Source organism: Bos indicus x Bos taurus, chromosome 25 (assembly GCF_003369695.1).
Source record: "Bos indicus x Bos taurus breed Angus x Brahman F1 hybrid chromosome 25, Bos_hybrid_MaternalHap_v2.0, whole genome shotgun sequence".
Lineage (NCBI taxonomy): Eukaryota > Metazoa > Chordata > Mammalia > Artiodactyla > Bovidae > Bos > Bos indicus x Bos taurus.
Genome location: NC_040100.1, coordinates 42,540,928 through 42,605,158, shown reverse-complemented (window position 1 = coordinate 42,605,158; position 64,231 = coordinate 42,540,928). Strand labels below are relative to the sequence as shown.

Genomic DNA, 64,231 nt, shown 5'->3' with positions numbered 1-64,231 from the left:
TCCTAGATAAACCTGTCTAAATGATGCAAGAACTTTCTATCTAATGAATCTGTGATTTTCTCCACTTTAATCACAACTGGGCTGTGTCTACCACACTCTCTCCAATGCACTTGTGTATCTGTTTCGTTTTCAGCTTTCTATTTTACACTGGAGTACAGCCGATTAACATGTTGTGATGGCTTCAGGTGGACAGCAAAGGGACTCAGATGTAATGTATTCATGTGTCCATTCTCCCCCAACCCCTCTCCCATTCAGGCTGCCACATAACATTAAGCAGAGTTCCCTGTGCTGTACAGTAGGTCCTTCATTATCCATTTTATTGTCAGATTTTATTTACTCCTTACTTTCTTATGTCCCTAAATGAATCCTCAAAATCCAGTTCCTCTCCTCTCAGGCCCATAAGCTAGTATTTCATTTTCACAATCACCTTGCTCATGTAGGAGTGTGGGGGCGGGGGGCGGGTGGCAAACTGGCTGAGGGAGGGGGCCTTAGCCACCTGCAGTCTGCGGCCTGAACAGCCACAAGGCTCCCCCAGTGGCAGAGTGGTACAGACTCTGCCTGCCAAGGCAGGAGTTGCAGTAGAGTCGGGTTCGATCCCTGGGTCTGAAAGATCACTGGAGTAGGAAATGGCAACCCACTGCATATTAACTTGCCTGGAAAATTCCATGGAAAGGAGGAGCCTGGCAGGCTACAGTCCATGAGGTTGCAAAGAGTCAGCCAAGACTGAGCACGCACGCATATCATAGACACCAATGTTGAGTCAAACATCCCAGCTCACTTTTGGAGGGGTTTAATTATGCCTTAATGCTCCTTATCATAATTAAGCAGAATAGTGATTCTAATTAGCATATTTACAGAAATCACACAATATGCTTCCCTGGTGGCTTCAGATGGTAAGAACCCACCTGCAATGCAGGAGACCCAGGTTCAATCCCTGGGTCAGAAGATCCCCTGGAGGAGGAAATGGCAACCCACTCCAGTATTCCTTGCCTGGAGAATTCCATGGACAGAGAAGCCTGGCAGGCTACAGTCCATAGGGTCGCAAAGAGTCAGACATGACTGAGCAAATAACACACAACTAGGTCCATATAATCGCACCACTTAACCTACTCGTAGCTTAATGGTGTTCCATCCGTGTTTACTTTGCCCTGGTTTCTCCCTTTCAGCTTGAATGAGCACAACTTTTGAAGTCTTTAATTTATGACTGTTTTAACTTAAGCAAGCCCTGCTAGAGGGTGACAGAATGGTAAATGTCAAAAACCCAGAGAGAGGGTTTCTGTTTAGCCTTTGATTTTTGTTTTGTTTTTTAAGCCAGAGAAATGTCCGATTGTGCTCATAGTTTGTCGGAGAAGGCAATGGCAACCCACTCCAGTGTTCTTGCCTGGAGAACCCCAGGGACAGGGGAGCCTGGTAGGCTGCTGTCTATGGGGTCACACAGAGTCAGACACGACTGAAGAGACTTAGCAGCAGCAGCAGCAGAAGGAGAAAATTATTTCTGTTCTCAAAACACTATAATAATAACAAAAGTAAAACAAAGAACATGGACTTCCCTGGTGGTCTAGTGATTAAGAATCTGCCTGCCAATGCAGGGACGCTGGGTCAATCCCTGGTCCAGGAAGATTCCATATGCCCTGTGCCACAACCACTGAGCCAGAGCTCTAGAGTCTGTGCTCTGCAACAAGAGAAGCCATCTCAATAAGAATCCTGAGCACAGAAGGTAAAGAATAGCCCCTGTTCACTGCAACTACAGAATGCCCAAGGGCAGTAACGAAGACCCTATGTAACCAAAAATGAGTAAATAAATAAATCCTTCAAAAAAATCATCATCACCATGATGGCACTGATAATGGTGGCAGTGATTATAGCAGCCACCAACCCAGAGGTACTTGTATGTGCCAGGCACTGTCTCAGGAAGTATTCCTACCTTATTATTTTTTGAGGGGGGTTATACAGTGAGGCATGTGGGATCTTAGTTCCCCCTACCGGGATCGAACCTGCACCACTTACATTGGAAGCTCAGAGTCTTAACCACTGGACCACCAGGAAAGTCCCGTTCCGACATTACTTTATTTAACCTTCATAATAACTTTAAAAGGTAATCGAAACTGCTTCCATTTTACAGAAGAGAAAACTGAAGGTAAGATAAACTGATAAATTTTTCCACTACTACTGTGAAGACATAAGCAGTAAGACCCAGGGTCAGAATTTGAATCCAGGACTCTCCAGCTTCAGGCCACACAGTGAGCTTCTCTATCCTGTGTCGCCACCTCTCCTGCCATATCATTATACAGTTATTCCACAACTGCAGTTAGTTTGTTCATAACAATATACGTTCTTAAAAACAGTACCCTGTTCTACCTATCTAAAACACAGAAACAATTTCCATTATGTAGGGGTAAACTACAGATTTTATCAATTATCAAAACTTCAGCCATTCCTAAAGAATTGGGAAATGAAAGTCTTTTTTTTTTTTTTTTGGAAAGTCTATTTTTTAATTGCCCAAAATGAAAGTCTTGTTTTTTTGTATGTAAAATCCGTAAGGGTTTTTATGTGGTTGTAGCCTAAGGGAAGAGATACTGCTACGTTGAGAAGCCATTAAAGGTTTAATTTTTTTTCCTTAAGAGATTAGGGAAGCTTTGCTCAGTAAATTGGTTTGCTTAAATTGTTTGTGAAAATTTAAAAATTCCCCAAGTTCCTCCAAGCAGAATCAGTTAGTTTCTTATCCTTGTTTCAACTGCTCTTTCTTTGTGCATGTTTCTCTTACAGGATAGTACTTCATATTCAGTGTGGTAACTATCTGTTTGTGTCCTGGGCCATAGGCTAGACTCCCAGAAAGTGGGGTTAAGACCATTGTACCCTTAGCAGCTAGCACATAACAGTATTTAATACATATTTACTGATTTAGTGAGTGAGTGTAAGTAGTAGAGTAAGAAGACATTTTACTTTTATATAATCGATGGCTCATTACAAGATTAGTGTTCAGTGTTTTGTGTGAATCCTGGCAACCCACTCCAGTACTCTTGCCTGGAGAATCCCCATGGTCAGAGGAGCCTGGTGAGCTACAGGCCATGGGGCTGAAAAGAGTTGGACACGACTCAGCAACTAAGCACAGCACAGTGCGGATCTCACTTAAAATGGACATTCAAGGAATTCCCTGGTGGTCCAGTGGTTAGGACTCCACACTTTCACTGCCAAGAGCAGGAGTTCAATCCCTGGTCAGGGAACTAAGAGCCCAAGTCACACGGGGTGGCCAAAAAAATAAAATAAATAAAATAAGATGGACATTCATTTCATTTTTCTGAGTTTATATGGAATGAAATCTATTTTTGCTGGAAGAGATCTTGTTTAACACCACTGGTAATAAAGAATACATGATAATAAAAAAGCATTTTCAGGGGAGAAAATTTGGGCATGAATGCTCGTAACTATATACATAAATAAACATCATTAATTCTGAAAAGTACAAAATATTTGACCCATTAACAGAATAGATAATAATGAAAACTGATGACTTTTCTGTTAAGTAAACAAAAACTTTGTTCCCTTTACCCAAAGCCATTTGAGATTTTTTAAATGGCAAATGATGAAAAAAAAATTAAATGCTTTTGTTTGCATATATTGAAATAACCAAACATCTTTTGTCTTTTATTCTGTGAATTACATGGACTGATTTTTTAATATTATGCCAACCTTACTCTCCTTGGATACATCCCACTTGGTCATCATGTATTATTCCTTTTTTATATCTTACCAGGTTTAATTTGCAATTTTTTCTTTAATAGAAAAACTGAAATTTACTATAACAAACTACTCCCTAAAGAAATGAAATACTAAGCAACAATGTGGCAACTTTCTTGTATCAGAACTATTCATCATCTTAAAATATGTGTGTGTTAGTTGCTTGCCGAGGTCCAGCCCCGGCTGATCCAGGGAGTTCGAAGCGGGGACGGTGTCGGCGAGGATAAGGATACAATAGCTTCAATTAGATATTAATCAGAGATGTAAAGAGTAACAGAATGAGGATAGCTCAGTAGGAAAATTCAGTGGAGAAAAGAGGCTGAGTAGCTTGGTTTATGCGGGAGACCAATAAAACTTCAAGACGAGAAGCTTGCACCACTTACGTAGGCCACAGGCATTCTTCCGTTCTCCCAAAGGAGAGGAGACACTGAGGCCTCCCCGGTCGGATCTTAGAAGCCTAGGCATAATTAGTAAGCATGGTGGGTTCTGAGCTCCATATGGAGACTCAGCCAGAGTTTGAGAGAGAGAGCGACATGGGGAGACCAGTATTTCGAGAAACTGATCCCAATTCTCTATTTTCCAGGGTCTGTTTTTATACACTGAGGTGTTATACAAAAGTCATGTGGGGTCAGCAGTCCTGACTTTTATCAAAGTCAGGTGCTTCATACAAATGTATACAGAGGTCTTAGGGGTGTTACATCATCTTCTGGCCAGGGGGCCTGCTGACGATTTATGACCCTCTCCTTGTGACAGCGGTCAGTCAACCAGGACACTTATTTCTCCAGGGGTGATTATTCTTCAAAAAGACTCCACCTTCTGAAGGTACCAGATAAAGTTACATTCCTATAGGGTGAGGGTGTAGTGGGTTTTAATTAAGGAAAGAATTTACTTAGCCTAAGGTCTAACATGATTAATATCAAAGGTTAATACTTATTTCTTCTATATATTCATTAATGTGTGTAAGGGCAGGGAATGTGGAGACTTAGCAACAAACATTGGCTCAACAAATGAAAAACCCTTCAGCAATACAATTTCTAATCAGCCCACTATACTTATACTAATGGTTTTCTAACTTTTCTAAGGAACCTGTTTTTAGAAGGTTTAAAGCATCTTGTGCCTCTCACGGTTGGGAGGCTGTGAGCAATCACATGTGGCCCGACAAGCCTGTCAGGCAGGCTAGAGAACCTTCAGAGGAGTTTGTAGGTTAAAACACCCTTGTCGCACCCAGGAGTTTTTGTTAACTGGAGCTCTAAGTTAACTCCTTCTCCAAACGAGGTGGTGGGGGACAGCCCCCCATAAAGTCAGAGGTGTAGGTGAGAGTACAAAGTAGTAAAGTAGGCAGGCTCTGGTTATGAGGGTAGATGCTCGAGGATTTCCAGGGGGACTCCTGGGGCTCGATCCCGCCTTTGCGTATGTCGAGCCTCCTTCCTCATGACCTTTGCCACGGCTGGAGTGCCTCACGCTGGCCTCCAACAGTTGCTCAATCATGTCCGACTCTTTATGATCCTGCAGACTGTATCCCACCAAGCTCCTCCAACCATGGGGATTCTCCAGGCAAGAATACTGGAGTGGGTGGCCATTCTCTTCTCCAGGGGATTCTCCCAACCCAGGGATCAAACCTGCATCTCCTGCATTTCAGGTGGATTCCTTACCGTCTGAGCCACCAGGGAAGTGCATAAATGGCTTCTGGGAAAAGAGTTATTGTTGAAGACCAAGTATTAAAATCAGTATTACATACAATACTCAAAACCTTTTTTCATTCTACAACCTGGTTGATCACTTTTCTCTCCTCTGACCCAGAACAGCCCACGCGTCAGCTATTGAAGCCTTTCCCTGGCTATGAGTGACGTTGAATGAGAGTTAAGGAAAGCCTTGTGATAAAAGGAGTCATAGCTATTGTAATTTTTAAAATAACTCTTCCAACACTGCACTTTACATTTTTCTTTTTAAAAGAAATTCTCATGAAGAACAGCCATCACTGAAATCAGAAAGACTGCTTTTATCATTGTAATTATAACAATATTAATTATGCAGTTTATTACTATATTAAATGTAGAGGGTTTCTACTTCAAGTAAACACAATAAAATGAAACGTACATCAGCATGTTAAGAGCCAACTATTCATCTTTCAAAAGGATTCTCCAATTCAAAAAGGACTCACTGCAGCTTTTCTATAAATAAAAAAAATCCCTGTGGTCTTAAAAATAATTTTAAAATTGTAATTTACACATAATTTTCAGGAACTCTTCTATTATACAACACGATGCACAAACTGTGCATGTATATAGATCATGCCATAAAGAAAAAGCTCATACAAATTTCCCATAAGTTATCTAATTAACTGTGACTATAAGAATGAACATAAACATTGGTTGCAATGCATAGAAAACCACTAGAAAAATTTATGCTCATACTGTTTACTGTTTACAATTCTATGTAAGGACTTTACATTGCTAGTTTCTAAAGTGAAAAGAACTTTAATATGCCCATTATGCCATTTCCTAATTACTAATTTTTTGCAAACTTTTCTTTATTAATGATAGAAACATAAACATTCAGTTTGCCTGGTAGAATCACAGAAAATTTGAATTAGTTAAGTAAAATTTGATGACCCATAGGTAATAAATACTGCACATTACCCACAGAATCCCAGTGTCAGAATTGTGTACTGTAGGCATCAGAGACACAGAAATCCAGGAATCTGGAGAGAATGAGGAGCTCCAAGTCATAACCTGGTGGAACTGTGGTTTGTGAGTGTCAGATTACTTTCAACTAACATGCATATCTTGAAAAGAGCTGTTAAGTTCTTAGAACAAGGGAATTTTGAAGTCATGGTATATTTCTTTTGAAACAATGGCCTTCTCCAACTTAGTTCTAGAATTCCTAAGTAGCTGATGTTAGGAATTCTTCTTTTCCCAAATTTACCTTGGGCTTGGTAACATGGAGTTCTTTCACCATTTGAATATAATGCTTCTTCCATACACCCTGCTCATAGGGAGTTGGGGAGACATTGATATACCAGTTAAACCGTAAACATTTTAGCATCCAGAGGTGATCCAGTTCAGTTAAATTCTTCCACTGCCAGCTCACCTGGAGAAACAATGTTAAAAAACTATTCAGGTTACATGTCCACTTTCTCTAGGTTTTGAGCCATCACCCTGGTACTGAGAGAACTTCTTTATTTTTTTTCTGGAGTGGGTTGCCATGCCCTCCTCCAAGGGATCTTCCTGACCCAGGGATCGAATCCACTTCTCTGCATTGCAGGCAGGTTCTTTACCACTGAGCCACTGGGGAAGTGGATTCATGGATTCATTCATGAATGAATCAGAGCAAACATAATTTTAACTTGATAAACCAGGCCTGGAATTCACAAGTAGTTTCTTTTTGGTCCTTTTTTTCCAAATCACAACCAAGTTACCTCTTACCTGAAGTGCTTCCTAACAAGGCAGGAAGATTTTTTTTAATTGGAGGATAATTACAACATTATGATGGTTTTGCCATACATTGGCCATAGGTATACATGTGTCCCCTCCAACCTGAACACCACTTCCACCTCCCTCCCCATCCCATCCCTCCAGGTTCTCACAGAGCACTGGCTTTGGGTACCCCTTTTTCTTTTCTTTTCTTTTTTTTTAATGTTAATTCAGACAGAATCCAAGTCAACTAATATTTATTGAGCACCTATTAACCATCCTCGTCACAACCTGAAGGGTAGTATAATTAATATTCTCCCCTTGCAAATGGGGAAACTAAGCTTCAGATAAGACTTTGGAACTTCCTAAAGATCTCTGGCTATGCCAAAGCCTTTGACTGTGTGGATCACAACAAACTGTGGAAAATTCTGAAAGAGATGGGAATACCAGACCATCTGACCTGCCTCTTGAGAAACCTGTATGCAGGTCAGGAAGCAACAGTTAGAACTGGACATGGAAAAACAGACTGGTTCCAAATAGGAAAAGGAGTACATCAAGGCTGTATATTGTCACCCAGCTTATTAACTTATATGCAGAGTACATCATGAGAAATGCTGGGCTGGAGAAAGCACAAGCTGGAATCAAGATTGCTGGGAGAAATATCAATGACCTCAGATATGCAGGTGACACCACCCTTACGGCAGAAAGTCAAGAAGAACTAAAGAGCCTCTTGATGAAAGAGGAGAGTGAAAAAGTTGGCTTAAAGCTCAACATTCAGAAAACTAAGATCATGGCATCCAGTCCCATCACTTCATGGCAAAATAGATGGAGAAACAGTGGCTGACTATTTTTCTGGGCTCCAAAATCACTGCAGATGATGATTGAAGCCATGAAATTAAAAGATGCTTACTCCTTCGAAGGAAAGTTATGACCAACTTAGACAGCATATAAAAAAGAAGAGACGTTACTTTGCCAACAAAGGTCCGTCTAGCCAAGGCTATGGTTTCTCCAGTAGTCATGTATGGATGTGAGAGTTGGACTGTGAAGAAAGCTGAGCGCCAAAGAATTGATGCTTTTGAACTGTGGTGTTCGAGAAGACTCTTAAAAGTGCCTTGGACAGCAAGGAGATCCAACCAGTCCATCCTAAAGGAGATCAGTCCTGGGTGTTTATTGGAGGGACAGATGTTGAAGCTGAAACTCCATTACTTTGGCCACCTGATGTGAAGAGCTGACTCATTTGAAAAGACCCTGATGTTGGGAAAGAATGAAGGCAGGAGGAGAAGGGGACAACAGAGGATGAGATGGTTGGATGGCATCACCAACTCAATGGACGCGAGTTTGGGTAAACTCCGGGAGTTGGTGATGGACAGGGAGGCCTGGTGTGCTGCGATTCATGGGGTCACAAAGAGTCAGACACGACTGAGTGACTGAACTGAATTGAACTGAAGGATCTCTGGGAGTCTGCATATGAACGTTGTATGAAGGCTACAGAAACTCCAGTTGGCACATTGCTTATTTTTTTCATGATATGCTTCTGTTTTCCCTCCATGCTTATGATTTACCTAAATATATAAAGGGAACACAATGACTAATACTATATTGATGTGTCCTAAATAGCCTTTAAGATTCAATGAAGCATTAAGTATTTGTCCTGGGGAATTCCCTGGTGGTCTAGTGGCTAAGATTCTATGCTTTCAGTGCAGGGGGCCAGGGTTTGATCCCTAGTTAGGGAACTGGATTCTACGTGCTGCAACTGACACCTGGTGCAGCCAAATTAACACATTTTTTAAAAAGTATTCTGTACATTCCATTTTCATAGCATTGTGGTCAATCCTACATATCCAGAAAATGGTGGAGGTGACCCTATTTTGTGTAGTAGTTTTTAAAATAATTTATTCCAGGTTTTAAATAAGTCTTAGTAGAAACTAAAGTCAAGTCCATATATAAAGTTCAGACTAGGCATTCCATATCTCTTAACATGAATTGCAGAGATGGTAACTAGTCTTCACATTCATTTCATCTTTGGAAAACTGGCCTCTTTTTCAAGGTTAACTCAATAATAAATAATGTTTGAGTGCCCCCAAAAGGAGCAGAACACTCTGTAATGGAACTCACTACCCATCCATCTGTTTATCTATCTGTCTCTCTTCCTCCCTCCTTCCATCCATTGTGTACGGAGTTTGAAAGTTACCCAAACTCACGTCCATTGAGTTGGTGATGCCATCCAACCATCTCATCCTCTGTTGTCCCCTTCTCCTCCTGCCTTCAATCTTTCCCAACATCAGGGTCTTTTCAAGTGAGTCAGCTCTTCACATCAGGTGGCCAGTGTGTTATGTCCAGGATTATTTTATGGGCTGAAGATAAGACATGTAGGGGAGAGGGAAGCAGAGGTGGGGCACAAATAGGAGAAACAGTAGGTTCAGGATCTAGATGGAGGAAAAGGCTTAGAGGATCTTATACAACACTGCAGGCAGAAACAGAGATCACAACCACTTTGTGCAACCCAGAATGAAACTGCACTGCCCTTAATCCTCATATGGTTAGTTAATTCAATCAAGATCTGGGGTTTGGGAGGGAGGGGATGGGGAGAAAGTTTTTCTCAACTCTCATCCTTTTCCTCTTTTGACTTAGATCGGGTTTAGACCTGGGTAGTTAAGTTGGGGTTCCCCCTCCCCTGCACTGGGGATAGATAAAATTTTGCTTTGTTTTTGATTTTTGCTGCTTTTTGTTTGTTTAAAACTAAACAGGAATGAGGAAAGTTGAGGGTGGGGAAGCTCTTTCAAAACTGTAAGACAACCGCCACCACATTTTCAAACAGCTCAAAGCTCATCTTGGTGCAATGACTTTATTGTTTACTTTAAATCTAGCTAAAGAACAATTGCCTCACAGTCAGTTCTGGGAAATAAAATAAAATGTTGAAATCTACCAAGATTGACATATGGTACACATAGATGATAAGATTATCTATTTCGTATCACATCTCCCTGGAATGATAACATTCTCATTGTGAAAAACATGGAAAATTCTGAGAAACCTGAAGAAAAACAATACCCAGAACCCTGTCAATCAGAGATGACCAAACATTATCAACAAGCTGGTAGAGTTATTTTCCTTTCTGTTTTTCAGGTATATATGAAAGCAAAATTGGGAAACTGCATGCAATTTAAAATCATGCTTTCTTCATTTTACACATAATAAGCATCTCTGTTCTTCCAAAACATGTTTTCTAATGACTGCCTAATAATTCTTTATATGGCAGAATGATACTCTATTACTGGGCATTTAAAACACTATGTTTTTTTAAAAAACAAATTGTTTCCATTTTAGAATAATATGTGTACATCAATACTAAATTCAAAGATACCAAGGGGCACACTGTAAAAAAAATAAAAAATAAAAAAAGCCTCTCTCATCCTTGTCATGTAGCCACTCATTTCCCTCTGTGAATGTAACCATTGTTACTGGCTTCTTGTGTGCCATTCCAGAAGAGCAACAAATATGGGTACATTCTTTTATTCTTCCAAAGTGGTAGGATAATTCTGCACCTTTGTTGTTTTATTGATGATATATTGAGGAGATAGTTGCAACCAGTCTGCTATTAGCAGACATTTCCATTGTTTCCAACCTTTTGCTACTACAAACAATGATGCAATATTCTTATATAGACATACATTTTGCATGTGTTGAAGTATACCCATCAGACAAATTCCAAGAAGTGAAACTACTGGCCAAAGGTAATCTTGTTTTTTTTAATTAAAAAGATTTTTAAAGTTTTTAGCCATGTCTCATGGCTTGCAGGATCTCAGTTCCCCGACCAGGGATCAAACTCACACCCTTGGTAGTGAAAGCCACTGGATCGCCAGGGAATGTGCAGGAATCTTTATTTAAAAATTGGGTACTACCAAATTGCTCTCCTTGGTGTTTGCATCAATTTATCTATGAAGGTGCAACATATGAAGGTGCTTGTTTCCCCACACCCCTAACAATATAAAATGTTATCATTAAAAAAGAAACTCAATCCATCTGAGTCACAAACGATGGCATGAAAATGAGGCTAAGCATTTTATCTATTTTCGAAACATCTGCTTTTCTTTCTGTGAACTATTTGCTCACTTCCTTTGCTCATTTTTCTGCTAGGCTTTGCTTTTTTTTTCTTCTTAATGTAGATTTATAGTCGTTCTGTAAAAAATAAGAAAATTACCCCTTTGCTGGCAATATGTTTTTCCCCGGATTATTTTAATTTTGGGGGGCCACACTGCAGCAGCTTGTGGGTTCATAGTCTCCCGGCCAGGGGCTGAACCTGAGCCCTAATCAGTGAAAGCACTGAGTCCTAACCACTCCCAGGGAGCTCCCTCCTGTTTACTGTCTGTATTTATTTACAGTTTTCTTCTCGATGGAGAAAATTTTAACTTTTATAATCACAACTTAAAATCTTGCTTTCTTTATTTATAAAGCATATATAATATATATACAAAATATATAAAATAAATAAAGATTTTAAGTTATACATTTTCTTTTGAGGCTCTGAATATTATAGATTACTCACAAAGTCTTCCTTCCCTAGATTTCCTTTAATTACATTTTTTTCCCCTTTAGTCATGCCTGGTGGCTTACAGGATCTTAGTTCCCCAAACAGGGATTGAACTTCTGCCCTCAGCAGTGAAAGAGCAGAGACTTAACCACTGGACCAGGGAATTCCCTCCTTTGAGTAGGGAATGGTTTTCCATAATTTCATATCAATCTTTTATCCTTCTAGAATTTTTTTCCAGATACTGCCCAATTGTCCCAGCACCAATTATTAAATACGTCATCTATCTTACTGCATTCATTTTCTTAATTTTTTTTCATTTTCTTAATTTTAAAAACTAAAGTTACCCTGTGAATGCACAGTAACAGGGAATTTCTGGTCTTTCTAGACTATGAAAAGAAATCAACAAAATGACTATCAATTTTATATCTTAAAAAATATACTTGAATACATCGTGAAATTATTTGCAAGAACATAATGGTCAGATGCTTTTCCAACCTGTGAGGACATTTGCCCACTCTGAACTCCTTTAGTCTCACATGCTTCTGTATTTATCACATTAGCACCTTATTTCATGCTTTTCTATTTATGAATGGCCTGCACTCTACACTCTTAAGTTTTACTATGGTCCTCTGCTGTGCAATATAAGGCTATTCTGATGATGAACCATTATATACATGTGTATATATTTCCCCAACTGGCTAATACTATTTTACGGACACTTAGCGATGGCTTACTTTTTCTCTCCTTTGAGCACTAAGTGCACAGCCAGACACAAAGAGATGGGGCCAATCCAAACTGTGCAAACGAAATGCGGTGAGCATCTTGTCGGTGCTCGGTTTTGTATGCGTGCTTTCTTTTTTCCCTCAAGGTTCAGTGTTTTCTAGGCTGTCTTTACAAAACACCGAACCCTGCTTCTTTATCTGTGCCTGTGCACAGTGACAAAGGCTTTGGGGGTCCAGGAAAGAAAAGATGTATAAAGATAACACCTTTGGGAGCTTGGTCGTAAAATCCAGAGCTTCTGCTGGAATTTTCTCCTGAAGCTTTCAACAGCAGAACTTTTGCTGTGACAGGGAGCAGCGTTCTAACAGGACTGTCAGGATTCTTCTCCTCTGAGTGTCCATCCATTTGTCAAACTGGAAAAAAAAAAAAAAAGCAAAGCAAAGCAAAAAAAAAAAAAGCTCCAGGTTTAGTCTGACACCAGAGACGCATTATGAAAGAGATAAAGAACTGCATAGAAAGTGAGTTTAGTAACTTATTCTTAACGAATTGCATGCATTTCTTTCCCTAACAAGTACACCCCATGTTTTGCCAACTTCCTGTTCTTTCTCACATGTGTGTGTGTGAGCCCAAGCAAGGCCGGTGTGGACATAGACATGCACTTGACCTCAAAACTTGGAGTTACAGAAAAATTTGGGAGCTGGTCATAGTCGTAAACTGAGAATATATACAGACTTGTAAAATGTAGATCTTTAACTTCTGATGGGGCTATATCCCAATTAATCCATCATAAGTTGAAAGTATCATAAATTAAAAATGCACATAATACACTTAACCTACCAAACATTCTAGCTTAGCCCAGTCTACCTTAACGTGCTCAGAACGCTTACATGAACCCTGATGATCCTTGCTGTTGTTTAGTCACTCAGTCATGTCCAGCTGTTTTGCGACCCCATAGACTGTAGCTCAGCAGGCTCCTGTGTCCATGGGATTCTCCAGGCAAGAATACTGGAGTGGGTTGCCGTGCCCTCCTCCATGGGATCTTCCTGACCCAGGAATCAAACCTGAGTCTCTGCATTGACAGAGGTATTCTTTATCACTGAGCCACCAGGGAAGCCCTCACATGAACCTACAGTTGGGCAAAATCATCTACCACAAAGCCTATTTTAGAAGAAAGCGTTGACTAGTTCATGTAATTTATTGACTACTACACCTGGAGAAGGGAATGGCAACCCACTGCAGTATTCTTGCCTGGAGAGTTCCATAGACAGAGGAGCCTGGTGGGCTACAGGCCATGGGGTTGCACAGAGTTGGACATGACTGACACAACTTAGCATGTATACAAGCACACTGAATGTGAAACCAGAATGGCTGTCTGGGTACTGATGGTTTTAAGTGTATTTGGCCTGTACTCTTATGACCGAGTGTCTGACTGGGAGCTGTGGCTCAGTGGCTGCCCAGAACCATAAATAAGTATCCTACTGCACATGGCTAGCCACCCCTCCCCAAAAAAACCCAAATACAAAATTTTAAATATGGTATCCACTGAACGTCTATCACTTTTGCATCACTGTAAAGCCAAAAAGTTGCTAAGCCAAAGCATCTTAAGCCACGGACTGTCTGTACAACCATAAGAGAAGACACCTGGGCAGTCAGTCTTCGCCCATAGTTTACATCAGCTCATTAGTGATTAAAACTCCAGGACCAGAAACAAACCTTTGCATTCACAATTAGAGATAAGGCAATACAAGCAAATATCTCTGAGAAGGGGGAGTATATAGGGTTAAAGTCCTGTGTGTGTGTGTGTGTTCTCAGTCACTCACTCTTGTCTGACTCTTTGCTGAGCCCGCTAGGCTCCTCTGTCCATGGAATTTTCCAGGCAAGAATACTGGGATGAGGTGCCATTTCCTATTCCAAGGGATCTTCCCGACCCAGGGATCGAACTTGTGTCTTTTGGGTCTCCTGCATTGGCAGGTGGATTCTTTACCACTAGCACCACCTGGGAAGGTCCAGTTAAAGTCCTGCTGCTGCTGCTGCTAAGTCGCTTCAGTCATGTCTGACTCTGTGTGACCCCATAGATGGCTGCCCACCAGGCTCCCCCATCCCTTGGATTCTCCAGGCAAGAACACTGGAGTGGGTTGCCATTTCCTTCTCCAATGCATGAAGGTGAAAAAAGAAAGTGAAGTCGCTCAGTTGTGTCTGACTCTTAGCGACCCCATGGACTGCAGCTTACCAGGCTCCTCAGCCCATGGGATTTTCCAGGCAAGAGTACTGGAGTGGGGTGCCATTGCCTTCTCCGAGTTAAAGTCCTACTAATATGTAAATGATTGATATGATTGGAAAGGAAAAGTTGATAGGAGGACCTGGAAAAAAAAAAAAAAAAAGAGTGCCAGAGACAGGAAGTACATGCCAAAGCAATCTGGGGCATACCAAACAAACGCTTGTGTTACTTCACAATTTTCCCCAGTGATGACCCCAAACCAGTCCCAAGATTAGTGACTCATCAAAGATGAGAGCTGGCCAAAATCAAAAGAAAGGTTCTTATGGGAACAGCTAGCAGCAGAAGGAGCTGTTATCAGAGTCTAAAGCTCTGTTTTTCTTCTTTAGTCCATTAGAGAAGAGAAAACAGGAAAGTTTGGGGCTACTTGTATTTTATACACTATTGCATTTCATCAATAGATATTTTCTAGTTAGTATAAAGTAATCAGAATTTTATAATACTTTAGTTTTAATCATAAAATACATTGACCACCTAAAAAGGCATGAAAGTGAAAGTGAAGGCATTTCCAACTCTTTGCGACCCCATGGACTGTAGCCTATCAGGTGTCTCTGTCCATGGGATTTTCCAGGCAAGAGTGCTGGAGTGGATTGCCATTTCCTTCTCCAGGGGATCTTCCCGACCCAGGAATCGAACCTGGGTTTCCCACATTACAGGCAGACGATTTTACCATCTGAGCCACCAGGGAAGCCCTTTAAAAAAAAAAAAGGCATACAAAGTAAAAATGTATTTTAAGCCTTATGACAAGTCAACTTCTTTGTAATCATAGGATCTATTTTTTTTAATTAGTTGGAGTACTTCTTGATTAAAACCTTCCTTGGAAGTCCAGTGGTTAAGAATCTGCCAGTACAGTGGACATGGGTTCCATCCCTGGTCTGGGATGATTCCACCTGCTGCAAGGCAAGTAAGCCTGAGAGCCACAACTCCTGAGCCCACATGCCACAGCCCCTGAAGCACAAGCACCCTAGAGCCTGTGCTCTGCAACCAGAGAAGCCACTGCAGTAGGAAGACTGTGTCCTGCAAGTAGGGAGGAGTGGTCCCATGCTCACGACAACTAGGGAAAGCCTGCACACAGCAACGAAGATGCAGCTCAACCATAAACAAATAAATAAAAAGAATCTGCCTTCCAATGTAAGGGACTAGGGTTGATAACCTGCTCGGGGAACTAAGAGCCCACATGCCACAACTGGAGAAAGCCTGTGTTGCAACAAAGACCCAGTGCAGCCAAACCAAAGATTTTTAAATAAAACAAAAACTATTCACTGTTACCAGATCTTTTCAGCGCTCATCAATCTCACTTTGGACACTATCATTCAAGGGGGAGGGGGGACTCTCAAATGAAAAAAAAAAGAAAAAAAAAAACATCAGAAACCTTAATTTACAAATAAGTGAATAAAGTGTATTCATGTATGAATGTTCCCAGATTTCCTCTCTGCCTGTTTCTGCACAGTCCATATTTCTAACTAATATAATATGAGACTTCTTTCCTTTGGGGATGGGTTATTAGAATGATAGAGAAGCCAGACCAGAGTGGTGAGGGCCAGGGGAAGGACCAGCCCACGATGCTGCGGTGATCTCTAAAACAAGGAGCCAGTGGGGGGCATATGGAGACAGGAGAGCTGCAGGGTTTTGGCGTGTAGGCAGTCTGTGGAGGTTCAGACTGTAACTGCCTTTCCAGCAGTTATACAGTGTGAGAGAACTGGGGAATGAAGAAAGGGGATCTGGTAAGTAGTGTTATGAGTTCTGAATTGGATCCCCTGTGATTTTTCTTTGAGAGACAACATGAAAATTGGTATTCATCTTTAAAATTACTTTGGGCAGTGCTACGTGCTACTCTGTAGAAACTGAGCTATGTGGGGACCCAGGATGATGAGGGAAGAAATGTTTATGGGATATAATTATCACTACAGTAAATCAGAAATAACCCCAAATGCCTCACAATAGTGAATCAGCTCAGCAACATGATAAGAGAAAATACGGCATTAAGGATGCATGGGGGCTTTGGGAGTGAGGCCATTCAGAGTCACATTGATGGAATAATTGTATCGAAATTTAGAGTTACTGGGAAGATTAAAGAAATGAAAATATGTATAAAATTCCTAAAAGAGTGTATGACTCATTGTACTCATGGTAGCTAATTTTATAAACGGTGGTCCCCAAACTTTTTGGCACCAGGGATCAGTTTCATAGAAGAGAATTTTTCCATGGACGGGGGGAACAGGCAGGTAGGGATGGCTTCGGGGTGATTCAAGTGCATTGCATTTTATTGTAGTTCAGTCACTCAGTCATTCTGACTCTGCAACTCCATGGGCTGCAGCATGCCAGACTTCCCTGTCCTTCGCCATCTGCTGGAGCTAGCTCACACTCACCTCCATTGGGTCAGTGATGTTTTCCTACCCTCTGGTCCTCTGTCGTCCCCTTCTCCTCCTGCCTTTAATCTTTCCCAGCATCAGTCTTTTCTAATGAGTCGGCTCTTCACATCTGGTGGCCCAAGTATGGAGTTTCAGCTTCAGCATCAGTCCTTCCAATGAATAATCAGGACTGACTTCCTTTAGGATTGACTGGTTTGATCTCCTTGCAGTTCAAGGGACTCTCAAGAGTCTTCTCCAACACCACAGTTCAAAAGCATCCATTCTTCATCGCTCAGCCTTCTTTATGGTTCAACTCTCGCATCCATACATGACTCCTGGAAAAACTACAGCATTACATTTATTGTGCACTTTATTTCTAATGTGATGCCACTGCTGATCTGATGAGAGGTACCAATGGGTCTGTGGCCCAGAGGTTGGGGACCCCTGTTAGAAAATATCATAGTGATGTTAAAAATAATAAGCATGAGGGGTAAATCATTAGATATACAATAATTAAATTGCAAAGCATAAAGGTACCATGTTTGTACATTAACAAGGACAGGAAGCACATTTGCAAGGATTGAGGTCAGCTCAATTATTGTCATGGATGCCCAGAAGAAGGGAACAGGCTCAGATTGAAGAACAGTGATTTAGAATGAATATAAAAGAGCATTAGGATTATAAAGTGCTGAAGAAATCTATAAAAGAAAACATTCAAACCTTTTCCTCTAGAGATTAAAAAGATAATTACATTGGTTTCTCATTTATTTCCCTGATTATAACAGTCAAAGATAATTTATATTTGGCTTTGATAGGTGTTCTTGCCTTGGGGGTTTCTCCTTTCTAATTGTGTTTATTTAGTCTAATAGAAAACGAATTTGCATTCCTTGAATTTCTACCAGTTGAAGGTGGGTAGATGACTGAGAAGAATGCTTAACAGCTGGGGGAAATCCCCTTGGAATTTAAAAGGTGCTGGGAATAATCCAAAAAGTAGATAATCCATGGAAGAATTAACTCTACATGAACTTGGTAATCGCCCAGTATCTTTCTCTTTTTTAAAAAAATTTCTAAATTGAAGCATTGTTATTTTACAATCTTTTAGGTATCTAGCATATTGATTTATATATGTATACACACACACACACACACACACACACACACATATACTCTGTTTTAGATTCTTTTCCGCTGTAGGTTATAATAAGATATTGGATATAGTTCCTTGTGCTATACAGTAGGTTCCTGGGTTTTTTTTTTTTTTTCAAATCTATGTTACATATATATATATATATATATATATAGTATATAGTATATATATCTGTCCCACATCACTTGCTTCAGCTCTTCAAGAAAAAAGAGCCATACCATCACAGCCAGGGATCTAATGTGTGAGGTAGGGGAGCAGCTAAGACCGTTTTCTTATCCTAGTACCATGTATGATACCTCATTTTACAGTTAGTTCCTTTTTAATATTAATATCATATAATTAGTATACGACATTGTGCTACATTATTTTATGCTATACTATCTTATATGACCATCACTGGTGACTCAGTGGAAAAGAATACGTCTGCCAAGCAGGAGACAGGGGGTCAATCCCTGGGTCAGGAAGATCCCTTGAAGAAGGAAATGGCAACTGGCTCCAGTATTCTTGCTTGGGAAATCACATGGACAGAGGAGCCTGGTGGGTTTACAGTCCACGGGGTCGCAAAAGACTCAGACATGACTTAGTTACTAAACAGCAACAATACTATCTTATATCATATCATAATTATATTTTACAGTTACTTTTAATGCCTTTCGGGATTTCTTGACAATAGGATTGTGAAAATCCCATTTTCAGAGTAGTTGTTACAAGGATTCTTGCTGCACTTTCAAGATGTGAGGACCATTGCTAGGGCATCAGCGCCACTCATCACACACCAAATGGCAAGGAAGGAAAGTTCTCAGGCAGTGAGGTCAAGATGAAGGAAGAGGCTGTTTTTTTTTGTTTTTTTGTTTTTTTTTTTTTTTTGCTTTTTGGTTATATTATCCTGGGCTTCACTGGTGGCTCAGCTGGTAAAGAATCTGTCTGCAATGCAGGAGACCTGGGTTTGATCCCTGGGTTGGGAAGATCCCCTGGAGAAGGAAATGGCAACCCACGCCAATATTCTTGCTTGGAAAATCCCATGGACAGAGAAACTTGGTGGGCTATAGTTCATGGGGTCGCAAAAGAGTCAGACACGACTGAGCATGCACACATGGCTAAATATAAAATACTTTTTGGATTGTCTATCATTGAATAGGTTTCACATTACATCTTGCCCCTTACTATCCAGATTGTTTTTAAAAGTGACTTTACTTCTAATATGAGATTGAGCTTTAAGGTCAATACTTGACTCGTACAATGAAAATCCAAAGTAATGCTAAGTTTAAAAATCAGTATCCTTGGGCTTCCCTGGTGGCTCAGTGGTAAAGAATCTACCTGCCAATGCAGGTAACATGGGTTTGATCCCTGATCTGGGAAGATCCTACATGCAGCAGAGCAACTAAGCCCGTGTGCCACAACTACTGAGCCTGTGTTGATCCCATGCGCCACAACTTAAATGAGAAGGCTCTAGAGCCCAGTTTCTGCAACAAGAGACGCCCTGGCAATGAGAAGCTTGCACACCACAATTATAGAAAAGCCTGTGCAGCGAGGAAGACTCAGCACAGCCATAAATAAAGGAAAATTAAAAACAACAACAAAAAAAACCCTGTATGCTTACTTACTTCTCTCCTTTCTTTTTTTTTTTTTTATTGAAAATGCATTCCTTATGCTATCAATCTGTTATGTTGTTCATAAAACACACAGACAAATAAAGCCTAAACCTAAACTGGAGAGAGAAAACTGAATAAAAATAAACTGGAAATATCCCCTTCAAACTTAATTCCTGTGGCTTTCATGGAGCTGTAAAGATTACCATATAATCTAGTGGATTTATGGAATAAGTTTGTTGTTGGGCAAAAGAGAAAAACCAGTGAGTACCATTTATTCATTTAGAAAATATTTATTAAATGCCTGATAGCATCAAGCAATGTACAACAAGGAGCATGGTAAAACCATGCCTGACCCTATAGTTTGGCTGATTGGAGTAGAGAGATAATTAGTGATCTTTGCAAATATCAGTGACCTTTGAAATATAGGCTTCTATTAGTTATGGTAAAAGAAAAGAATTAACAAGATCTTTTTAAAAGTTTGAAGACCTTGAATTTTATCCAGGGTGATATTAAAAATGTTTAACAACTGGCAATGCTATCAACCAATCAAAATCGGCAGAGGCTGCTCAGCCATACCAATGAATTCTGCCTGAACATTAGCCCTGGTTATATTAATTTAGGGATTTACATTCATAGTAAGTAGAATGAAAATGCAAATATAGTCATTTTAAATATGTCCCTTTTTATTTTATCTATTTGCTTTTTTTATAAGTCTCTTTTTTAAGTTGTTGGTAACAAAGTTAGTTTAAAAACACAAATACAATATGAGAAAAACTTAGCTAGATTTTAAATTTCGTGTATTTCTCATTTTGCCATTTTTAGTGAATTTATTTTATAAAATTTTATTATTATTTTGAATAGATATTACCTTCACATGATTAAAAACATTCACATGATTAAAAATTCAAAAGACACAAAAGGCTCTCCAGGTAAGAGTCTCTTCCACCCTTTAGACAGTTTTCCTGTCTGAAGGAGATCAATATTGCCCCTTTTCTTGTAAAAGTAAAAGTAAAGTGAAGTCGATCAGTCATGTCCAACTCTTTGCGACCCCACGATTGTAACCTGCCAGGCTCCTCTGTCCATGGGGTTTTCCAGGCAAGAATACTGGAATGGGTTGCCATTTCTTTCTCCAGAGGATATGTAAAGTCTTCCAGAAACATTGTGTACATCATTGGGGACATTGGCTCAATCCTTTGTGCCAAAAGATTCCACATGCCTAGGTGCAACTGAGCACAAGTGCTACAGGAACTGAAGCCTGCATGCCCTAGAGCCCTGCTCCCCAACAAGAGAAGCCACCATAATGAGAAGCCTGCTCACTGCAGCCAGAGAGTGGCCCCTGCCTGCCAAAACTAAAGAAAGCCCATGCACAGCAATGAAAACCCAGCACAGTCAAAAATAAAATAAATGAATTTAAAAAAGACATCATTAAAGGATCAATCACTAAATATTGCCAGTCTTTTCCATTTTATCAACTGAGTATAAAGAGACAGATTTTGTACCTGAAAGGGTAACTTTATTTATAACTTGGGCAAACTTTCCTTTTTCTCAGTTTCTCCATGTGAGACAATTCATCTTAGAGAATAAATAATTTTTTAAAGGCAAGAAATAAGAAAAGAATGGAACTATAAAGTGAAATCGTTTTTGGAATATGAAAGGCGATGACAAAACTGACAAAGGAAAAATAGGAAAACGGACAACCTCCCTCCAAATGTTTCAGCATGACTAGTATTAGAACTTGTGAAATTTATGAGTGAGTAGCTCTGTTTTTTTTTTATTTCATGAGTTCACATACCAGTGGGTGTACATTACATATATGTTTGCATATGTGCACCTCTGGGCTTATAGCTCAGTGTTTATCTGTATAGGTTTGTTGTTATATACCATTGAGGACAGAAACTATGTCTTATTCACCTTGACTTCTCCACTGCAGAGTGCTGTATGTGGCATATTACAAGTGCTCAAGCTTGCTGGAAGGAATGAATATGCTTGTGACAAATGAATATCCTTTGGATGTATGGCTACCATGTGAGTGTATTTACATATTAGTGGAGAGGTGTTTTCCTGAGCTTCAGTCACTTGTGTATCTATCTGAATGGGTGAGGAAGGGACAACTCGAGTGAGGAGGTTTGGCAGAGGAGGGCAAGCTGGAGCCAGGAAGCAAGAGACAGCAGGTAACAGGCGTGACTGTCTCTCTGGCGCCCACCCTGCGCTCTGTGGGCTTTCAAAATCGGGCTCCATGTTTTCCCTTCCTCCTGGCACTTTCTAAATTCTCTTGCACTATTCCTATTTAGAAACTAGCTCAGGGCTATTTCTTCCCTTTTGTGGAGGAGGATGAGGAGCTGGTTCCATGCTTCCAACAGATCTGTTTTCCTTTCTTTTTTTAGACTCTCAAATTCTGCTTTCAAAGGGCAGGCAAAACGGAGACTGAAATAATTGATTCAACAACAACCTCAAGGCCGTAAAATGCCATCTTTGCTACTAACCAGGGAATATCATATATCACAAGTTGACACTTTTTATACTTTAGAGAAGAAGAGAAAGAATACCATTTTCTCCTCCCTCCTAATTAACTGCCCCTTGGGCTACTAGGACCCTCAAATAACAGTGACAGATGATCTCAGAATTTCTAGATAATAGAAATGTAGAGGGGATATCCTGGGTGGTCCAGTGGTTAAGACTCTGTGTTTCTGCTGCAGAAAGCAAGGGTTCAATCCCTGGTTGGGCGATTAAGGTCCCACAGGCCAATGAAGTGGTCAAAAAGAGCAAACAAAGAAAAGGAAAATAGAAGAGAGCCTATAAAATAAAATTTAAAAACCTATAGAATTTTTCAGAAGACTGAAAAATCAGGATTCAGGGCTTTCATGGTGGTCCAGGGGTTAAGAATCTGCCTGTGAATGCAGGACATACAGGTTCCATTTCTGGTCGGGGAGATTCCACATGCCTCGGGGCAGCTAAGCCAGTGATCCACAACTATTGATCCTGCACGGCCTAGAGTCCACGTACTGCAGCTAGAGAGTAGCCTCCACTCGCTGCAACTAGAGAAAGCCCTCGTGCACCAATGAAGACTCAGTGCAGCCAAGAAAAAATAAAGAATAACAAAAAAAGAGAAAAATCAGGATTCACACATTTCCTGAACCCTTCTCTTGTGTCTAACAAAGTCCTATCAAGCATCTAATTCCCCTCCTAAGTCTCGGGCACCAGCAATTTTCTGGCACCCACTGGTCTCACTCTTCTCAACTCCTCCTCCACTTGCAGCCCATGCTCCACCTGCCCTTTCTAGGATTCGCTATTGCCCGCCAGATGATTCTGTTCATTTTCTCTTCCCAGGTAGATTACAGCTACTTTCCCTTATATGATCCACAGGCTCCAGGGGAAGCTCTCCACAAAACACCTGCTGACTGAACAACAACAGGAAATTAAGATGTTATAGAATTTTAGGGCTAAAAGGAATCTTAGGATCTGTTGGTTCACTTTTTCTGTTTTAGAGAGGATAAGCAGAGGCCCAAAGGGTTATCTTTATAGATTATAAAGAAAAATCATTGGTTCCAGACTGTATGTTCAGCTGAATAATATACTTGGTTCCTCACTAAAAAGCCATGTGGTGCAAGCGTGCTTCAGATCAGATCAGCTCAGTCACTCAGTCGTGTCTGACTCTTTGTGACCCCATGAATCGCAGCACGCCAGGCCTCCCTGTCCATCACCAACTCCCGGAGTTCACTGAAACTCACGTCCATCGAGTCAGTGATGCCATCCAACCATCTCATCCTCTGTCGTCCCCTTCTCCTCTTGCCCCCAATCCCTCCCAGCATCAGAGTCCTTTCCAAAGAGTCAATTCTTCGCATGAGGTGGCCAAAGTACTGGAGTTTCAGCTTTAGCATCATTCCTTCCAAAGAAATCCCAGGGCTGATCTCCTTCAGAATGGACTGGTTGGATCTCCTTGCAGTCCAAGAGACTCTCAAGAGCCTTCTCCAACACCACAGTTCAAAAGCATCAATTCTTCGGCGCTCAGCCTTTTTCACAGTCCAACTCTCACATCCATACATTACCACAGGAAAAACCGTAGCCTTGACTAGACGAACCTTTGTTTGCAAAGTAATGTCTCTGCTTTTGAATATGCTATCTAGGTTGGTCATAACTTTCCTTCCAAGGAGTAAGCGTCTTTTAAATTCATGGCTGCAGTCACCATCTGTAGTGATTTTAGAGCCCAGAAAAATAAAGTCTGACACTGTTTCCACTGTTTCCCCATCTATTTCCCATGAAGTGATGGGACTGAATGCCATGATCTTCATTTTCTGAATGCTGAGCTTTAAGCCAACTTTTTCACTCTCCTCTTTCACTTTCATCAAGAGGCTTTTGAGTTCCTCTTCACTTTCTGCCAAAAGGGTGGTGTCATCTGCATATCTGAGGTTATTGATATTTCTCCTGGGAGTCTTGATTCCAGCTTGTGTTTCTTCCAGTCCAGCATTTCTCATGATGTACTCTGCACATAAGTTAAATAAACAGGGTGACAATATACAGCCTTGACGAACTCCTTTTCCTATTTGGAACCAGTCTGTTGTTCCATGTCCAGTTCTAACTGTTGCTTCCTGGCCTTCATACAAATTTCTCAAGAGGCAGATCAGGTGGTCTGGTATTCCCATCTCTTGTGCTTCGTTATGTCCAAGTCTTGGAGACCCCATGGACTGTAGCCTGCCAGGCTCCTCTGTCCATGGGATTTCCCAGGCAAGAATACTGGACTGGGTTGCCATTTCCCACTCTCAGGGAATCTCCCTGACCCAGGGATCAAACCCACATCTCTTGCATGTCCTGCATTGACAGGCAGATTCTTTATCACTAACACCTAGGAAACCCTGCTAGAACCATGGTCTTTCTATTCTGACCCCCAACCTTGATCTTCCTTATTCAGACCTCAAGCCCTACATTCTCAATGAATTGCTGCCCATGGTTTGACCTGACAGTGGGAAAAAATAACAATTAGGTCCCAGGATGACAACCTCCTTTCAAAAGGAGGTTGGGAGGACCATCATGGTGTCCAATGACAACAGAAGGCATCAGAAAGAAAGGGGCACCGACTTGAAGGGGTGTGGAGAGTCAGCAAGAAAGTGGCAGGGGGACTTCCCTGGTGGTCTAGTGGCTAAGACTCCAAACTCCCTATGTAGGGGCCCGAGTTCCATCTCTGGTCAGGGAACTAGATTCCACTTGCTGCAACTAAAAAGATTCCACACGCCGCATCTAGAGATCCTGCATGCCATCATGAAGACCCAGTGCAGTCAAACAAATAAATAAAATAAATATTTAAATAAATAAATAATAAATAAAGTCAGTCAGTGATAATAAAATCAAATAAAGAGGGTAGGAGATAGGGTCTTTAGAGGGCCAATGACCAAGTCTAAGCAGAGTCCAAGCAAATCCAGCTCTTCACCAAAAGGCAATTAGAGTCAGGTGGGAACTGATAGGCATGAGGGGCAGAAAGAGAAACACTAGACAAACTCAGATCTGGTTCTGACTCTACCCTTGACAAGAAGTATAATTTGGAACAAATTATTTAACTGTCAGGTCCTCAGGCAGACTCAGAATCTTACAGTCTCTGGTTGGGAGCAAGTCTTCATTCCAAGGCTTTGCAATCAGATTTTTGATCTTAAAAAGCTGGAAGAGGGTTGGAAGGATAAATTGGGAGTTTGGGATTAACATATACAAACTGTTATATATAAAATAAATAACCAACAAGGACCTACTTATAGTACATACACTACTCAATATTGTGTAATCACCCATAAGGGAAAGAATCTGAAAAAGAATAGATATGTATAATTGAATCCCTTTGCTGTACACTTGAAACTAACACAACATTGTAAATCAGCCATACTTCAATTAAAATAAAAAAAGAGCCCGGAAATAGTATCACTTCTAGTGGAAAACATTAGAGAGAATCATCTTTCCTTGCAGAATGTTGCGGTTGGCTTACATCACAGTTTACTCACATCACAGTTTATTCAGAGCCTGCTGTTAAGTCAAAATCCCATGGTTGTTATTTTAGTGTGTTGACACTGTGGTTCCATATTTCACCATGTGACATCCTTACCATGGAGGCATCAGACATTTTGGGGCTCCTAAATTATGACCGATGGATGGTGGTTAGGTGCTTTTTCTCAGAACACCCTTTTAACTATATGTGTACTGTACTACATGTACTGTACTACATGTGTGAACCATATTAAAAAAAAAAAGAAATGTTCATCACTTTCAATTAAAACACTAGATGGAAAAAAAAAAAACCTACACTAGACAGCAAAGAAATACATACTTATAAAACATTCCTCCTCTCAACGTTTTCACAAGTCCTGAATTATCTTGTAATCTGAGGATGCTATAAGTTTGGCATCTACATTTGAATTCAATCTCTCTGCTTAAAGCCTCTTGTGAAGTTAAACTCCTATGAGGTTTATTTTAGACTGAAACAGTTTCATATTTTTCATTTTACTACAGAATAGAAAAAAGGCAAAATTAAAACAAAAACCAGGGACTTCCCTAGTGGTACAGTGTTTAAGACTCCACGCTTGCAATGCAGGGTGCCTGGGTTCTATCCCTGGCCAGCAAACTAAAATCCCATATGCTGTGCAGTGTGGCCAAAACAAAAAAAGAGGACCTCAAAATTACGCTGATCACTGGCAAATGCCCTGTTGTAGAAGTGTAGAAAAGCCCTTGAAGGTATCGTATGGACACGGTGTGCCCAGCTGTAAATTTAGGTATCTATTTTTAACCCCTTTCACAGTGTCAGAATGTTAGACCTGGAAGGGGCCTTTGAGGTCATCTGATCCAAGCCACTCAATTTCCAAAGGCAGGTAGTAAAGATCAGAGGCATAAGAGACTCACTGAAGCCAAGCAGGAGATTATTTAGTATAGCTGATCTGGAACCTGTGTTTTTCAATTCTCAGCATTACTGTTCTTTGCTCGCTTTTACTTATATCTGTTTTTAAAATTATTAAATATCATTGCACTGTATACAGTAAAAAACAAAACTCTCTCTTCCAACAGACTTCCCTCCCACTCTTCCATGTTGTCCAACATTTTAGGGGAAACCACTATTGATAGCTGGGCTTCTCTGGTGGCTCAACCAGTAAAGAACCCACCTGCCAATGCAGGAGACATAAAGAGACGTGGGTTTAATCCCTGGGATGGGAAGATTCCCTGGAGGAGGGCATGGCAACCCACTCTAATATTCTTGCCTGGAAAATTCCACGGACAGAGGAGCCTGGAGGCCTAGAGTCTGTGGAGTTGCAAAGAGTCAGACAAGACTGAGCACATGTGCACACACTATTATCAGTTTGCTGTATACATATGCAAATTCCATGTGTGTGTCTAAGTACTGATACATTCATTCACATACATATGGGTATATACACGGGCCAAGATTTTTTTAATTTGTATTATATTTAATTTTTATTGAATTATAATTGACATACAATATGATGTTAGTTTCAGGTGTACAACATAGTGATTTGACAGTTTTTTTTATTTTAATTGTTTTTTTATTGAAGGATTTTGCTTGACAGAATTTTGTTGTTTTCTATCAAACCTCAACATGAATCAGCCATAGGTATGCATATATCCCCTCCCTTTTGAACCTCCCTCCCTCTGTCTCGGAGAAGGCGATGGCACCCCACTCCAGTACTCTTGCCTGGAGAATCCCATGGACGGAGGAGCCTGGTAGGCTGCAGTCCATGGGGTCGCGAAGAGTCGAACACGACTGAGCAACTTCACTTTCATGCATTGGAGAAGGAAATGGCAACCCACTCCAGTGTTCTTGCCTGGAGAATCCCAGGGACCGGGGAGCCTGTCGGGCTGCCGTCTATGGGGTCGCACAGAGTCGGACACGACTGAAGTGACTTGGCAGCCCCTCTCTCTCCCCACCCCACCCCTCTAGGTTGATACAGTTCCCCTGTGTGAGTTTCCTGAGCCATGCAGCAAATTCCCATTGCCTATCTATTTTACATATGGCAGGCTAAGATTTTTGAAAATAGTTTTACTCCAAACTAGAACCTAACTAAACCAAACTAAAAATGGCAGGGGGGTGATAAAATGGGAGTTCTGAACAACAAAATAAATATCATTTCTAATAGAAATTGTTATTTCTCTTATCATTGCTCATCTAGAAATAATCATGAAATTTTTAAACATTTTTATTTATTTGACTGCACTGGGTCTTAGTTGTGCCATGTGGGTTCTTTAGCTGCAGCATGCAAACTCTTGCGGCATGTGGGATCTAGTTTCCTGAACACAGATGGAACCCAGCCCCCTGCATTGGGAGCACAGACTCTGAGCCACTGGGCCACCAGGGAATTCCCTAGAAATTCTCATAAAATTTGACAAAAGCTATTCAGGCTTCCCAGGTGGAGCCAGTGTTAAAGAACTCACCTGCTGGGACTTCCCTGGTGGTCCAGGGGCTAAGACTCCATGCTCCCAGTGCAGGGGGCCTGGGCTTGATTTCTGGTCAGGGAACCAGATCCCACATGCTTCAACTAAGGGTTCACATGCTTCAACAAAATTGCAACCAAATAAATTAAAATAGAAAACTCACTTGCTAATGCAGGTGATATAAAGGACACTGGGTTCGATCCGTGGGTCATGAAGATCCCTTGGAGGAGGTCATGGCAACCTACTCCAGTATTCTTGCCTGGAGAATCCCACAGACAGAGGAGCCTGGCCAGCTATAGTCCATGGGGTGTCCAAGAGTCGGACATGACTCAGTGACTAACACACATGAAGGGGTCCTCAGTGCTATGCACGGTGGGTAGGGTGGAATTTATTCTTTGGAGCAGTCTGTTATCGCTTTTGCTTCATAGGATTAGTTTGGTATTTTAGAAAGATCATTCTGGGACCAGAATAGAGGATGGATTAGAGACAGTGAAACCAGCTGAGGGGTTACTGCAATGTGCCAGGCAAAGGGGGGTGAGTGTGTGAACTGAGAATGTGGAGCTGGATGTGTACAAGTCAAAGGAGAAAAGGGGTCTGGATGAAGAGACCTCGGAGGAAGACTCACAGAACCTGAAAACCAGTTGGATATGGAGGTGAAGGGGAGCTGGTAGACACTCCTCCTTCTCATCTCCTAAATCTTTAAAAAATGTTTATTACTTTATTTGGCTGTGCTGGGTCTTAGTTGCAGCACACAAGGTCTTTAGTTGCAGTATGTGGGACTGAATTTCCTGGCCAGTGATAGAACCTGGGCCCCAGCCCTGGGAGCAAAGAGTCTTAGCCACTGGACCACCGGGGAGGTCCCTAAGATCTTTCTTTCTAAGCAGGAACTTTGTCTCTCTTGCCAACTCTGGCCATGTAACTGGGGCTCAATTAAAGTTTTCTTTATTTTTGTTCTAAATGTATTTCAGTTTTTTTCAATTAAAATTTTTGAAGAAATCCTTCATTTTGTTGTTTTTTTTTTTATCCCCTATACAATCCTAAGCAATTCCTGTTCATGTTTTGATTACCAAACTTTTAATGCTTTTTTTCCTTCAAAGTATGATTTCAACTAATACGATAGTTGTTATTACTCACCCAGTCATTCAAAAGCTGATGGTTTAGGGGTGTCCAGGTACTCATCTTTGTCTGCATTTTGGAACCATTTGTGTTTTTTGGAGGTGCAAATGCCATCATGAAATAACTGGATATTCTTCTGTAAGAAAAACTATATCTTCAGAAGAAATGAATCATACAATCTTCAGAATACTAAAATTGCTAACACCATATAATCTTTTTCAGTACACTGGGACAGGGACTAGGGGGAGAGTGACATTTACTGGGAGTATTTTATATGTCAGGCACTTAACAGGTTTGCTCAATTAAAGCCATAACAATATGGTAAGGTGGTGGGTTTTAGCTTATTTTACAGATGAAGAAAATGAGGCTCACTTTGCTTTGCCCCGAGTTATACAGACAGTAGGTGGTGAAACAGAGAATCAGACCCAGGTCTGTTTAACTCTGTTTGATTTTCATTGGACCAAGCGGAAAAAATCAGAATCACTCTTAGCTAAGAACATACCATATTGGTCAGAAAGAAGTATTTATAAAATCACTGTGCAATCTGATCTACTCCATTTTGTCCCTTGTGACCTCCTTCTTCCTCTGTTAACTTTCTGACATCTAGCTAACAAGGGCTCTAGCTTGCTACCATATTTAAGAAGTAGAATAGTACAATGGACAAGGCCAAGAATTTATATATGGACAGATTTGGGTTTATTGAGAAAAATACACTGGGGAAAATACACAGTACACCCAGTACTGTATATGTCTGCCTTCATTTTTGTGGCCTCACGGCATGTGGGATCTCAGTTCTCCCACCGGAGATGAACTCACATCCCTTGTATTGGAAATGCTGAGTCTTAACCATGACTGCTGTTGTTCAGTCACTAAGTTGTGTCCAACTCTTTGCAACCCCATGGACTGAAGTACACCAGGCTTCCCTGTCCTTCACTATCTCCAAGTTTGCTCAGACTCATGTCCATTGAGTTGGTGATGCCATCCAACCATCTCATCCTCTCTTGCCTCCCTTCTCCTCCTGCCTTCAATCTTTCCCAGCATCAGGGTCTTTTCCAAGGAGTCGGCTCTTTGCATCAGGTGGCCAAAGTTTTGGAGCTTCAGCTGCAGCATCAGTCCTCCCAAGGAATATTCAGGGTTGATTTCCTTTAGGATTGACTCATTTGATCTCCTTGCTGTCCAAGGGAGTCTCAAAGGTCTTCTCCGGTACCACAATTAAAAAGCATCGATTCTTCAACGCTCAACCTTCTTTATGATCCAATTCTAACCATTGGACAGCCAGGGAAGTCCCTGTGTATGTCTTCATTGGATTAAAGCACTCTAATTTCCATGAGGGATTACTTTTCCCTCAGTGTTTAGGGTCTGCTGGGTTGGTTAATCAAGGTGGCCTCCCCTTGCCCAGTCATAAGACTAAGCTAGGCCAGGTAACTGATGCTGGCTTATCCTTGCTTTACAGCCAAGGTGATCATTCAAAGTACCATAGATGCTCTGAGTAGACTGTTAAGCTGTTCTTAGACTCTTCTTGGAGGGGCTTCCTTGGTGGTGCTAGTGGTAAAGAATCTGCCTGCCAATTCTGGAGACATAAGAGATGCAGGTTTGATCCCTGGGCCAGGAAGATCCGCTGGAGGAGGCCATGGCAGCCCACTCCAGTATTCTTGCCTGGAGAATCCCTTGGACAGAGGACCCTGGTGGGCTATGGTCCACAGGGTCACAAAGAATCAGACACAACTGAAGCAACTTAGCATGCATGCATGTCCTTTCTTATCCATTTTGTGAGCCACCTGATAGCCTTCAATAAATTTCACCTACATTAGCTAGAAGACCCTTCTTGTAGGGGCATCCCTGGTGGCTCAGATGGTAAGGAATCTGCCTGCAGTGCGGGAGACCTGGATTCGATCCCTGGGTTGGGAAGAGTCCTTGGAGGAGGGCATGGTAACCCACTCCAGCATTCTTGGCTGGAGAATCCCCATGGACGGAGGAGCCTGGCGGGTGACAAAGAGTTGGAAACAACTGAGCGACTAAGCACACAGCACACACACATTAGCTAGAATCTATTTCTGTTGTTTGCAACCAAAACTTTTTACATTACACAGTTTGGATCCTGGCTCTAAAACTTACTAGCTTTGAAACTTTTTGCAAGTAGTCACTCAGTCATGTCCGACTAACCCTATGGACTGCAGCATGCCAGGCTTCCCTGTCCTTTCCCATCTCCCGGAGGTTACTCAAACTCATGTCCATTGAGTCAGTTATGCCATCTAACCATCTCGTCCTCTGGCATCCCCTTCTCCTCCTGCCTTCAGTCTTTCCCAGCATCAGGGTCTTTTCTAATGTGTGGGCTCTTCGCATCGAGTGGCCAAAGAATTGGAGCTTCAGCTTCAGCATCAGTCCTTCCAATGAATATTCAGAACTGATCTCCTTTAGGATTGACTTGGACAGGTACACACTGCTATACTTAAAATGGATAACCAACAGGGACCCATGATATAGCACAAGGAACTGTGCTCAATGGCAGCCTGGCTGGGGGAGAATGGATACATGTATATGTATGGGTGAGACCCTTCATTGTTCATGTGAAACTACCACAACACTGTTAATTGGTTATACTCCAACACAAAATAAAATGTTAAAAAAAAAATAGCATCACCACAGACTTTCTTAGAACTTCCTGTTATTTCCAGAGTTCTTCAAAGCCTGTCCTTGAAGGGGGCACAACAAAATATTTTAAGGTAAAAAATATTTAAAGCAGATGGATGGCATTTTCAGTATATAGCTTCAGTGTTTCTGTTTGTTTGTGCCTTCTTCCTCTCTGAAGGTATGTTTCAGATCCAAAGCAGCGGTGCTGAGTTGGAGCCTGCACAGGATTTGCCTGCCTGACCCAGGGCTCCAAAAATTATAGCAACAAATATAAGACAATTTTTTAAAAAGATTTATTTTTATTTATTTATCTGGCTGAGCCAGGTCTTTGTTAGGGCATGTGGGATGTAGTTCCCTGACCAGGGATAGAACCCAGGTCCCCTGGACCACCAGGGAATTCACCCAGACAATATTTTGATCCACATGCCACAACTAAGACCTGGCACAGACAAATAAATAAAAACAAAATTTTTTTTTAATTAACCGTTAGCTTTGGACTTACAGAGGATTCCCCCAAATGCTAGATCTGAAATTTTGTGACTCTCACTTGACATGTAATATTCCCTCTCAGGTTTAAATTAGAGCTGCAGAGAAGGCCAATAGTTTTAAAACCTTAGGGATTTAAACCATAGATAATGTCTTCCTGCAGTTGCCTGCTGATACCACTCCACTGGAATAAGGGGAAATAAAGGAGGTTCAGATGAGCCCTCACATTCTTAGCTCCTAACAGCTAAGTTGCAAAGATGTAAGAAATGATTTCATTACAGTATTATTAATTGGCTGCTATAAAAATACACATGAGCAGGCAAATATATAAAGCATGGTCACTGAGTCTAGATCTGCTCAGTTAAAAATCACATATTTCCTTTTTTATTGCTATTTATTCATGTTTGACATTGCTTCTATTTAAATTGATTGAAGTTGTGTGTGTGTGTGTGTGTGTTTTAATTTTTATTTATCTGTTTAGGCTAAGCCACTCGGCTTGCAGAATCTTAGTCCCCAACCAGGGATTGACCCTGGCCCTCGGCAATGAACATACAGAGTCCTAAGCTCTGGACTGCCAGGGAATTCCTTAAACCAATTGTTTTCAATCTTTTATTTTATTTTTTCAGGGCTATAAAACTCTTTGAGGGTATGATGAAAACTATGAATCTTCTCCCTAGAAAAATTCATATTAACATTGCTGCTGCTGCTGCTAAGTCATTTCAGTCGTGTCCGACTCTGTGTGATCCCACAGACGGCAGCCACCAGGCTCCCCCGTCCCTGGGATTCTCCAGGCAAGAACACTGGAATGGGTTGCCATTTCCTTCTCCAATGCATGAAAGTGAAAAGTGAAAGGGAAGTCGCTCAGTCGTGTCCGACTCTTAGTGACCCCATGGACTGAAGCCTACCAAGCTCCTCCATCCATGGGATTTTCCAGGCAAAGTACTGGAGTGGGGTGCCATTGCCTTCTCCGCATATTAACATTATATTTTGCTTATACCAGGTTAAAAACTTCTGTTGTAAGCTCAGAAACTCTCTTTTCCCAGTTTAAGTAGAAAACAATCTGACTGATTCTAAGCACGATTTCTGATTAAGACAAAGCAGCTTTTCCAGGTCCTCCCTAAGGTTTTGCATGTTTTTTTGTTTGTTTGTTTTTGTTTTTTCCTTCCTGGTTCTTCAGAGCTACAAATCATTTGAATTAGGCTTTTTTTTTTTTCAAATCAATTTGAATAAAGTTTGGTTTTCAGGAGATGGGCCTGGCTGAGCAAAAGAGCCCTCTTGGTAATAGTCTTCCTGAAGCAGGCAAATGGAGGTATCCTGCCCTGGTTTTTGTCATTATCCTTTTACAGTTTTTTCCTCTGTCCACTCTAGAAGATGGGCAGTGTGCGTATCTGCATGTCCACACTGGTTCACAGTATAGACCACTCAGATGCTTTCATACAACATACAAAAAAATTACAAGACAAAGCAAGTTGCCTTCCCTCCTTCTACATACAAACCTTGCTGTTGTTTTTTCATGACCTCTTTCCCCCTTAATGGCTGTCCTTGCATGTTCCCCTTTAATTTTTCTTTGGATAAAGGGGAAGAAAAAGGGCTTCTGGCCCTTACCCCCAGTGTGTGCTTCTAGTGTCATGCTTCAAGGCAAGGATAGGTCCTCTGGTAAAGTTCCAGTGGTAACACACCTCCAATCCCATCTTCAAAGCCATTCTTCACACTGTCACCATTGCACAACTTCACTAAAGACTTATTAGGTCTGTATTACAGGTATAAAGACAAGTCTTGACTATAATGGAGATTACGGTCTACTACAAGAGGGTTTTTTTTAACAAAAAAATGTATATATTTAAGGTGATGTTTTAGTATATGTACACATTGTGGGATGCTTACCACAATCAAACTATGTAACATATCCATAACCTCCCATAGTCACTGTGTGTGTGTGCATGTGTGCGTGTGTGTGCATGTGTGTGCTTCTGTGTGTGTGATTACCCTTGAGATCTACTCTTCTAGCAAATTTCAAGTATATAATATATTATTATTAACAATAGTCACCATGATCCCTGGGCAGGAAGATCCCCTGAAGAAGTAAATGGCAACCCACTCCAGTATTCTTGCCTGGAGAATCCCATGGACAGAGGAACCTGGTGGGCTACAGTCCATGGGGTTGCAAAAGTGGGACACAACTTAGCGACTAAACTACCACCACCATCACCACATAGTCACCATGCTGTACTTAAGGTCTCTAGAACTTATTCCTTTTATAACTGAAGGTTTGTACCCTTTGATCAATATCTCCACACTTCCCTCCTCCCCAACTTTGGCTAACCACTACTCTATTCAGGGAAGTATTTTTTAAAAGGTCTGTTAGTCATTTTTCAGCTCAAAAACCTTCAGAGACTTGATAATGGCTACAGAATCCTTAGCATGCTAGTCTAGGTACACCATGAATTTACCTTTTTGGTTCATCCTCCTTCCTCTCCCTTCATGCACTATCTGTACAGACACACTGAACTTCAGATCAGAGAATGTGGTACAAAACTGGTGCTTCTCTGCTAATGTGGTTTTCTGAATGTGCTCACCTGAATCCTAAACTCAGTAGTGCACAGTAGGTGCTCAGTAAAACCTTGTCTCAATCAGCGGAATGAATGAACACAACAGTGGAGGTGAGTGGTTTAAGGATTAAAGCTAGTGGCAAAGAAGGTACAACTCAACATTAGGAACCGAGCACTGGGGTTAGACTCAGGATAATCGGGTTTTTATTTGGTGTTTACAGAGCAGAACACGGTTGAGTTTCTCCACTAACACACAGCTCACCCATTGTACGCTGCAGTATCATCAGAGAAGGAAATAGAGATTACCAGGAAATGATCAGGAACTAGGGTACGGATGTGAGAGTTGGACTGTGAAGAAGGCTGAGCACCGAAGAATTGATGCTTTTGAACTGTGGTGTTGGAGAAGACTCTTGAGAGTCCCTTGGACTGCAAGGAGATCCAACCAGTCCATTCTGAAGGAGATCAGCCCTGGGATTTCTTTGGAAGGAATGATGCTAAAGCTGAAAGTCCAGTACCTTGGCCACCTCATGCGAAGAGTTGACTCATTGGAAAGACTCTGATGCTGGGAGGGATTGGGGGCAAGAGGAGAAGGGGACGACAGAGAATGAGATGGCTGAATGGCATCACTGACTCGATGGATGTGAGTCTCAGTGAACTCCGGGAGTTGCTGATGGACAGGGAGGCCTGGTGTGCTGCGATTCATGGGGTCGCAAAGAATCGCACACAACTGAGCGACTGATCTGATGTGATCTGATCTAGATTTAAATATGACTTCATCTTATATTCAACTAGGTGGAAACAAAGAGAAACTATAAGACAATGCAAAGACCTAGTGCTTTGATAAGCATAGAGGTAATTATTTGTTGGTTGTTAATTTCATATATATGATGCACCTGGTCATTTAACTGCTAATACAGAGCAAAATGTAATTCCCGGGGTCACTACCAAGGCTCATGAGAAGCCCAGGAGGACCTGAGAGAAGAGCTCTCAAAAGAGTCTCCATCTTTTTCATGCAGTGATCACTGCTCTCACCTCTTTAAGTCTTTCTCTTCAAGTCTTTCTCCTCAAGCCTCTAGCGCTGGTGTTGCCATAGCTCCTGTTTCTGTGACTCCGTCTAGCCCCCACCCCTTCCAGTAGGCCAATCACTACCTATAAATCTTTTCCCTGGCATCCGGGGTCTCTTAGGCAACAATGTGTGGTCTCTTGATTGGCTGGGAGATCCTGGCGGGCTGGCTCCAAATTTGGGCACAGGGACAGAATGGAAAAGTGGGAGGGCCCAGAGGGTGGGAAAGGCTGCCATCTCTCAATAGAGTGCTAGGACCAATATGCAGCCAATCCTGAAACAAACAGCATTAAATGCCCCCATTCAAGCTGTAAGTATTGTCCAAATCAGGCCAACCTACTGAGCATGCCCAGTTATATCGTTCTGGGCATATATATGGTCATATATCATATATATGGTCACTCCGGGGTTCTGAAACGTAAACTCCGTTTCTCCGGGTTTTTAGAGTGGCCAACAGGTAAAAGAAGGTTGCAGGAAAAACAATTCTGGAGAGGTTCAATGAAAGAATAGCACCTGCACACAGGAAGGGAAAGAACGTGGGAAAATTGCCCAACACACAAACTCAGCAATGCTTCAACATGAATTGTAATTTATTGGATTAAGGAATTCAGGCCGACTAACAGATACACCAGGGAACCAGCAGATGGCATGCCTGAATAAGGACAACTCCAAATTTGGGAAATTTTCTGATCTGGTCTAATTTCATTAATGAAATTTATGAAGCATCTACCATGTAATGAGAGGCAGAGTGAGAATGCAAGAATAAAAAAAAAAAAAAGAAATCTAATGAGGATTTGAAAGTACAGTGTAGAAATAACTACTGGTATAGAACTATAAACTAATGCTAGAGAAAAACAACATTTCAGAAGGGACATCTGGGAAGTGTAAAACAGTTCTTATGGGCAGCAGCTAACCAAATTCAAAAAAGAAGACTTTTCTCATTATCGCACGTTCTCTAAAATACATAAAAATGTACTCTCTTCCAAGGTAAATAAATGTAAACCCTATGTTTATATTGTTTCATTGTTTTGAAATAGGCAGCATTCATATATCTCCCGTTTAAAAAGAAAATGAAAAGTAAAGCTCATAGAGGTTGCTGCTTTCTTTAGAGTTGACAAAGGATCAGTAAGTGGCCAAATCGAAACTTATGTTGTCTGAATTCCATCCCAGTGGTTTTAAGTATGGTTGTATGTTTTACGATCAGGTTGTACGTAAAATGAATAAACAAAGACTTTTGCAGGGGTGGAGGCCTGGGGGAGGTAAGCAGATGCAATACTAAATTACCATGTATTACCAGTTAACATGGATGGTTTCAAAATGGGTTCATCCAGAAAGAGACCAGTTTTAACAACTCCCTGGGAGAGTGTTGGGTCTCGGTGAAGTTCCTGAGCTACCAGGGAAGCCCTAAAGACTTTCTATTGGTGGTTATAACATTGAATGAAAGAAAGATGGGATTAAAGAGAGCCCGACACTTTATCCCTGTTAGATCTGAATATTTTTATCCCTGAAAATAAGGTCCCTTTCATTGATCCTCTCAACTAGCATCCTCTGGACCTCTCCTTGTTCAGCCCTTCACATTGTGTTCACGGTGAGCACATTGGCTCAATGTCCTCGAAAATTTAACATTACTTTCATTTAAAATTTTTTAAATTCCTTTTAAAAATATTTATTTGGCTGCACTGGATCTTAGTTGCAGCACACAAGATCTTGGATCTTTAGTTGCAGTTTGTGGGATCTAGTTCCCAGTTGTTCTTCAGTCGCTAAGTCGTGTGTGACTCTGAAACCCCATCAACTGCTGCACTCCAGGCTTCCCTGTCTTGCACTAGTTCCCAGACCAGGGATTTAACCTAGGTCCTCTGCATTGGGAGGGTGGAATCTTAGTTACTGGACCACCAGGGAAGCCCCTCAACATTATTTTTAAAGGGAACATTTCAATCATAAAGAAAAGTTTACAGACTTGCCTAAGAAACACCCTTTTCTCCCTGCAGAGATTTTTTAAAATGTTAACATTTTGATTCATGTGTGTGATTAAGAGTTGAAGCCTCTTTTACATGCTGCCCAGATCTCATTTCCCACCCTGCCTGCCTAGAGGCATCCACTGTCATAAAATTTAGTGTGCTGCCTACTTGTCCACTTTTTATGCTTATTATATATATATGTTTGGCCTTGTAAACAGTGTGACTGTTTTAAAGAGCTATCATAATTTACATACTTTGTAGTTCGCTTCTTTCAGTCAGTGGTCTATTTCTGAGATGTGATCATGTTGATACATTCAACGATAATTTCTACATCATTCCCACCTCCCACTAGGAGCCAAGATATGTTCTATGCCTGACAGTTTTCACAAGACCATGTGTAAATTGCATAAAACTGTGAGAGCAGCACATCTCTAGAGGATCTGAAGGTACAAGGGATCTAGAAGTACCCGAAGCAGGTCTATACTGCTTTTCATAAATGCTCTTAGGTGCTTCACTCACTCACCTTCAGTAGAGGCAGTGTTGGCTCCACAAGACACAATGACTTGATAAGAATCAGCCTATGGATCAATGTTATTTTTTTTTAAAAAAGTATTACTGCATTAGTATTTACTAACGACATTGAAAATGTCATTTCAGATCCCTTTTATGGTGCAATTCGCATAGCTCATCTTCTGACATCAAACGATATTTATGACTGTCTAAGCTCAGTATTTATTATCATTTAGGGAGCATCGTTAAAACAGATTGTTTCACTGGTGGCTCAAACAGTAAAGAATCTGGCTGCAATGCAGGAGACCTGGGTTCCATCCCTGGGTCGGGAAGATCCCCTGGAGAAGGGAATGGCAACCCACTCCAGTATTCTTGCCTGGAGAAGTCCATGGACAGAGGAACCTGGTGGGCTACAGTCTATTGGATCACAAAGAGTCGGACACGACTGAAGGACTAACACTTCCACTTTTCTTTGTATAAAATAGTTGCCTATAATTAAAGATGCCACGGAGATGTGTCCCAAGGGTTTGGACAAACCACAGATTATATAGCTGTTTTTGGTCAGTCTCCTAACATGGGGTGGCAAAGATTCAGACAGAACATTATACTAAAATACACCATTTTAACCAAGTGTACAGTTGAAGAACGTTAAGTACAGTCATACTATGCTACAAGATCAAAGTATTTCTTTAAGTCCTGTGTGCTACCATAGAACAAAATGATGCCTGTGAAGTCTAGGTTGAAAAGGGAGGGAAAGGAAGAGAAAGGAAGGTAGGTAAAATGATAGAGGCAAAGGTAACAGCTTTGGCTTGGAATGAGTGAATCCAGACTCAGCCCTTAAAACGCTGCCTGGCTTTGGCTAAGTCTTTTTAACCTTTCTGGACCGTTCTTTTCCGCATCTGAATAATGAGAGGTTAGGTTTAGATGATTTCTAAGGAATCTTTAAGTTCTAGAATAGCTTATGGAGAAAAAAATAAAATCACTTATGAAGAAAAAGAGAGAAGAAACATTTCCCAAAGAACAGAAGATGGGGAATGCCACCAATAACCTCAAGCCCCACCTGCTGACTAAAGTGGGTGTCGGTAAAGAGGGTATCTGCTCTGCTGCTTCAGCCTGGAGCTCTGCAATATGAAAGCTGACTACTTCTATCTGCACCCAGTACCACTCTCAGCACCCACCTCTTAATCAATTCCAATCCCTGGGTTCCCAGAGGGCACGCTGGTTCTCAAACAGGTTTTGGTGGTCTCTCAATAATAGCGTTCCAGGCTTGAGTGATGAGAGTCGCTGCACTGTCTCAGCAGGGAAGGGAGGGAGAGCTTTGCAAAGGGGACTGAGGGCATTTAAGAAAAGCTTCCAGAGCGCGGAACGACTCCGTTGGAGCAGGACAGGGCCAGGCATCAGCCTCGGCGCGAGGTAAAGAGCAACAAAACCTGCAGACTTGTATCCAGAAGCTGGGCTCAAAATAGGAGCGCTCGGGCGAGCGTGCGCAGTGCGCCTGCGCAGTACGTGCGTGCGCATGTGCCGCGGCCATCGCGAAAGCCCTCGGTCGCTCGGAGGCGCACGCTGGTGGTCCTCGCTGGCTCCGTTTACCTGAGGGACCTTTGGCCGCCCCCGGCCGGCGCCGCAGCTCCCCGGGAGCCCAGCCCCGAGGTGTGAGGTGAGCCCCGGGTCGTGCAGGCCCCTTCCCGTCCTGCTCAGCGGGAAAAGGACTTGGGAGTGGGGACTTAGGAGGTGCCGCCGCGGCTGCCCGCTCCTCGGTCTAAGCCTGTGCCAAAGAGCCACGAGCAGCTGCGGCACCTCCTCCTCAAGGATCGTTATTCTCGTCTCTGACAAAACAAAAGCCTTGGGCGCTGTGCTGTGGAGGGGTGTCTCCGGGCTTTCTCGGGGTGGGTGGCGGGCCGGCAGGGGAGCCCGGGTTTGGGGCTGGGCGGACTGTGTGCGCGGACTGGATTAACCCTCTCGGTCCCGAATCTGCGCCGAGCAACCTGGTCGAGTGTGGCCCACGCTCCCTGCACGCCGCCCTCGGCCCAGCCCTGGGGCTCGGTCGGCGCCACAGGGGCGATGTGGCACTCCCGGGCCACTGGGGGCTGTGGGGTGGAGCATGCAGCTGCTGGCGGGGAGGACGATGCACAGAGGGCTGGGTGCGGGGGTGCAGGCAGCATCGCAGCATCTGGACTGCTTCCTGTTTCTAGTCCTGAAAGTTGTCCCCTCTCCTCCCTCCCGTCAGTTTTGCAAAGTCTGCATATTCCTCCTCGAGGCTTTCCCCTCTGCCCCCTTGGACGCTCCGTGTGTTTGCCCTGGGGTACCTCGGGGAGGTTCATCCATAGCCTCTGAAATAAGGTTCTGTTAAACATTTCAAGACATTTTAACATCTTCCTAGAGGCCTTTTTCAGAATTAGTTGCCTTCCTCAATAAGAGAATAAGGGGTGGTTTGTTCTTTCTTTCTTTTTTCTTAACAAAAACATATGCCACTAATTAAGGCAGAGGAGTCAACTCGAAGTTGCAAAATATCTAGGAAGGACAAAAGGTCTGGTTTTGGGCCCAGAATAAATGAAATTTTGAATTTTTGTTCCCTTCTGAATGTAGGCAGACAGAGCAGCAGAGCAGACCAGCAGCTATAGAAATAAATGACTGCTCCATAAGATTGGTCAAACAATATCTTATTTTATAGAAGTAGTTTGGAGAGACCTGTAATGTTTATATACGGGAATTGGGTTACTTGGCAAAGCCAATACCGCAGGAGCAAGGAAACAAACACTTGACAAGGGGGATGTTAACCTCCCTCTTGAGCCTTCTGAAGCCTTTAGTGGCATGCTAACAGTCAAAGGGATGGATAAATCCGTAGTTCTGTTAAGAACCATTTACTCCTCAAGATAATGATTTCCCTCCCTCCTTTTTTTTTTTTTTTTTACCCATCCGTACTTTTAAGCAAATCAATACCATCTTTTTCCTCCATAAGAAGAAGGGAAAAAAAAAAGTGTTTGTTTGAAGTACCAAACCACAACATAGAGGTAATAAGATAGGAAAGTGATGTAAAAGTTTAAGTGGGCAGGCTTGCAAGGATGTAGCTGAAAATAAAAGATAATTGAGATGCAGTTCTTCTTACAGTGTTGCCTTTTATTTAGTGAAATAAGAGGTTCCTCCTCTACTCCCCTCCCCACAAATGCTTTGAAACTGTCAGGAAAATAAGGTAATTAGTTTTCAGGAAGCATTTAACAGGAGGCTTCCTGTGTGCTGTTTTGGATCTGTCAGAAATTCTCTGTTCCTTATTAATTCCTAAATACTCAAGCGTCTCCCGGGGGCTGAGGAATCCAGGCATTTCCTTCATTAGATTTTCTATACGGAGATAAGTACCCTCTCCTTCTTGTGAACCATACAGTAAAAGTGATTGTTTACAACTCTCTCTCTTTAATATGGATCGCCTATGTTTTATAAGTCTGGAATTTTAATCTTTATCTTTGCTGAGAATAACTACCTTGTAAGACAGTTTATATGCCCACACCATGTTAATTAAAACACCTTTGCTCCATCAGAGCTCTGATCCCCGTGTCTTTCTTTTTCTCTATCAGGCTATTTCTTTGGAGCACAGAAGCCCTCTGAATTCACTTTTCTGCCCAGGCTTCTAAGACCCTCTTGAGAAGGTGCTGTGCACCTTCACCGCATCGAGAGGGAGCCTGAGGCCTCCGTGAACTGAGCGAGCCCCGTGCCAGGGGCCTTCTTGGCTTTCTGCGTAAACCAAGGAATATCAGCCTCTTTCTCTCCTTTACTTTCTTATCGTCGACTCTGGACCACCAGGGTCTGGTCCGTTAAAGGACCTCAACAATTAGTAAAGCCTATCGTCTTACCTTCTCTTTCCTCCTCCTCCATTTTTTTCTTTTTTCTTTTTCTCTTCCACTAATATTCCCTGCCTCTACATCTCTCCTAAATCTACCAGTGCCCTATTAATAGAGGAAGAAAGGACTTTAGGTTCTTTGATCCCTTTTTTCATCTTAGGTACTGTATTCCTCTGACCTTTATTTTGTGCTTTGAACATTCAGGTGGATTTTTCTAGAGAGATCCCAGCCATGATTGAGATATTTGAAGTAGGGAGACTTGTTGCTGCTGCCACCAAGTCGCTTCAGTCGTGTCCGACTCTATGCGACCCCATAGACAGCAGCCCACAAGGCTACCGCATTCCTGGGATTCTCCAGGAAAGAACACTGGAGTGGGTTGCCATTTCCTTCTCCAATGCATAAAAGTGAAAAGTGAAAGTGAAGTCGCTCAGTCATGTCCGACTCTTGGCGATCCCATGGACTGCAGTGCACCAGGCTCCTCAGTCCATGGGATTCTCCAGGCAAGAGTACTGGAGTGGGGTGCCATTGCCTTCTCCGGGGAAGCTAAATAGTAAAGTGCACGTTCTTTGTTTGTATAGCACAGTGTTGTGAGCGTGTCATCACTGGGCAAAGAGAGGGGGTTTTAAACTCACTGTAAGTCCTCTGTTGCCCACTTGACAGGCAAAACATCTCTCTCCCCGACTTAAATTTCGTAAGTGTTAGTAAAACTGTGAGATTTCATACTGAAAACTTATTCTGAGCGTGTTAGTTTGTTGATGTTAGACTGCTGTTGACTTTTATTTTCTTCAGGAGACATGTGCTAGGAAACAGTTCTTACTGCATCTTTACCTTCTTTCACAGGGAAGAGCAGTGTTGGCCTCAAGCATTTTTTAACCTCTAAATCTCTAGAATTAGAGACATTTAAAGCTGCAGCTGCCCACAAAAAGAGCAGTAGTGCAAATGAAAAGCAAAACTTTGAAATATGTATGAGAGGAATTGTTCAGTATAGATTTGGGAGAAGAAGGGTCGCAGCGTCTTAAGGAAAGAAGTGAAGGTTTTTAATAGTGGCATTTCCAGAAGGTTAGGAATGAATGTTTGAAGAGTACCAGCTCCTCTTTGAGTAGAAATTAGTTTTAACTGACTGTTGCATCAGAAATGATGAATCTGTCTTTGAGTTACAATTTGTTACGCTGAGAACTAGCAACAGTTTTGGGGGATCCAAGGAATGCGCTGTGAATGAAGTTTAAGAAAAAACAACTAGGCTGCTGCTGCTCCTGCTAAGTCACTTCAGTCATGTCTGACTCTGTGCAACCCCATGGACTGCAGCCTACTAGGTTCCTCCATCCATGGGATCTTCCAGGCAAGGGTACTGGAGTGGGGTGCCATTGCCGTCTCCAAACAACTAGGCTAGTAGGCCTAAAAAAAAAAAATCCTGGTCCTCAAAGTTTATCTCATTAAACTAATTTTATAGTTAAAACATGCAACCATGCTAAAGGGGAAAGAAAAAATCAGGAGCTTGATATTAGAGCATTTCCTGAACACATTTTAATGGAACAGGGAAACGAGGCTGGAATTTCAACCAGGTTTTTTTTTTTTTTTTTTAAAGTCCAGACTCTGGCCATCTTTTAGGACTTCCCTGGTGGCTCAGATGGTTAAGTGTCTGAAAGAAATGGCAACCCACTCCAGTACTATTGCCTGGAAAATCCCATGGACAGAGAGGCCTGGTAGGCTACAGTCCATGGAGTCACAAAGAGTCAGGAAACGACTGAGAGAATCCACTTCACTTCTGGCCATCTTTTAACTTTCCGGTTTTAGTTTTAAAAGATCTTCTGCTTCTGCTGTCTCTAGAATTAAAAGTATATATAAGTTGTAAGATGGACTGGATTTTGATGCCTACTATTCATTTTAGTTTTGAACTTTATTTGTTTTTTCCTGTATTTTTTTAAGCCCCATCACTCAGCACACTGGAAGATTAGATTATCTTTTGTAATCAGTAGATGACTAGACGGACTTTAAAAATGAGATAATGTAGCAAAGTGATACCTAGAGATTTGTAAGAATCTAGGCCCTATGAATTAAATATGCTGCTGCTAAATCACTTCAGTCATTTCCAACTCTGTGCGACCCCATAGACGGCAGCCTACCAGGCTCCTCCGCCCATGGGATTTTCCAGGCAAGAGTACTGGAGTGGGTTGCCATTGCCTTCTCCGATGAATTAAATATGGAGCAGGGATCAGCCCTGGGATTTCTTTGGAAGGAATGATGCTAAAGCTGAAATTCCAGTACTTTGGCCACCTCATGTGAAGAATTAAATCATTGGAAAAGACTCTGATGCTGTGAGGGATTGGGGGCAGGAGGAGAAGGGGATGACAGAGGATGAGATGGCTGGATGGCATCACTGACTTGATGGACGTGAGTCTGGGTGAACTCCGGGAGTTGGTGATGGACAAGGAGGCCTGGCGTGCTGCGATTCATGGGGTCGCAAAGAGTCGGACACGACTTAGCGACTGAACTGAACTGATGCTTTAGCAACCAGAAAACAGTATCCTGAGAATGAATTTATTTTTTAAACAAGATATGGAAAACAAAAGGCCAAAACCCACATGAGTTTTAGGAAAAGGAATCTAACACTTCGAGCAGTGATATGCTCTCAGTGTGTACTTTGCTCTCTTACAAGATGATGATTTCCTTGAGAGAAGAAGCTTCAGAGGTAGTGAGTGCTAATCCTTATAATGCAGTCTTGGAAAACTCTGAAAGAAGACAAAAGAATATCCTCCAGTTCCCATTGTAGCCAGTGTGTTTGAGGCAACCTTTAATTTGTGAATTGGAAACGCAAAATGCTATGTATATGTATAGTGTGTCCAGATAAGTAAATCTAAGCTGAGAAAGATGAAAGGAATCACCTTCTGTACAGAAAGTGTGAATTGGAATAGAATTGCTAGTATCTTTTGTTGCAGGGCCTTGCTGACAAGCCCCCAGGGCCCACTTTTGTCATTGTCTCTTCTGGGATTCTGCCGGCTTTCTTTCCTCTTCACAGTTGCCATCTCTTGCTTTTCCCACCTGAGTTCTTTGGGTCTGGCTTTGTAGCCAGCCTCTGAAGACAGTCTTCCAAGATTGCATGCCTTTTATTGCTGCTCTTCAGGACAAATACTCAACTTATTTTCGGGGCTTTTACTTTTTAACATCAAAAGGGAACTGGTAAATTGGGGAATATCAGATTCCTGATGTTACACATTGATAAAAATTAAACAGAACTGGACATGGAACAACAGACTGGTTCCAAATAGGAAAAGGAATACGTCAAAGCTGTATATTGTCACCCTGCTTATTTAATTTATATGCAGAGTACATCATGAGAAACGCTGGGCTGGAGGAAGCACAAGCTGAAATTAAGATTGCCAGGAGAAATATCAATAACCTCAGATATGCAGATGACACCACCTTGATGGCAGAAAGTGAAGAAGAATTAAAGAGCCTCTTGATGAACGTGCAAGAGGAGAGTGAAAAAGTTGGCTTAAAGCTCAACATGCAGAAAACGAAGATCATGGCATCTGGTCCCATCACTTCATGGGAAATAGATGGGGAAACAGTATCAGACTTTATTTTGGGGGGCTCCAGAATCACTGCAGATGGTGATTTTAGCCATGAAATGAAAAGACACTTACTCCTTGGAAGAAAATTTATGACCAACCTAGATACTATATTAAAAACCAGAGATATTACTTTGCCAACGAAGGTCTGTCTGTTCAAGGCTATGGTTTTTCCTGTGGTCATGTATGGATGTGAGAGTTGGGCTGTGAAGAAAGCTGAGCGCTGAAGAATTGATGCTTTTGAACTGTGGTGTTGGAGAAGACTCTTCAGAGTCCATTGGACTGCAAGGAGATCCAACCAGTCCATCCTAAAGGAGGTCAGTCCTGGGTGTTCATTGGAAAGACTGATGTTGAAGCTGAAACTCCAATACTTTGGCTACCTCATGCGAAGAATTGACTCTGGAAAAGACCCTGATTCTGGGAGGGATTGGGGTCAGGAGGAGAAGGGGATGACAGAGGATGAGGTGGCTGGATGGCATCACCAACTCAATGGATATGAGTTTGGGTAAACTCTTGGAGTTGGTGATGGACAGGGAGCCCTGGCTTGCTGTGATTTACGGGGTCGCAAAGAGTCGGACATGACTGAGCGACTGAACTGTTTATCATCAAAAGAGAACTGGTAAATTGGGGAATATCAGATTTCTGATGTTACACATTGATAAAAATTAAAATGTAGGGTTAAATATCTAGTCCTTTTTGTTTTCTGATGAAATAGTCATCAGGTCACTTAATTGGAAATTAGTTTTCCACATATATTGCTCTGTAAAGAAGTGAATGTCTTCGCTCAGGGTTAGGGCATGAAAAACTGTTGCCAGACCCCTCACCTTCTACTGGTCCTTGATGCCTGAGACTGTTCCCTCCAGTTAATCCACCAATTCCCTTTATTCAACTGAGATTCTGCAGATTGCTATAGTAAAAGATATAATATCAAAAAGAATGGAAAAAATCTTTTAACCTTTATGTGATCAGTTGCTGTATTTGGTCAGTATTTCCTGGTTTCCTCAATCTTCTGTGTCCTCTCTGAAACATACAGCTTCTTCGAGGATGGTTCTCTTAGGAAAAAGGACTGTTGCTATGCATACTCACGTGATCCTGATTAGAAGCATTCATTTCATTATGTTATTGAAAAGCAACTTAGAATATATATCAAAAGTTCTCATGATGTACTCTGCATAGAAGTTAAATAAGCAGGGTGACAACATACAGCCTTGACGTACTCCTTTTCCTATTTGAAACCAGTCTGTTGTTCCATGTCCAGTTCTAACTGTTGCTTCCTGACCTGCATACAGATTTCTCAAGAGGCAGGTCAGGTGGTCTGGTATTCCCATCTCTTTCAGAATTTCCCACAGTTTATTGTGGTCGACATGGTCAAAGGCTTTGGCATCGTCAATAAAGCAGAAATAGATGTTTTTCTGGAACTCTCTTGCTTTTTCCATGATCCAGCGGATGTTGGCAATTAAGTAATGCTTAAAATTCTCCAAGCCAGGCTTCAGCAATACGTGGAAAGAGAACTTCCAGATGTTCAAGCTGGTTTTAGACAAGGCAGAAGAACGAGAGATCAAATTGCCAACATCCGCTGGATCATGGAAAATGCAAGAGAGTTCCAGCAAAACATCTATTTCTGCTTTATTGACTACGCTAAAGCCTTTGACTGTGTGGATCACAATAAACTGTGGAAAATTCTGAAAGGTATGGGAATACCAGACCACCTCACCTGCTGCTTGAGAAACCTGTATGCAGGTCAGGAAGAACTGGACATGGAACAACAGACTGGTTCCAAATAGGAAAAGGAGTACGTCAAGGCTGTATATTGTCACCCTGCTTATTTAACTTCTATGCAGAGTACATCATGAGAAACGCTGGGCTGGAGGAAGCACAAGCTGCAATCAAGATTGCTGGGAGAAATATCAATAACCTCAGATATGCAGATGACACCACCCTTATGGCATAACGTGAAGAAGAATTAAAGAGCCTCTTGATGAACGTGAAAGAGGAGAGTGAAAAAGTTGGCTTAAAGGTCACCATGTAGAAAACGAAGATCATGGCATCCAGTCCCATCACTTCATGGCAGAGAGATGGGGACACAGTGGAAACAGTGGCTGACTTTATTTTTGGGGGCTCTAGAATCACTACAGATAGTGATTGCTGCCATGAAATTAAAAGATGCTTACTCCTTGGAAGGAAAGTTATGACCAACTTACACAGCATATTAAAAAGCAGAGACATTACTTTGCTAACAAAGGTCTGTCTAGTGAAGGCTATGGTTTTTCCAGTGGTCATGTATAGATGTGAGAGTTGGCCTATAAAGAAAGCTGGGCGCTGAAGAATTGATGCTTTTGAACTGTGGTGTTGGAGAAGGTTCTTGAGAGTCCCTTGGACTGCAAGGAGATGCAACCAGTCCATTCTAAAGGAGATCAGTCCTAGGTGTTCATTGGACGGACTGATGTTGAAGTTGAAACTCCAATACTTTGGCCACCTGATGCGAAGAGCTGACTCATTGGAAAAGACCCTGGTGCTGGGACAGATTGAGGGCAGGAGGAGAAGGGGACGGCAAAGGATGAGATGGTTGGATGACATTATTGACTCGATCGATATGGATTTGGGTAGACTCTGGGAGTTGGTGATGGGCAGCGAGGCCTGGCGTGCTGCAGTTCATGGGATCACAAAGAGTTGGACATGACTGAGCTACTGAACTGAACTGATATGCTTCTTAATTTATAGTTTCTCCTTCCCTTTCCCATCTTCCTTTTTTCTCGTAACACACTTGCCCTGCAGATTGTCTCAGACTTTATTTTGCTGTTTGCATCCCTGTGATGCTTTTGACCATGTTCCTCTGTCTGTTTTTGTTTTGAAAGAATAGTTCCAAGGCCCTGTAATATCTGCTTGTTACTCTGTATAATTTTAGCAGCCGTCGATCTTTCCCTAGGTCAAGAATTTTATTAGGGGTTTGTAAAGTGGTGATATTCTGTCATTCTTCGTTTCTCAGCTAGAATACTTTATCAACAGAAACTTCCTCATTTTGATTATTGGACAGTTGAGTTACTCTTGTGTTCAGTTTATATAAAAAAGACAGTAAATATGCAACTGTTCTCCTTTGTTAGTTTTTAGGATAATAAATTGATTCATAAGAATCTTTCAAAAGTGACTAATGAGATCTTTCTCCTTTCAGATATCATCATTCTCCTTTCAAGTATCATTATGAAGTCATGGATTTTTATCATATTTTATGTGTTTCAGTCCATTTGCAGTTATTATTTTGTTGTGGCTCAGTCTGTTCTGCTTTTGGCAGTGAGCACCTCTTCAAGATAGCTCCTAAGTGTTTTTGATACTATCCTAGTGGTTTCTGACTGCTTCCTTGCTTTCTGGTATGATCCAACCTCATTTGGTAAAATTCTGCCTCAGAAGTTGAATTATCAGTTTCTTTTGTGAGCGCTGGTTCCTTTTAGTTGGAAGGAATTTTCACGGATTTTTACAGACTGCTCTCTGGGTGCTATGCTTATTGATACTAGGTTAGTAATTGATAGGTCTCTTCAAAGATGGAGCTAGGAAATACTTTTTTAAAAAAAGAAAGTTCAGCATGAGTTTATACTGATAACTTGTAATGAAATATTATTGGAGAGTTTTTATTTAAAATTTTAGAATTTTTGTTTCTTCTCATACCGAAACCTTATGATATACAGACATTACATAATTTCAGAGTAGTATCAGTATCATTACTGAAAGCACTGTAAGGTTTCTTTGTATTTCTTATGTCCTTAGGATGCATTTCACCAAGGATGTGCAGTCAGATTGCTGTGTTTTAGAGTTAAGCACTCCTCTGTTTGGTTTAACTCAATACACAGTGTAGGTTTGTTTTTCATTTTGATTTTGAGGAACGACTTAAAAATATTTTTTTGTTTAAATTTATTTTATAATCATGTTTAACAACTTGATATATATGACAAGGTACATTGAGAGGAGTCTAGTTTCTGGACTGTGTTTGTGCTTAGTCCCTCATTTGTGTCTGACTCTTTGAGACCCAATGGACTGTAGCCTGTTAGGCTCCTGTGTCCGTGGGGATTCTGCAGGCAAGAATACTGGAGTGGGTAGTCATGCCCTCCTTCAGGGGATCTTCCCAACCCAGGGATTGAACTCAGGTCTCCCGAATTTCAGGCAAATTATTTACCATCTGAGCCACCAGGGAAGGCCATGAATACTGGAGTGGATAGCCTATCCTTTCTCCAAGGGATCTTCCCTACCCAGGAATTGAATCAGAGTCTGCAGCTGGATTCTTTACCAGCTGAATCCTAACTTTATTCTTTCCTTCCCTTGGGGGTAGTTGTTTTTTTAAAGCTTTTTGTTTATCCTTCCATTAAAAGTTATAGTAATTGTAGAAAATGTCTATATAATATCTGTGTATAGCTATATATTCTTCCACTCTCTTTTGGTATAGTGTCATACTGTTTGTTTTCTCTACCTTGTTTTTTTTTTTTTTTTTACTTAACAATATATCCTGGCTATTTCATAGTAGCACTTATAGATAATATTCCTCAGAATTTTTTTTTAATTGTGGCAAAATATACATGTTGCACTAGTGGTAAAGAAACTGCCTGCCAATGCAGGAGATGTGGGTTCGAGCCTAGGGTCGGGGAGATCCCCTCGAGGGAGGGCATGGCTTCCCAATCCAGTATTCTTGCCTGGAGAATCCAGTGGACAGTGGAGTGTGACAGGCTACAATCCATAGTGTTGCAAAGAGTTCGACATGACTGAAGTGACTTAGCATGCATGTACACAAAATATATATAACATAAAACTTACCATTTGAATCTTCTCTTGTTTTTTTTTTGGCATGCCATGCAGTTTGTGGGATCTTAATTCCTCAACCAGGGATTCAACCCAGTCCCCAGCAGTGACAGTTCAGAGTCCTAACCATGAAACCACCAAGGAATTCCCCCATTCCAGTCATTTTTAAGTGTGCAGTTCAGTGGCATTAAGTACAGTCACCCTGGTATGTCATTACCACTATCCTTTACTTTTTCAGCTTCTGAAACTGAAACACTACCTACTAAACACTAATTCCCTGTTCTCCCCTCCCCTCAACCTTTGGCAAACACCATTCTACTTTTTTTCTTTCTCTCTGAATTTGACTACTCCAGTACCTCATTTAAGTGAAATCATAAAATATTTGTCCTTTTGTGATCGGCTTATTTCACTTTGTACAATGTCTTCAAGATTCATGCATGTCGTAACAAGTGTCAGGATTTCCTTCCTTTTTAAGACTGAATATTTTGTTGCATATTTATGCCCAACGTTTAGTTTAATCATTCATGCATCAGACGCTTGAGTTCCTTCCACTTTTTGGCTATTATGAATATAGCTGCTGTGAATACAGATGTATAAATATTTGTTCCAGACATTGCTTTAAATTTTTTTTGGTTATTCTCAGAAGTGAAATTTTAGGATAGCATGATAATTCTGTTTAATTTTTTGAGGACCCTCCGAACTGTTTTGTATAGCAGCTGCTCCATTCTACATTTTTGCTAGCGATGCACAAGGGTTCCAGTATCTCTGTATCCTCACCAACACTAGTTATTTTCTGGGTTTTTGTTTTGGAATAATAGCCATTGTATTGGGTACGAACTTGTCCTCATTTTTTAGTTCAGGTCCTACTGCAGGACACTTGCTTTTGAAAGCAGAACTTGCTATTGAGGTCCTTATTCATCTTTGTAGGGCCAGCAGGTAACATAGTACCTAACACATCAGATCAGATGAGGTCAGATCAGTCGCTCAGTCGCGTGCGACTCTTTGCGACCCCATGAACCACAGCACACCAGGCCTCCCTGTCCATCACCAACTCCGGGAGTTCACTCAGACTCATGTCCATCGAATCAGTGATGCCATCCAGCCATCTCATCCTCTGTCATCCCCTTCTCCTCCTGCCCCCAATCCCTCCCAGCATCAGTCTTTTCCAATGAGTCAACTCTTCGCATGAGGTGGCCAAAGTACTGGAGTTTCAGCTTTAGCATCATTCCTTCCAAAGAAATCCCAGGGCTGATCTTTAGGCAGGCAGGGTAGGGAGTTCTGAGATATCATGGAAACAAGCCACAAATATGTTCCCTCAGATATCCACACGTTCTTTCCTCTTAAATGGCAAAATGTGCATTGACTCCTATACTTGCAACAAAGTAAATGATTTTTGGAATAAAAAAAAAAAAAAAAAACTCTTTCTGTGTTAAAAAAAAAAAAAAAATGAAATCCCAGGGCTGATCTCCTTTAGAATGGACTGGTTGGATCTCCTTGTAGTCCAAGGGACTCTGAAGAATCTTCTCCAACACCACAGTTCAAAAGCATCAATTCTTCAGTGCTCAGCTTTCTTCACAGTCCAACTCTCACATCCATACATGACCACAGGAAAAACCATAGCCTTGACTGGACGAACATTTGTTGGTAAAGTAATGTCTCTGCTTTTGAATATGCTATCTAGGTTGGTCATAACTTTCCTTCCAAGGAGTAAGTGTCTTTTAATTTCATGGCTGCAGTCATCATCTGCAGTGATTTTGGAGCCCAGAAAAATAAAGTCTGACACTGTTTCCCCATCTATTTCCCATGAAGTGTTGGGACCCGATGCCATGATCTTCGTTTTCTGAATGTTGAGCTTTAAGCCAACTTTTTCACTCTCCTCTTTCACTCTCATCAAGAGGCTTTTTAGTTCCTCTTCACTTTCTGCCATAAGGGTGGTGTCATCTGCATATCTGAGGTTATTGATATTTCTCCCGGCAATCTTGATTCCAGCTTGTGTGTCTTCCAGGCCAGCGTTTCTCATGATGTACTCTGCATAGAAGTTAAATAAACCGGGTGACAATAAACACCCTTGACGAACTCCTTTCCTATTTGGAACCAGTCATAGGTAACTGCTAAATAAATGTTTGAGTGAGTTAATGAACTTCATAAACTGTGAATTCCAGAAGAGGTGGTTAGTCGTGTAGAGGTTGTAGAGCTGTACCCAAGCACATGATCTCCTGGAATTGTAAGTAGCTGTGAGTTTGTTGGGGTTAGTAATGGTAGTCCTGACAGGAGTACCAGAGATACCACTTTTCTGTGAACACCAGTGTTTTACTTGCCCCCCTTTTTTTTTTTTTTTTGGAGCAGGGAAAGGTCAAAGTGACTTGAAGCTTTCGACAGTATGTGTTTACACTTGTAAGTAGTATAGTAAAGTAAAGGACTAAAACAAACCCGCTTTCTTATCTCTAGACCTCTCATTCTCTTTCTGCCTAAAGAATCATCTCATCTCCATCTTTGCCTGTCAAATTCTAATGGTTATACTTGATGGATCCCTCCAGGCTTCTCTGTCAGTGGGATTTCCCAGGCAAGAATACTGGAGTGGCTTTGCCATTTCCTCCTCCAGGGAATCTCCCTGAGCCAGGGATTGAACCAGAGTCTCCTGCTTGGCAGGTGGATTCTTTACTACTGAGCCACCAGGGAAGCCAAATCTGATACATTAATTAATAGGAAAAAAATAGGAAGAGATAGTAAAATACTATATATGGTATCATCCTGTTTTTGTTGAAGAAAAGAAGTGTATTTATGTTCATGTAGTGTAAGTGATCTGGAAAGATTTTTGTCAAGACCAACAGTGATTGTTCTTGAATTAGCACAGTTTATTGTGTTTTCTGTGTTTTTCATTTAATGTTTGTGTTTTCTGGGTTTTTTTTTTTTTGTAAGAAACACATTGTATTTTTAAAATAGTAAAATTAGTACAGAAACTTTATTTTTAAAAATCCCAGCTGTCCTTTTTTGTCTAGCTCCCAGTTGCAGTGTCTAAGACTTAGTAACTTTTATTAAATATGTTTTTATCTGAATGACTGAAACTTAAGGAAGAACTTGGTAAATGCCATAAATAGGCATATAGTGCTGAGAGGATTCAAAGAGAAAGAAAAGGATCATGTGTGGAAAGGATCAGTTGCAGATGATGTTTGAATTGACCTTGAAAGACAGAGTTTTCTGTTGTTTTGTTTTTAAGAGGATACTATAATTTAATACCTCTTTGTACCCGTGATTAACATTTTGTGGATAGGCATTTGAGGAAATGAAATTTCTTTGATTGTATTTATTCTTTAAACTCATGGCTTATATTTTTAGGATACGTGCATTATCCAGCAGACTGACTTATTATCTTCTATTTGGGTTAGTATTATTACGGTGGTTTTCCCTAAGCAAACAACAGCCTGGTGAAGTGGATTGAAGAGCCTATTGTGTGATAGGGAAAGCAGCCAGGAATTAGGAAACTTCTGAATCGAAAAGTGTGGAAAATACACAAGTAGTGGAGAATTAATTGCATTTAGTGATTTCTGACTTGAAGAAAAAATAAGCTTTTAAAATTTTAATTGATTATCTTGCATTTTAGATCACTTTAAAAGAACGCCTTAAAATGCTTATTGTAAAGTATTAATTGTGATGAATTTGGTTTGTAAAGTTTTATCTTTTGAGTCAGACTATAATTCACAACCATTCATGATACTTGAAATGTTAAAAGTACTTCCTGAAGAAAAGTCAGATTTTATGGGCTACTCCAGGAGCTCCCCTTTGACTTAAGATAAATATACTCCTGTGATAAAGTCATATTTCTGCAAACTAGCTCACTGAACTAATATTGGAAAGTATTTAATATGCTGTCATAAGACATTAACAAAATAAATTTGTAAAAGAAAAGCAAATCTATGGGACTAAAGGTATTTTACAAACATAGAATTTTTTATATATTCTATATAAAGTAATTCTTAAAGTTTTAGACCTTTTCTCTTTAGAATTTTATTCTTACAAAAATGTTTTCAAAGGTCTTATTTTATGTCACTTAAAATTATTCTAAAAAATTGTTTAAAATAATTTCTTACTCTAATTTGGATCTAAAATAGAATGAATACCATTTTTGAATTTTCAAGGCCGTTCCACATTTGGTTTCACATTTAGTAAATTTAGTCATAATATTCCCAAACCCAGTAGGATACAGTTTCTGTGGTTCTCAGACCCTTTGTAGAGTGACAGAGATTGGAATTCTGAATCTCACAAGTCAAATTTTGGCCTTTGACTCTGTTCCCCTTTCACACTCCTTGCTAAGCTTGGGCTGTTGCTATGCTTGAAGGCTTGTCAGCTAGCAGGTTCCTATGGTAACAGGAATGGAAATTTCAAAGAAGAAAGAGAATAGGAGCACAAAGGCTTGGTTGATTTGACTTTGAACAAAAAATAGAAGGTTCCCTGTCTTGCACCTTTGTTGAAGAAACCAGAAATTTAATATTAGAAAGTTATTTTTGAGTTTGTAAACTTCATATACCCTGGTCTTAATTTAGTGAATAAAAGTGCTGCTGCTTAGGGGAGTACTCAGTAAGAATCTTCTAAAAACTTTATCAGCTGAAGATTCTTTTTTCCTCCTTTATAGAGCTTTGAGAGTCTGTGTTCCTTATATATATTCTCAACTTGGCAGTATGCTGGCTAACATTTAATTTTTACTTTGATGAAGTTAAAAATTGTGAAGAGTTCTAATCAGGGCAGTTTGCTTATTTGAAAAATATTAATGTTTTTTGTTTTGACATAATTGTATTGAGGTATGATTTGTATACAGTTAACTGTACCCATTGAACAGTGTTCAGCTTGAGTTTTGACAGAAGTATATATCTGTGAAACCATCATCACTATCAAGATATCATACATTTCCATCACCTCAAAAGCTTCCTAGGGATCTTCCCTGTGGCTCAGACACTAAAGAATCTGCCTGCAATGCAGGAGACCCAGGTTCGATTCCTGGATTGGGAAGATCCTCTGGAGAAGGGAATGGCAATCCACTCCACTATTGTTGCGTGGAGAATCCCATGGACAGAGGAGCCTGGTGAGCCGCAGTCCGTGGGGTCGCACAGAGTCCAACACTACTGAGCGACTAACACTGCTGCTGCTGCTAGGTCGCTTGAGTCATGTCCGACTCTGTGCGACCCCATCGACGGCAGCCCACCAGGCTTCCCCGTCCCTGGGATTCTCCAGGCAACTGACACTACTACGCTGCAAAAACTTCCTGTGCCCATTGTAGTCCACCCCTCTGAGTTGACTCCCTGCAGAAACAGCCACTGATTGGCTTTCTGTCACTGTGGATTAGTGTGTTCATTTTCTAGAGTTTTATATGAATGTACTTTTTTATGTCTGGTTTCTTTCACCCAGAATTGGGATTTAGATTTTAATGCATGTTTTATTTTGCTTCTTAAAAACACCATTCCAGTTGACAATTGACTTTTTCACTTAGTAGTTGATTGAGCACAGGGAATTGAGCAGGGTTCCTGGTGCCCATCAAATAGGCCTTCTGCAGGTTTATTAATTTGTAACTCTTTCCTAATCTGTTTTTAAGCTGTCATTTACTAGGAGCTGTATCCTATTTTATATATTCTTATTTGTATATGTTGTTGTTGTTCGGTTGCTAAGTTGTGTCTGACTCTTTGCAACCCCATGGACCGCAGCATGCCAGGCTTCCCTGTTCTTCACCATCTCCCGGAATTTGCTCAAACTCATCTCCATTGAGTCTGTGATGCCATCCAGTCATCTCATCCTCTGTCATCTCCTTGTCCTCCTGCCCTCAGTCTTTCCCAGCATCAGGGTCTTTTCTAGTGAGTCGGCTCTTCACATCAGGTGGCCAAAGTATTGGAGCTTCAGCATCAGTCCTTGCAGTGAATATTCAGGGTTGATTCCCTTTAGGATTGACTGGACTGGTTTGATCTCCTTAATACTTCTATATATATTAACACCACTTTATAGAGGAAAAGCTGAAATTTAGAGAGGTTACAGAGAACAAACTGGTTAATAAGCTCAAGGGCTCTGGACAAGAATGCCAAGGTTGAACTCTTGGGACTGTCTTTGTAGCTCTGTGATCTTCGGCGAGCTACTTAGCTTTCTGTGTCTTCTTTTCTTCACATTTATTATCAAATGGTATGACTAATGATAGTACCTGCCTTATGGGATTGTTGAGAAGATTAAGTTAGGTGTGTGAAGCACTTACAGCACTGCCCAGCCTGTAGTGAGTGTCCATCAATGCTAGCTGAGCCACAGCACAAGATACTTAGAGCTAGTGAGTGACAGAAGCATACACTTAAAGCCTTATACTCAGTGCAAACAGCACAAAATGGTGATTCAAGTCAGTTTTATAATTCATGATGGGGCTCACAAATGCAGGTTTTACTAACATGGTAACATATCAATATCAGATTAGTTGGTATTGTATAGTTGAGGACTAAGCAAGTTTGAGACTTACTTAAGGCATACATATGCTTGTATGTATGATGTCTGTACATACATCAGCATGTGAATATAATGCATTTTTAAGCTTTGAATTTTTTTTTTTTTTTGGTGGCACTGGGTCTTTGTTGCTGTGCACAGTCTTTCTCTAGTTGTGGTTTAAGAGCTTCTCCGTTGCAGGGGCTTCTCTTGTTTCAGGGTACAGGCTGGAAAGTGCATAGGCTTCAGTAGTCATGGAGCGTGGGCTTAATAGTTGCAACTTGCAGGCTCCAGAGCTCGGGCTCACTAGTTGTGGCCCACTGGCTCAGTTGCCCTGTGGCATGTGGGATCTTCCCAGACCAGGGATTGAACTGGTGTCCCTTGCATTACAAGGTGGATTCTTAACCACTGGACCACCAGGGAATCCCTAAACTTGAAAATAGTTATAGACTCACAGGGAGAAGGCAATGGCAACCCACTCCAGTACTCTTGCCTGGAAAATCCCATGGATGGAGGAGCCTGGTAGGCTGCAGGCCATGGGCTGGCCAAGAGTCAGACACGACTGAGCGACCTCACTTTCACTTTTCCCTTTCATGCATTGGAGAAGGAAATGGCAACCCACTCCAGTGTTCTTGCCTGGAGAATCCCAGGGACAGGGGAGTCTGGTGAGCTGCCATCTATGGGGTCGCACAGGGTTGGATGCGACTGAAGCGACTTAGCAACAGCAGCAGCTCAGGAAATTAAAGGAGTGTAGAAATTCTATATACTGTAGCTAGTTTCACTGGGGGCAGGGGGCTGGGGAACTGTGCCTTGCTATCTTATGTAGCCATTAGTATCAAAACTGGGACCTTGGACTTCCCTAGTGGTCAAGTGGTTAAGCATCCTCCTGCCAGTTTGATACTAGGGGCACCAGTTTGATCCCTGATCCAGGAAGATCCCACATGCTTCGGGACAGCTGAGCCCAGGTACCACAACTACTGAAGCCTCTATTCCCTAGAGTCTGTGTTCTGCAACAAGAGAAGCCGCTGCAATGAGAAGCCCGCACACTGCAACCAGAGAGTAGCCCCCACTCACTGCAGCTAGAGAAAGCCTGCACTCAGCAGTGAAGACCCAGCACAGCCAAATAAATAAATAAAAAGTTTTAAAGGCACAGGTGATCTAAAAAAAAAAAAAAGGAAAGTTATCATAGGTATACTCTTTAGCCCGTTATCATATTTCACCCGTTTTTACATGTACTCATTTTTGTGTCTGTATATGCACATGTCCATGTATTTTTATTGTCTTTGCATTTGTATCACATGTATAAGTTCATGGAGCCATCACTTTGGTTAAGATACTGTGGAAATTCCCTGGCAGTCCAGTGGTTAGGATTCTGTGCTTCCACTGCAGGGGGCACGAGTTCAGATCCCTGGTTGGGGAACTGAGATCCCACAAGACCCCCAGCGTGGCAAAAAGAAAACAAAACCCCAAAATGATACAGAACTGTTTTTATCACCACATCTTTCTTGTGCTTCCTTTCTCCCTACCACTCTTTCCTGTTCCCAGGCAACCACTAATTTGTTTTCTGTCCCTATAATTTTGTCAAGAATGTTATATAAATAGATTCATACAGTGTATAATCTTTTGAGATTGACTTTTTTCGTTTAGCATAATACCTTGAGACCCATCCAAGTTGCTTCATGAACCAGTAGTGACTGTTTTTAATTGCTGAGAAGTATTCCGTTACAGAGATGTTCTGCAGTTTGTTTAATCGTTCACTGAAGGATACTGAGTTGTTTCCAGCTTTTTGCTATTGCAAGTAAAGCTGCTCTGAACATTCATGTACAGGTTTCTGTGCAGACGTAAATTTTCCTTTCATGTAAATAAATGCCCAGGAGTGTGATTGCTGGGTTGCAGGATAAGCATGTATTTGAATTTTTAAGAAACTACTCAGCTATTTTCCATAGAAGTTCTACCATTTTACATTCTACCAGCAGTGTATGAGAGACGTATGTTCTCAGCATTCTTACCACCGTTTGGTATTTTCACTATTTTTTATTCAGCTTTTCTCAGATGATGTGATATCTTACATGATTTCAATTTGCATTTCCCTTATGACTAATAATATTGAACATCTTCATGTGCCATTCATGTATCTTCTTTGATAAAATGTCCGTTCATGTCTATTGTTCATTTTCAGTTGAATTGCTTTTTACTTTTGAGCTTTGAGAGTTCTTTATAGATTCTAGATACAAATCCTTTGTTGGAAATATAGTTTGTAAATAGTTTATTCTAGTCTATAGCTTGCTTTTTCAGCCTTTTAACAAAGTCTAGGAGGCTAGAAGTCTTAAATTTTAACAAAGTCCAGTTTACCAAGTTTTTTTCCTTTTAGGGACTGCATTTTTGGTGTCGTTTCTAAGAATTCTTCAGTGGGTCTGCAAATTCTCTGAAGTTTTATAGCTTTATGTCTCACATGTAAATCTATGATCAATTTTGAGTTAATTTGTATCAAGTGAGTTTCATTTTTTTGCCTGTGAATATCCAATAGCTTAAGCACCATTTGTTGGGAAGGCTATCTATCCTTCCACCATTGAACTGCTTTTGCTTCTTCCTCAAAAATCAGTTATCTGTCCTTGTATAGATTTATATTTGGGTTCTCTATTCTGTCTTGTTGATCTTTGTGCCTATTTCACCACCAATACCACAGTGTCTTGATTTTTGGAGCACCAAAGAATTGATGCTTTTGAACTGTGCTGTTGGAGAAGATGCTTGAGAGCCCCTTGGACTGCAAGGAGATGCAACCAGTCCATTCTAAAGGAGATCAGTCCTGGGTGTTCTTTGGAAGGAATGATGCTAAAGCTGTAACTCCAATACTTTGGCCACCTCATGTGAAGAGTTGACTCATTTGAAAAGACTGATGCTGGGAGGGATTGGGGGACAGGAGGAGATGGGGGACCACAGAGGATGAGACGGTTGGATGGCATCAGCAACTCAATGGACATGAGTTTGAGTAAACTCTGGGAGTTGCTGATGGACAAGGATACCTGGCTTGCTGCAATCCACGGGGTCTCAAAGAGTTGGACACGACTGAGCAACTAAACTGAACTGAATATTAAGTAATCCGGACTTCATAGAATTGGTTTGGATTAGTTCTCTGCTGTTTTCTGGAAGAGATTGTGTAGAATTGGTATCCCTTTAAAATTGTTAGATTTTACCAATGAAAGCATCAGGCCTGAACATCTTTGTTCAGGAGATTTTAAACTACAAATTCAATTTGTTGAATCGTTACAGGACTGTTCATATTATCAGTTTCATCTTGGGTGAGTTTTGGCAGTCTGAGGAATTGGTCTACTTCATCTAAATTGTCTGGTTTATATGCATAGAGTTGTTTGTACTATTACTTAGGTATTTTTAACATTTTTATTGGAAAGTGAAAGTTAGTTTTGGTTGTGCTGGGTTTTCATTGCTGTGTGCAGTCTTTCCCTAGTTGCAGAGTGTGGGGGCTACTCTTTGTTTTAGGCTTTTCATTGTGGTGGCTTCTCTTGTTGCAGAGCCTGGGCTGCAGAGTGTGTGGGCTTCAGTAGTTGTGGCACATGGGCATGTCACTCTGAAGCATGAGGGAATTTCCTGGACCAGGGATTGAACCCATGTCCCCTGCATTGGCAGGCAGATTCTTAACCACTGGGCCACTAGGGAAGTCCTTCCTTATTATATTTTTAATGTCAGTATGGTCTCTAGTGATACCCTCTTTTTCATTCTTGATATTGGTTAAGTTGTGTTTCTCTGTCATTTTAAATCATTTGTACTAGAACCTTATCAATTGTACTAAAGTTTTCAAAGAACCAGCTCTTGGGTTGTGTGATTTTTAAAAAAAATAAAATAAAATAAAATATAAAAAAAAAATTGATTTTCTGATTTCAGTGTCATTGACTTCTCTTCTTTGTTATTTCGTTTCCTTTGCTTGCTTTTGCTTTATTTTGCTCTTTATGGTTATTATGAATAACACTGCTCTGTTATGAACATTCATATGCACATTTTTGCTTCAGTTCAGGTCAGTCGCTCAGCCGTGTCCAACTCTCTGCGACCCCATGGACTGTAGCATGCCAGGCCTCCCTGTCCATCACCAACTGCCAGAGCTTGCTCAAACTTCTGTCCATTTAGTCGGTGATGCCATCCAACCATCTCATCCTCTGTCGTCCCCTTCTCGTCCCGTCTTCAATCTTTCCCAGCATCAAGGTCTTTCCCAGTGAATCAGTTCTTCCCATCAGGTGGCCACAGTTTTGGAGTTTCAGCTTCAGCATCAGTCCTTCCAGTGAATATTCAGGACTGATTTCCTTTATGATAGAGTGGTTTGATCTCCTTGCCGTCCAAGGGACTCTCACGAGTCTTCTTCAACACCACAGTTCAAAAGCCTCAATTCTTTGGCACTCAGCTTTCTTTATAGTTCAATTCTCACATCCATACATGACTACTGGAAAAACTACAGCTTTGATGAGACGGACCTTTGTTGGTAAGTAATGTCTCTGCTTTTTAATATGCCGTCTAAGATGATCATAACTTTTCTTCCAAGGAGCAAGTGTCTTTTAATATCATGGATGCAGTCAGCATCTGCAGTGATTTTGGAGGCCCCCAAAATAGTCTGTCACTGTTTCCATTGTTTTCCTGTCTATTTGCCATGAAGTGATGGGACTGGATGCCGTGATCTTAGTTTTCTGAATGTTGAGTTGTAAGCCAACTTTTTCACTCTCCTCTTTCACTTTTCATCCAGAGGCTCTTTGGTCCTTCTTTGCTTTCTGCCGTAAGGGTCGTGTCATCTGCACGTCTGAGGTTATTGATATTTCTCCCAGCAATCTTGATTCCGGCTTGTGTTTTGTCCAGTCTGGCATTTCACATGATGTACTCTGCATAGAAGTTAAATAAGCAGGATTATTTTTGCTTAGACATGATTTAAAATTATTTGGGGTATATTCCTAGGAGTGGAATTCTGGATCGCGTGGCAGTTTTATGTTTAACTGCTTGAATAGTCACCAGACTGTTCTCCATAGTGGTTGCCTCATTTTACATTCCTATCAGCAAATTTTTTTTGTACCTAGTCCAGCAATCTTACTCTCTTATGTAGTCGATAGTTCATTTATATATAATGCAATTGGTGATGTACTTGGGTTAATATCTGCCATCTTATTATTCGATTTCAGTTTTTCCAAACTGTTTTTCTTTTTCTCTCTCCTGTCTTGACTTCTTTTGTATTATTGTATTTCTCTCTCTGATTACCTAGTTAGTTGTGCATTCTTTTATTGCTTACCCCAGAAATTATGATATGTACTCTTGACTTACAGTATTCTAATACAAATAATAACTTGGATCACTCTCCCATTAGTGTTCCTCTGACTCCTGTCTTTATCATTTTATTATTACACATAATTATTTTGTATTTTATATGTTTCTTCAGGCATTATTTTTTGTTTTTACAGAGAATATTCATTTCTGTTTTCCCACATCTTCCTATTTATTTAGGGGCTTCTAAGAGGCTCAAAGCATTTTATGAAAGAGTTACACATTTCAAAGTTTGTTGATATTTCTAGAAAGCCATTCACATGTAACATATTTATTAAGAATATGGGGTTTACAGTCCTATCTGTAACACTTTGAGTCTCAGTTTCCTCATGGAAATATAGGGAATAATATGTTAAATACAGTAATATCTACCTCATAGGTGGCTGTGAAGATTAAATGAGAAAATAAAGTTAAGCCTCTTACTAGAATGCCATACACAAAGAAAAATTTCATTATTCTGTTGTGGCAAGTACATAATTCCTGAGGTTTAAAAAAGAATTGTTCTTATATTCTGTATTAGAATCATCATTTTGTCTTTTAAACACTGATTTTCAAAAGAACATGTTTCCTTTCCTAAAGTTTCCCCCTTCATTTTTTTCTCTTTCATCCATCTAATCCAATGATCTATGTCCCAAGGAATTTTGATACTAGAACCTGTGTTTCAATAATAGAAATGTGTTACCGTAATAGAAGCAGCTTAGCCAAGACTGTCGAGTTCACCTTAGAGCCATTTGTAGAATTAAAAAAAAATTATTTGTGTAGAAAACAAACAACCCATTATTTCTATTTTCAGCCACAGAAGGCAGCCCATCTGTTGTTTATCTAATCTTGATTCAGAAACATACAAAAGTAGAACAATAACATCATATCTAACTTATAATTTTAGTTTCATTTTCTGATAACAGTGTTTCCCCTTCACCAGACAATAACAGAAGGACCTGACAGAGGAGCACAGAACTAGAGAAACACTGTTGATGTGTTTAAAAGACAAACTAGAGAAGCATTGTTTATGAAAGGACCATAAGGAAATGGGTATGTTTTGCTCTTCCAACATTAATGACAGCAAGTAATTCTCTATGAATATATAGTATATACTACTAATCTTTTTTTTTTCTGCTACTAATCTTTCAAGTTGGTAAGTATCCTGCCTGTGACTTCCTAGCACCAAACTGATTTTTCCTCAACATTGTTCAGTGCCTGTCATAGAGGGAAAGAGGGAGAGTTACTGAAAAAATATTCAAAGTCTCTTATAGGAAAATATTTTGAAATATTATATTTTAGAAGTATAGACTATTAAATTTATTTTAAAAGTATTCATCCTATTATGTACAGGCTGTAAAATGCTATCAAGGGGCACTTTTGGATAAATACTTTAAAATATGTGAGTCATTTTGGCCTGTGTGAAACAGACTAAATAGCCTAAGCCATGAATTCCGTTTTAGTCTTAACTCAGATCAACTGGTGGTGGTGGTGGTGGTGGTGGTCATTCGTTAAGTCGTGTCCGACTCTTTGTGACCCATGAACTGCAGCACGCCAGGCTTCCCTGTCCTTCACTGTCAAAGAGCCCTGTCTTTTTCACTATCCAAGAGCCCTGTCTTTTTGGGCTACTGTTGTAAATCCCGTAGACTAGCTGATAAACAACAGAAAGTTGTTTCTTGTAGTCCTGGAGGCTGGGGAGTCCCAAGATCATCAGCAGGTGCCACGTCTGGTGAGTCATGTTTCCTGGTTCCTAGACTGCCTGCTGCTTCTCCCTGTCCTCGCAGCACGGGAGCCCATTCCTTCCTGGCCTGACCCC

At 41.1% G+C, this 64,231-nt stretch overlaps 1 pseudogene; it reads right to left on the bottom strand.

The window, feature by feature from the left end:
* Positions 1 to 5,735: 5,735 nt before the first annotated feature.
* On the bottom strand, positions 5,736 to 29,415 carry LOC113883892 (annotated as a pseudogene).
* Positions 29,416 to 64,231: the final 34,816 nt, after the last annotated feature.